Source organism: Vidua macroura, chromosome 3, assembly GCF_024509145.1.
Source record: "Vidua macroura isolate BioBank_ID:100142 chromosome 3, ASM2450914v1, whole genome shotgun sequence".
In the NCBI taxonomy this organism is placed as follows: Eukaryota; Metazoa; Chordata; class Aves; order Passeriformes; family Viduidae; genus Vidua; species Vidua macroura.
In genome coordinates, this window is record NC_071573.1 from 77,808,122 (window position 1) to 77,880,210 (window position 72,089).

A 72,089-nucleotide genomic window follows, 5' to 3' on the forward strand; every position below is an offset into this window, starting at 1 on the left:
CAAGTCTATGGATGATGAGTAAAAATTAGCTTCTCCAACAAATGCCAGAGCAAGAAATATGCACAAGTGGCTTTCCCAGTTCAAACTCAACATTGGAAAGAGAGCTTAGAAAAATATGAGCTCTTTTCTGATGAGTATTCCTCACACTTCCATCAAATATTCTGGGCTGAATTATTTTGTGAGTGGAGCAATGAGTCTGCATTTCCAGATAGAGGCTTATGTAATTAGTTGATAATGTTCTTCTTGCACACTTGGGAATATATTTTCTTCCTTTGGACTTTAAACCAGAAATGTGCATTTCCACTTATCCTTATGGTCCCTGGGCTTTTGACAATGTTTAAAGAAATTAATAAAATACCATCACAGCATCATGATTTTCATATTCTAAAAGCTTAAATTTGATTAAGCTATTGTTAGGAAAAGCAGTCCTCCTGGTGCATTTTGTTCACCTATTGCTTCAGAATAAAGGCCATGTGGTTTCTGTGGAAAAAAAAATGCTTTGAACCCACTTACACTACTTATTTTCAGAAAACAAACACCAAGAAAACCTGCAGTTGTAGTAAGTTACAGGTCTTTGAGATATGAGAAACCTTGCATTACTCATCACCTCTGCAAGCAACACCACCAGCAATTTCTAACCATGGTGATCAGTGCTAGTGATTCTGCATTACATATGGTTGTCATTTCACTGAGTCATTTTCTGAAGCAAGTTGTCTGTGATCCCTTTTCCCTGCTGTGATGAAATTTCTAGATAGATTCTCACAGTTTTTCACCATTCAGACAACCTCTTTTTCTTGAAGAAATCACTTCTGTTTCAGCTGTGCTGGCCCACCTCTTTTGCTGTGATAGTGGCTGTTATATGACCTTGAAAATGAACAAAAAACTTTTCTCAAAAATATTCTAATATTATCCTTAATGTCTTCTATATCTATTTTGTTTTGATCAGCTTTTGAATTCTCTATTTCAACATTTTGTTCTCAAGACAGCTGTAGTTCTGACCTAACCATGTAACAGCCTGGCACTCAAAATTGCAGAATTAAACAGAAAGACATTCTGACCTCATAATAAGTTTGAATCACAGAAGAGAACACATAGATTTTGGTGTGTACATGCTGATATTGGTACCACATATGTCTATTCTTATAAACAGCAATGGGACTACATTTTCACTACTGAAATAACATTCTAATACACCTGAAAACTTTTCCTTCCTAAAGACAATCAGAAAACCATTGGTGAGTTAGAAGTCCTCTCTTCTTTCAAATTTTGAGTGAAAACTTTACAAATCAGACACAATTCAATAAATGGTCTAGACTCTAGTTGCAGTCAAACTAATTATAAGGTCAGAATGTCTTGCTGTTTACTTCTGCCATAATTTGGTTACTAATGTACCTGATAAAATGACAGTTTGGGGTGAGTCTCATGGGATAACAGCTTCAGTTTAGAAAAAAAATCCCAAATATATATGTAATGGTAATTATTTTGGGCAATTTTTATATCTGTCCTACTATGGAGGTACAGCCAAAGTGAAACTAAATCTAATGACCACATATTTGCTCTGGGATCTGAGACTACTGCAAACCTATGAAATGTCAAACTTTACAGACTTTTTTTTTCCTCCTCATTACTTGGTCCAAATATTTAACTAAATGCAAATTTTCTGTCTCGTTTTTTTTTCTTTCCAAACTGTGAGTACAGCTATAGATTGGTAGACTGGTGTTCAGGCTTGATTCCTGATCCAAAGGCATTAACTTCAATGGTCTTTGGATCAGATCCTTAGAGAGCTTGTTTTCAGTATCCTCATTCCAGTAATCTGTAATGCATAATTAAGTCAAAACTGAGCCCTGAGTCCTCTGTTCATTATTCCTTTCAAAGTTACTGTGTTGCCATGCATGGCTAAATTGTGTCTCTTTTTGTTTATCCCGATTTATATCTAGCACTTTATCTTATCTGTGGCTCTCTACGTAGTCAGTAATCTCTGATGTGGTACTTTTCAAATACTTCTTGAAAATCCAAGTGTAATGTATCTGAAAAGTTTTATTATCTGTCACGTCAGAGTTATTTTCAAAGAGTTCTAACAGGTATATTTAAGCAAGATCTTCCTTGACTGAAGCAATTTTGGACACCTTTAATGAACTATAAAGCTGGTATTCTCCTACTAACCTCTATCAAGACCTTTTCCACAAAGTTCATGTTAAACTACGTGTCCTACACTTTCTCTTAAGCCTCTGTTTTCTAATAATGTACTTATATTTGTCACTTCTCAGTTCTCAGAAATGTCTTTCATATCTAGTGAACTTCTAATACAGAGCATTTAAAGGGCAACCAACATCTTACATTGTTCTTTCACAAAATACATTTCTATGTGAAAGGCATCCAAAAGTGTGGATAGCTTTGGTTCCTGTACTGTTAGTAAGTACACAAACAGAAGTATGGAATAAGCATTTACAAGTTATCTAAATGAGCAAAGACAGTTTGGGAGGAGTGGGAAAGGAAATCCAAATCACAAGATATGTCTATCACATATCTAGCAACAGATTGAAGGATTTTCCACAGCATGTCAATTATTTTTAGCCAGGTATAACCCTCCTGTATACGTATTTTTTTAAAAATCATTGTCTCTATCTGCTTTACCTGCCCTCCTGAATAAATAAACTTTGCTTAAATAACTCTTTGCACTTTTTCGTGCATAAACCCCCAAATCTATAACTGTGTAAATATTTTGACACTCCTTTCTCCTCATCATCTCCACTGGGAACATTTTAAATGTTTGGGGTCTTTTATATTCTAATTAGCTTGATTAGAGTGGACAGCTAGAAATTCCACTGTTGCTTAATGGTTTTTTTTTTTTTCCTTTAAATTGAAATGTGAACTGGAAAAAAAATGATATTTTCACCTCTCCCACTGAATATCCCAATATTTCATTTTTCTAATATATTGGAAGTTATTCTCAAGCCTTGTTTTAGTGAATGTTTGAGCATAGCCCCAGCAGGAGAAAGTTAAATCATAGGAAAAGAAACATTTTCCTAGGCCAGTATATGTTTCACATTCAGTATGTTCCAGCAGCAAGTTTTCTTCTTGCCTTTTTTTTTTTAAGACAAATTTCATTCTGGAGCTTACAAACTCTAACTTCCTAAAATAGTATAAATTGCAAAAAGTAGTACAAACTTTTTTCCTATGTTTTCTCCAAATTATTTAGAAATTGTCTGAGAAAATAAAAAGATGGTTGAAGAATGCAAGAAAAATCAGAAAATAATAAATTTTTTTATAGCAATCATAATGGCAAAAAACAGCAGTTTATAGATGTTTCCACTTTTAAATAATTTGGGAAAAATGTGACATCATTAAAAAATGATAAAATTCTATAATGCTTATGAGGAAATTGAATGGGGCATATCCAAGTCTGTGTAGTGAAATCTGTGACCAAGCAGTGCCTGAGCAGATTTCAAGATTCCACCATCTCCAAACACAAAACTGCTGCAGTAAGGTATTACTTGCAGTAAGCCACAAATGTATCAGATCTGATGGCTTCTTTCACTCAGTGCATTTCAAATAAGAGAGGCATTGGTAAAACCAACCTGGCAGCTATTAAGGCCAAAGACCCTAGCTAAGAAAGGTTTGGGAAAGCCATGGATACATGCAATATGAAACTAGGAAGTGGAGTTGTGAAGTGGAGCAAGACTCAAACAAAAATTATAACAACCATAAAATAGTAGTACAGAGTTTCCAGCAGAGAGAACTGTTTGTATAACAGGATTCTCCAAAACTGGACTCAAAAAGGCAAGAGAATCCCTATGACTCAACTGTGAGGAAATGTATATGACAAAACAGTGACAGTGCTGTTAAAAAGACAAATTCTAAACATATTATACATTAAAAGAAGAGTAGGCCTTGTTAAGAAAGACAGAGAAATCATTTTCGCTGTGAAACAAGAAAAAAAATGTCAAGAGACGGAAAAGTCTACTTGAACATACCCTAGGCATGCATTTGTGCTGTGCCCAGCTCAAAATGAGGCATTTCACATTCTTGACCATTATAATTTTGTTCATACTCTCTTCATGAACATTGCAGGATTACTGAAACATACACATAGGAAGGAAAATGCAGTAGAACTGCCTTATTATGGTCATGAGAAAGAGTTAGAACATAATGCAATTGCAGTGCAACGAATATTTGATTTGTCATTTTTAAAATAAACAGCAAAGTATCCAAAACAGGCAAAGCCATTCAAACTTCTGTGGTTATCTCCTCAGATCAATATTTTTCATGCAGTGGAAGCAAGGTCCCTTAGGGAATCACAATGGAGTAACTGTTAGCAACTGTTGACTATTTAACAGAAACAGTCATCTGGAAATAATCAGCTGTAGAAGAGAGAACAGAGGACTCCAGCTGGTGACAAGTAGTCTTAAAAGTGGTTGCCTGGTAGTATCAGAGAGGGAAGAAAATTTTACTACCTGTCCCCTTAGCAAGATTTCTTGCAGAGACAACATGAAATAGATACTTCATTGTTTCAGTGAGCAATTTATGACAGCCAGGATATCTCAGTTCAGCACCTTGTTTTTTTTTTGCATTAGCTTAAAGGTATAGTAGTCATTTGATTAATTACAGACATCTGTCCCTGCTGCTGTTGGCTGTATTTTGTATGCTCTGGCATCAAGCTTTAATGCATAAATAAGTAAACTTTGAACATCTTTGCACCATCTCTAATGTCACTGTGTATCTCTTCTCCCTTTCCTTAGAGTGCAATAATTCAGTGTTTGACATTACAGAGATTTGGGTAAAAATTACAGATAGTGCAAGGGTTTAGATATGTTTTATTGCTGTTCTTTTCTCTGCTCTGTACGTCTTTCAGCCTCCACTAGTTAAACAGAGAGCTGCTCCCACACAGGCAATTGGAAAGTTGTTACAATGATGATGTTGTTTTAACATTTATGGAAATCTCCAATAATATTCTATGGAGAAAAAGGGAAAAAAAATCATTTCCTCAATCTTTCTATTTCAAGGTTACTATGGTTTGTTTGATTGCCAACTGAGTTCTTGAACTTCTCTATGTCTTTAATTCTCAACTCTTCAATTTTTGAGTGTGTCCAGTCTTTATTTTCCATTAGATAAGTAGTATGAATAATATAGCATATTAAATAGAAACCCACAAAATAAAAAAAAATACTTTATAATCTATCCTGCAAAAAAAAAAAAACCTTCAAAATTATCTGTGCAAAGGTAATGCCACCATCATCATCATCACTTAGGTATTTAACTCAGCCTAACATGATGTCTTTAAGTCCTTCTAAATCTTTCCGTTCAAGTCAATTTTCATGGTAATAAATGGGGTTTTTTTTGAATGCCAGTACTTTAAACATTTACACCATTTATTCCATAATAAATTGTTTCTTGGAAAATGCTGTTTACAAGCTGAGTTTCTATGCTCTGGGCTGACTGCCACCTCATTTTGGCTTGCTTAATAGAACTCTGCATGTAAGTATGGCTATAAATTGGTATAAATCTCCTGTAAGAGTCTCCTACAGCTCTCCACCCAGAAATACAATCTATTTGCCCTCTCCAGCTTCTGAGAAACAGCACACTACTCAAACACTCATAGAATGTGTCCTTCATTCAACAGAGATAATTAGTTTCAGTTACTTAAACTGGGCAACTATTTCCCTTCAAAAAGGATATTGTATTTGCCTAATTGCATTTAAGTGCTAAACACTGTACAGGATAAGGTTTCCTGAGTATGGCATTTTTTTGGGAGTTGATGGTAGAAGGCTAGCTGCCTGTTACAAGGGTCAATAGAAAGCTGCAGACAGTTTGAGTAACGGATGAAAATTCACAGATCACTGAGCACAAGCATATTTTTTTCCCCAGTGACTGTCAGTAAATCTTTCCCACACAATTCATATCCTTATCACATGCACTAAATAAGCATGAAAGGTAAATTGTTGACTTTCTGTTATGCTATGAAACAATCAAGACTGAGCTGAGCTAAATGAGTAAGATGTTAGTCTGCAGATTTCTGCAAAAAACCTACTGAAATGTCAGCCCCACCAGTCTTTTTTTTTTCCTTTGCATTTTCCTGTCTTAATTAAAGAGCCCTTTCCACTAGCTTGATCCAGTAAGACATCCACAGTGCAGATGCTGTAGCTTCATTCCAGTTGGAATACAGACATGCTTCACAACTTTGCCTTTAATTTTTGGCTAAACAAACAGGCAAACAAACAGTAGATGAAATTAATGGAGAGCTTAATTATATCTATCCATCAAGCCCTAAATTTGCTTCCTTTCCAAATAGCAGGCACTGTCTTTAAATCCAAAAGGACTGATGGCAAGATACCCAGCTTAAAATTCTCCCACTGTCATAGACTGTTTTACTAATTATCCAGATTCCAAGGCAATCATGCAACCGTAATCATTCACCTCACGCCTGGAAACATAAGTCTTGTTCTTTTGATGAATATTTATAAGACAGTGTAAAGCAGTCTACTTTCTTTTCCCTTCAGGCAAGACAATTTGGAGTTCATCAATATGTATTACCAAGGACTTTTATAAAAGGCACTTCAAAGGAAATTCATCAGGCATTCCTTTTGTCTTGATTTCTGTTAGACTGATACTTCCTTTTGACAAGTATCAATAAATTATCCTCTGATGGCTAGAAACTTGATGTCTTATTCAGAAACTTCCTCACACAGCAAAGTCTAGTCCTTAAGTTTCCAATGAAATTTTTAGCATCTAGCTTCTAATTTAAGGATAAAGGAGGACAGAAGAAGTAAATGAAGCACAAAATAATCAATGTATTTATGCAGTGTTTCTATGATATATTTTGCTTTCAGAGATGGCAGAAATTTATCAGTTCAGATTTTCCTACATTTTCTTACATTAGTATTTCCATCCTAAATGACTTACATTCTTCGTTACTTTTTCCATTTGACTTTTGACCATATTTGGAATTCCTTAAGAGAAAAATTGAGGCTCTCTGTCCCCAGTGCTCAAACTGAACAATAAGCAAATTAAAACCAGATTAATGCAGATATGTAGTGTTGAATGACAGAATGTCTCTGTCCCAGTTGGTTATTACTTTTCCTCCCTTGGATGCTGCCACAAGAGCTCATATTTCTGGGAAAGGAGAGTGGGATCTTAAAGGGTAATAGAAAGAAAAGAAAACTTTTCTGCTTATTATGCAATAAAAAATACTGTAAATTTGCACATGTTTCTTTTCCCCAATTTAGTTACTTTTCTAAATATGTGTGCATGAGAAAAGCTATCATGGAACATAAAGAAGATGCACAAAATAAATATGTAATGATAAGGTCTGCGAGAAAATGGAGACAATAATGGGGGAAAAGAATCTCGATTTAATATTTTCTGCTTTTATTTTTTAAATATGAAATGGAATTATTGTAAGAATATTGTATGAATTATTGTAAGAATATTGTATGAAATTATTGCAAGAATATTTTGTGGATGTGTGGGTGTGAATTGCAGTTTTAACTTTAAAAGGAAGTCAGGCCTTTCCACAAGTAAAAGTGAACTCTCTAGTCATGTTGAGCCATAATAAGCTCACATACCATGGTCAGGCTAAGCTCAGTTCCTTGGCAGTAGAAACATCCTGTTTGGACATTTGGGGCTTCAGTAAAGTGCATGTAGAAAGTGTCCACTTTTTCTGTCATGCATTTTGCCATACTTGTATCATTATAAAAACCTATAATTTCTCATGAGAACACAATCTATAATTTAGGGTCTAGTTTGTGTGTGCCCTGGGGAAAGTGAGGAATGATGATATTTTTTCTTGTAAAATACATATTTTCTGATGAGTGCCTCAAAAATGTTCTGTCTTTTTTTGAAAAATTCTGAAGGAACATATTGAAAATTAACTTAACTCCTCTATGTCTTATAACTAGAAAAGTAAAGAAAAAATAATTAGAAATTATTTTATCATTTATGTTGAACTTTATCAGATAAACATGCAAACTGCACAAGGGACTTTTAAAATCTTTCCCAAAACCATACTGAAAACCTAGCCAATTTTCCCATGACAATAAAGAGGTACACACAGTAAAACGAACTGCACATAGTAGTTTATATGGAGATGCCCTGAAAATAAACTGTCAGACTTTTCATTACTGGATTTGAGTTCTCTTAAAAACTTTCTTTTTATCTTCTCTGGGTACAGAGAAACCTTGTAGATCTACAGAAGGTAATAAGACCCATAAGTACCTGAATATGAAAAGAAAAAAAAAAAATCAGAATGTATTTGTTGTCATGAATAGCATTATAGGAGGTAGAACTAGTGTGTATCTAGAATTTATAGTAACTTGATAGAAGAAGGTGAACTCTAATGGCTGATACTGATCAACTGCTCAGCACTTACCAAAATAAAAAAGTAACATGTAATGGTATCTGAACATGGTTTGCTATCCCAAATTGGCAAGCTGCTGTTCCTTGATCTCAGCTAAATTGGATTGTTTACCAAGGGAAATAGGGGAAAATTAATTTTCTCAATCTTTCTCTGAAAGAAAAGTCCCCTTATTTTCCTCATAAATGTATTCTTTGTGCCACATGAAGTGCTTAATGTTCAGATTTGAAAAGCTGGTTATTGTAGACATCTAATTAGAATAACTCACTGTCTACATTATTGTGCTTAATGTGTTGCTCTGAATAAATATTTAATATGCTACCTCAGGTGTTCCTGTATTAGAATTTTGATATCTCTTTCCTAATTTGGCAGACCAGTTGTAACACTGAAGCTTATGTCATGGCCAGTAAATTTTCTAAGAGAAGTTGAACATGCAGCTTAAAATATTCATTCAAGGTTAAACTGTTAAGACTTGAGAAAGTTCAGGATGAAAATAGGTAACTATTACCTCATGCTACTTTTGTTCAATAAGTGCCTATTAATAGATGGATGAAAATTCCCTAAGGTTCAGTTTATGACAAGCAACATTTCTTTCAAGGCTTGATTCAGGAAAAAACCCAAAACCAAACAATGCAGGTCAGGGGAAAAACATATGCCTGTCAGCCTCCTGAGATAATATCTCCCCAAATTTTTGATGCTCCTGGCATCATGTTTTCAATTCCATGCAAAGTTTTAAGGTCAGCAACAAGAAACAGCATCCTTGAGTGACCCTTGAACAAAAACATATCTGAAGTCCTGGAGCTCTCTTTCTTGTGTAGCTCTCTGTCTTGCCTACTCTTTCTTTGGCATCGTGATTTTTGCAATCAATTCAGCATATCCATCTTCAGACGTCAATGCGGAAGATTTCTGTTTCCTCCTGGTTCTTTGTCTACCACCCAGGACATGCCTCAGTGCCTGACTTTAGGATCTGTACTGCTCCAGCCTGAGTAAAATTTTAAACCTTGTAACAGAAAGAAAAAAGAGGAGGAGGTAGTATCTATAATAGAGCCCAAATCAATCTCAATTTAAAGATGAAAACTTGTCTTATTTATTAAGTGTATAGAAGTCTTGTCCTGTTATTTAGGACTTTCAGCAGACTTCACTCCAGCTGAATAACTTTTACTTATGGGTTTTACATGTAAATGAAGTATCCATGTGGAAAAGCAATTGGACTGCTCAACAGAAATAAGGTATGTTAGACTTATTCTCAAAAAGAGAAGAATAGAATGCAGTTCTATGGAGTAGTAGATGCTTTTATTTCTCTAGGATCTACATATTTCACAGAATGATCACCAAAACTATATTCTACTGTGCACTTACATTTATTTTTTTACATTACAAGTATAGGTCCTGTTAGAAATCCCCAATAGTTCATTAAGCAATGAGCATCATGTGCTTGTTTGTTCCTTGGCAGTAGTTTTCTCTTGCAGTTGAGTTTTAGGTGCTTGGATTGCTTTTCACTTTTTTAACTCCTCCCTCCCTCCCATTTCACATAGACATATGTCTAGGACATAATATCAAAAAATAGGAGCCAAAGAAACATGCCTTGCATGTGCTACAAATAATGAGATCTGTGATGACCCCATGGTTATTTGGGAACCTTATTCTGCTATATAAAGCCAGGAAAGTTTTTCTTGCCAAAGAGCTACCCTCTTTGCCCTAGCTGCTGCATCAATAAAGCAGATTTGTACATCATCACCTTTGCTTTTTTGTTCCAGTTGAAGCTGAAGGTATTTTAAATCCTGAACTGCAGTGTTGGTTAGGGAGCTGAAGAGAGAAAAGATATATCTGTCATTTGTCACACTGCTGAAAAAAAAAGCTGTAGTATTCTTTACTGGTGGCTTCTGAGCTCAGAGCTAACCAAGGCAAGAAGAAATAACCAGCCCATCTTTAGAGTCTGTTAGGATGAGACAGAATTTCACAAGGAAACAGAGATACGAGGCATTACCAGCAGCTACTGCTGCAGATCTGGTGTTTGAAATTAGCTATTTTAAGGACACATAAACTTACAGTCTGATATAGGATAATATAGAAAAATAGCATATTAATAAATATTAGAAATAGGTTATACATAATTTAGCATATATGAGTCACCAAAACAATATGCTATTGTAATTGCAGAAAGTTAAAAAGGGAAATCAAAGATAAGATTCAGAAAACAGTAATATGCCATGATTGTTCCAAATGAGATGTTAGAAATCCAGATTAATTGCAAGCAAGCCTTTCAAATTCTAATGACACTCTACAGTGTCCTGCATGGTGATGTGATCTTCCCATGTTTGGCACTTTCACGCTGGTACATCTATAGTTGTATAAATGGCAAATGTGTTATGTGCCATCCACAAAAAACACAGATGCAATCCACAGCAAATATTTAACTCTTCAGCAGTATATATTAAGCATAATGGTCACCTGACTACCTCCAACAAGGCAAATATATCAAGAATCTGACTTGATATTGCATTTGACTTTAGCAGTAGGCTTGCTGACACTGAGAATGAGAACCTCAGCTCAAAAAATGAGTCAACACAAAATATCCACATCATGGATAATATAAATGAGGAATATCATTACTGGCAACACAAGACAAACTGTATAATACTGCTATACAAGCAGTGTACCAGTTCTGAAAACTGCAGAAAAGCAAAAGAAATCCTTACTTCCTTCATGTCAATTATCTGGCAACAATTTGTATTTAAACAATAAAAGGGGTTACTTTATATTTCTTTATGTATCTGAGCACAAAATACCTTCCACTTTTTTTTAAAGTAGCTGGGGAAAAAATGGTATACAGAAAGCATTCTATCTCTATATATATAGATTGGTGATCAGTGTAGACTTAGCAAATGTAAAGCAATAGCACTACTGACCTACTGAATTTTGGGTTTTGGCTCTGACATCTTACGTCGGTGAAGAACAGAGACAGATGGGAGAGAGTAAGCTCCCCACCCTCCAAAAAAAAAAAGAAAAGGTTTTTTTAAGAGCTTTTTCCTGAAATCATATAGGTATGAGCTATTTTAGAATTTCATTCATTGAGGATTTTTGTTCTCTTCATCAAGTGGTCGTGGCTTGTACTACATCACCTGTCTCTGGCCTGCAGATCACAGATATCATGAAACATGTTCTATTTTTGCATTTAGACCTCTGGCTTTTTTTTTTTTTCATATTCTAAGTTTACTGTTTAAAATACTATATTACATGTGTTTCCAAGCAGACTAGCTATAATGCATATTTCTTAGGGAACTTCAGAAGGTACTTAGATTGTGCAGATTCTCTTCTTTAGCTGTCTTTTATCTTGCCTTCTACATATACATAACTTTTTGTGCTCATCTTGGATACTTTGAGGTTGTCAGGTGTTCCTCCACATAGCTGGAACAGAATAAAATTTATCTTGTCATAGAGTAAAATTTTTCTGTTTCTCAAAGTGTTTATCCTTTCACTCTACAATAATTAATATCACAATATAAAACAAATAGATCCATTTGCATGCTTGAAATTAAGAGGAAACCAAAGTTTCTGTTACCCTAAATTGTATGTTCTTCTGTTCTTGGGGGGGTGGTAGTAATTATTTATTTTATATATTTTTTAACTTTTCTTCATCATAGATATATCAGGTAGACACAAAGATTGCTGACCTACCTTGAATATACAGTTAAGTTTTCTGAAAAGGAAAATTGCTATGTGATATAGCTGGCATATTAATTATACACTAGTCCAATGATTGATTACACTGTGGAGTGGGAATTGCTCTCAACACTCTCCTCTTTCAGAATAAACCACAAACTTATCATTAGAGCACCTGCATCCTCACACAGGCATTCAATGATACCATCACTGTTTTTAATCTTCCTGTAATTTTGGGAACGTGCTGTACACTCTCCAAGGTGCAAGAAGGACATGTTGTACCCATTAACCTTTCCACACAGAGAGTGTTCATTGCATCCAGCAGTCTGACAGGGGCCCAGTCAGCTCCTGGATAGGACTAAGCAACAAAATGTGTGTGTTTTGTACAGCATATGCTATCAGCTAACAACTTGAAAGTCATCTTCCACATGGAGTGAACTTAAAGTGAACAAATTAAAGCTCATGTAAGAAAATAAATCATCACGATAATGTCTAGTTGTGTTTGCTAAAGAAACATGGGAAGCTGGGAGAATAAAACACAGGGATTTTAAGGGCTGTCTCAGTGACAAACTGTATGAACTAGACAGATATAAGAAAATATCTTGATGTGGTGAATTTTTCATTAGAAGTCAATAGACTTGGTAAAGCTGTAATGCTAACTAGCTTACCTTCTGCTCTTTTCAAAAAGGTTAATGGATACAGCACATTTGCTGGTGTGACACTGAAAACAAAGCATGACAAATGGCATGCTCTTGTATTTGTTTTGTACCCTTTTTAACATTTTTAATTATTAGTTTGTGTTAGTCCTTCTACATGTAAAAGTGGCTAAGTGTGAATAGATATTAGAGCTGCTTGAAAAGCCTTGTCATGAAGCCATCATGTAGACCACAGAGACAGATCTTCCCAAGACTAGCTGTTTTGCTGAAGGCTCTTGTCCACTCTGCATTCAGTCCCTCTGAATTTGTGCAGGTCCTATTGTTTCTCTTCTGCCTTGTCTGTTTACACTGAGGTCTTGCTGGTCAGATAGTCACCCCAGCAATTTCATGCAGCAGGTAGCACAATGAAACTTTGATTTCCGTTGAGGCTTCTAGGCACAACTGCAGCATAGTAATCTTGTGAGTATTGTGAGAAAAGCATGTGTGCCTATTTAGCATATATGGTATTGATGTTGGTGGGAAGGATAAAATTGAAAACTTCAGCAGCTGTTCTTTTTCTTAATTACATCCATTTCATGTCATGTGTTCATCCTTTGCCTGAATTCTTAGGCTCAGATACTACTACCACAAAACATAAAACCTCTTTCTGAACTCCAAAATACTATTAAGTACAAGCTTAGTCAGAAATGAGTAGGACTAAGCTTTGAACTTGTGGCTTCCAGATGTTTTTTTTTCTTCACTCTTTATCACTAGTATATATGCTGTTCCATGAATGTCACTGGATCTAGGATTCTAAGTGAATAATTTTAAGGACTGGCTATTATCTGACATCTTTTACCAGCTGCACAATTCAAGAATAGGATGAGTTGTTCCTACAACACGTATTTCATATGAAAGCAGTGAGATCACAATCAGTCAAAGAAAAAACCCAAACTACCCAAGGAAACTAGGCCATTAAATGAGACTACTAGAAAGCTGAATCAAATTTTGTGAAAAACCACTGCTGATTGGTGGATGGGGTCACTTGGGCATTTCCCTCTTGCCCAAATACATGCAGAAGCACTATTTAATTACAGAACTTCTCCTTCATCTGTTGTCTGTGAGGTGATGCACTCCAGTTAGGTTAAAATATTTGGGGGATTTCAGGAATATTTTGAGAAAAAAATAATGATCTGTGACCTTCAGGAGATCAGATTAGATGACTTTTTGTGTCCTGAAACTATTGAATCAGTAGTCAGGTCACTCATCTTTTGCATCTTTTAATCTTACAATTTAGGATGTATATAATCAATACTTCCAAGCAGAAAAATCTCAGGTCAGATTCTTAAATCATAAACAGAGGATTTCACACAAAAAATGAGATTCAGCCATGTAAATCTATTGTGAGTTGTGTTTTTTCCCTCTTTTCAAAGTACAAGAACCTTCATCAGGCACTAGGTAGCTGTTTACACGAACCTTAGAAATCTTTACAGTCAGACTTGATTTTAAAAAATAAATCCCTGAGGCTATACAAACTTCCAAAATGCCTTAGAATATCAATCAATACCATGATCCATTAATTTGGTTGCAAGTTTTCACAACAGTTTTTAATAAAAACCACAAACTACACTAGAAAGATTTAGAAATTGTGGAAAATAGAAATAGGAACCTGCATTTCATTAAATACTTGTAAGTTCTGTAAGAACTCTAAGTTTACTAAGCTATCAACAATTTCAGTCTTGATTTCTGTGGGGAACAAAAGGTTGTGCATTCAGCTACTGAAAAATGTAGGATTTAAAGAAAAACAATACCAAAAGAAACTCAATGTTTTCAAAAGTTAAAACACAGCTATGAACCCACTTATATGTGGAGAGGATTTAAATAAGTGTTGGCAATGCAATTGTATGCCGGAATTTCTTATTTTATTAATCAAGAAATAGGAATTTCTGAGAGTCTGCTCTTATGCTAAGTCCATTCTCCTAAGCATCCACTGATTCTAGGTGAAAATAATCCAACAAATCAATCTGAGAATATTGAAGGAAATAAATAGGACCATATAATTTAATGGAATTTTCTGGTAGTCTTCCCCTTGGATGATAATAGGGAGGATATTCCAACGCTGGGAAGAAGTAAAGTTGAAAGTGGGAATCCAAGAACTACAAAGTCAGAAAAATTGTGATGGAAAGCCCAAAAGTGTTACACTGTCAGACCACTCCTTACAAAAAATGTTATTGAATTACTACTACAGGAATGACCATTTTAATAGGCTTATGTAACTCTAGAATCAGAATTAATTCCAGAGAATCTCTAAAATCTAACAATTCTAGACTGTTATTTCACACTGAGGAAACAAATTGCAATAAGCAACTTTCAACAAGCCTACATGTGATGACAATCTAAACTTCAGGGTCAGCTTCATGGATGAGCATGGAGCCCAGGCTACCATGGGACAACTGTGATAGCAATTTTTTTTTTTTTTTTCACTGAGACGAGAGATGGAGAGATAGATGGAGAGCCCAAGCAGTGTCAAAAAAAGCACATGCAAAATAGATGTCATAAGTACTTATTTGTTTGTTCATCTTTCCCTAGCAACTTCAGACAGACTAAGCAGTGTTTTTCACTTGCTAAATGCAGCCAGTAAAGGCATTTCAGATCCCTTCGTATCTGTTTTAAACAATAATTCTTGCTTATAACATGAAAGTCAGAAATTCCTCTGCAGTGTACTTATGCCTCCCAGGATAAGAAATTAAGGGCATGGCAACTTTTATAGCAAAGATATCAGCCATCTTCTCCTATTGTCCAAATTAAAGAGGTTCCTACAGACATCTATTGTTTAAACACTGTAAGATTCACCCATACTGGAATGTCTTTGGCACTTCTGGGACTCTTCTTCCTTCTTGGTTCAGTCTTCTTCCTTTTGAGTGTTTTTTTCATGTCTCACCACTTCAGCCCTGCTTTCTGAAAAATGTCATTATATTTGCCTCTCTTTGCAACCCACATCCTTTCCTACCTTAACCTTGCCGCTTTGATAATTACCCTATCTATAAGGTAGACATCTAATAATCTCTTAGGACTTCAATACAAAATGTAGCAAAAGATTTGTTTGAGTATCTCTACTCCAGAACTTCTTGTGTCTGCAGTAAGACTGAAGAAAACTGTTTTATTCTCACACGGTATAGTTTCTGTTCATTAGGCGCTTGCAAAGTCTTGAAAATTCTCATTATAAGGGCAGTAGATAAAAGATCAGTGGAGAGACATTTTGCAGAAACAGGCATTATCCCAGAAGCCAGTTTGAGGCTTAGAGTAATACAGAGATAACATAAGAAAGCTGTAACCTTCATTCCTCATCTCTTTACAACTTGATTTAATTCCTTCAATTAAATTCTTCTGGCTAAAAAGGTAACAATATCAACAACAGAAAGAAATACTGAAAGAGATTATGTTTTTAAGACAACCCATAGAATAGGTCTCAGAGTTAAATTTAGGATAACAGAGGTTTTTATTCAAAAGTAAAATTTGTTTTTTTGATTTACTTTCAAAAACTTTCAGCATGTACCAGCTCATGAAACCAATTCATTAAGCAACTAAAATGATATTAGAAACAGTGTAACCTAAAGAATAGGAACACATAGACATATAATTATTGCCTGTAGCTTGCTCCTGTCCTGTGCTTTCCAACAGTCATCAAATACAATTTCAGAAATGAACAGTAAAGTGCTTCAAATGAAGTAAATGTTGCAGTAGGAGAAAAAGAAGAACAAAGAGGGAACAAAAAAGAAAATAAGATGGGAATGGGTGTCCATTTCAATTAGTAAAGATTTCCTGTGTTTAATTTCCCCCCAGTAACATTCTGCAGTTGGGATATTTTATTATCATCATTGTAATAATAATAATTATTATTCCTTCTAAGGTGAGACTCACTCTGAAAATTGCTCAGGTCAGACCTCATGTGAATACTCCTCTGCTGAGACATGCACACAGCCAAGACAAACTGCCAGCCTGCCTTACACCAGAAAATAATTAGGCAGACAAGGAATCAGCATGATCAAAACCTTAATTTTTACTATTTTACCTTAAGACCTTAAAACTATCCGTCATTTGAAAAAATCAGGTAAGGCTATGAGAATATTTTGGAATCATTCAAATGTATATAATTTTTCTACTTCTTTATCCACTGAGTTTTTCACTTGTGCATGTTTGGTCTTATTTATAAAAGCAATATTGACTTCAAATTGGATAACAGCTTTTTATTGTTTTTATTGGGCTTTTTTGTTTGTTTGGCTGGGTTTTTGTTGTTGTTATTGTTCTGTTTTTCGGTTTTGTTTGTTTGTTTGTTTCTAATTTAAGTCAGGAAGAAAAGCTTTTCTATCTCTATATAATTGGTGAATATAATCATCGCATGACACTAATTCCCTTTGATGAACTCTGTCCTTGCTGTTATGGTAGCAAGTTCTTTCTTATCTGAAGAAGTAGATGAGGAAGAGACATTTAATTATGAATGAATGCTCTACAGATTATTTCACATAAACCTTTCCTTTATTTTTTTACATCTCTGTCTCTGTTTTTAGTTTTATATCTGTATAATTATTATATTCTGTATAATAATAATTATCTGTATTATTATTATATTCTTACTACACCCTGTAAACTTTGCTATCGATATGAGCAATTTCAGATAAGCCCTGTCTGTTGACTGATAGTAGTGTCTAGCACGATTGTAGGTCTACCAACAGCAGTTGTTCCTTTCCAATAATACAAAACAAAAAAAAAAGAAGATGGAAAAAAAAATCAGAAGTTTTTTTGCCTAATCCAACATACTGACTAGAAAATAATTGATGCAGTTACTATAATTGATCTACTAAAAACCAAACCTACTCATAAAACATATCCTCTTTCCTGCTTGTAGATATTGATCTTTCATTGGCATGGAAACTGTTGTTTACAACAGTCTGAAGACATTGTTTACAGGTGTTGCATAATGTTATTGACATGAGCATCATTGTTTATATAAGCAGAATCACTGTGTGTAGAAAAGTCTCACATCTACATGTGCTTGCTCATGCAGTATGACCCTACTTACTGCATCTGATCCATAACTATTAGCATTCAGCAGGCAATTTGATTTAGAAAATAAAGCTTGAAAATAGCTTCATTTCACATATATTACTTTCTGACTGCTGCTGTGATTGCTCAGCCAGAGTCCAGCTGTGGAAATGTTAAAACTATTCATCAGGCATGAATATTCATCGGAGTGGTATTCTTATTTTCCCACACATCACTGGGATGGCAGACACAACTGCTGTGTGAGAGGTGTGAATTAACCCTCCAACTCTCTTTAAAAGTAAAAAGCTCAGGCACATCAGGAAGCCCAGTGATGTCTGTGCAGTTGAAAGGCAATACTCTCTGCATCCTCCTAACGCAGATGTATTCAATGTGCTATTTGTCATATCAGCGGATCAGTCTGAGAGAACATGGCAATTAAAAATAATGACAAAATCACGATTTAAGCTTCCCAGCTGCTGAGCTCAGTTTAAAATCATAAAGGTCTTTTAAAGGCATTATTTGTGCTTGCTTTTATAGATTCAAGTTTTTAGGGACAAAATGACAAATTAAAAAATTCTGGTTTTAAGTAGATTTTGAGGCTGAAGAGTAACCACAGGATCTGGATGTTCAAGAAAAGCCCATAAAATACAAAGGCTTGTAAAACTGAAGATAAAATGGTGAAAATGTTTTGCTAGAAACATTCACTGGCTTCAACAGAAATAGGATTTGGTCCGACCACAAAGAAAGGCATATCTTAAAGGCTAATTCTGTAACCCTTTCCACATATCCTGTTGAATCCAAAAGTTTACATAGACCGATAACTGTATATCTTGCATAGTGAATGCAAAAATTCAAGGTGAAGCTTTCTGCTTCCAGCAGTGCAGTTCCTAACACTGAATCATGCACCACATTCTCATGGCCGAGTCCTGGCACCAGACCCACAGCTGGCATAAGCCAGTGCAACTGTATTGATTTTGGTGGCGTTACAGTATTTGACATCAATTAAAGACAAGGTCTATTAACTTTCTGTTGTCTCTAGAGCATCTGCCCATGGCTTTGTGCTGATACATATTCATATGGTAGTGGTGTTAATAAAAAATCATTAGATTACAAGAAAAATATTTCAAAGCTTGTCTGGCGATATACAACAATAAAGCCCACTCTGTGGCTGAAGTGCTGTGCACAGCCTATATGCCATTCTTGTCTTAGGTTTTTCTTTGTATGCATGCTTTGTACCAGACTTTTCTTTAGGATAGAATTCGACATCTATTAAACATCTGTCTGAGGAGAAAAGAAAAACAAATAAGCAAGCAGACAAAGAAATGATGCCTAAGGCATTTTCCTAATGTCACCTGGAACTGATGCAAAAAAAAAAAAAAAATACTGCTTTAACAACAATGTGCTTAAAGTGGTTCTTTATCCCTTATAGTTTGTGATTCATATACATGAATCTAATATTGAAGGAAAAAAATATGCACCTAGTTCTACTAGCATGAATATTCAGATGTCACCAAGTTGTGCAGGATTGTTGATCTGCTGGAGAGTAGAAGATCTCTATAGAGGGCTCTGGACAACCAGCAGTATGAGGTTCCATAAAGTGAAGTGTTGGGCGCTGCTCTTGAGTCACAACAGCCCCATGCAGTGCTACAGACCGGGGAAGACTGGCTGGAAAGCTGCCTGGCAGGAAAGGACCTTGAGGCTTTTGGTCAACAATCACACGAAAATGAGCCAACAGTGTGTCCAGGTGGCCAAGAGGTCCAATGGCATCCAGGCCTGTATCAGCAATAGTGTGGCCAGCAGGACCAGGGCAGTGATTGTCCCCCTGTACTTGGCACTGGTGAGGCAACACCTCGAATCCTGTGTTCAAGTTTGTTCCCCTCACTGAAAGAAGGACATTGAGATACTGAAGCATGTCCAGAAAAGGGCAATGAAGCTGGTGAAGTGTCTGGAGCACAAGTCTGCCAAGGAGTGACTGAGGAAGTTGGGGGTGTTTAGTCTGGAGGAAAGGAGACTCAGGGAGGACCTTATCACTCTCTACAATTGCCTGAAAGGAGGTTTTAGCGAGATGGAGGTCCACCTCTTCTTCCAGAAAACAAATAATAGGACAAGAAGAAACAGCCTCAAATTTCACCAGGGAATGTTTAGACTGGATATAAGGAAAAATTTCCCCACTAAAAGTGTTTTCAAGCATTGGAATAGGCTATCCAGGTAAGTGGTGGAGTCATCATTTCTGGGGCTACTTAAAGTACATGTAGCTTTAGCACTTAGGGATACGGTTTACTAGTGGACTTGGCAGTGCTGGGTTAACAGTTGATTTAAAGGTCTCTTCTAACCTAAATAAATCTATGACTGTATGATTCTATAAATTTACTCTGTTGTGGGTTCCAGGAGGTTACAAGGTGAAGAGAAACAGGCTAATGCTACCTTTAACTTGAACTTCCATCACCTACCTAATGCAGTTTGAAGTAATTAAACCATTATTTGCCTCAACTGTTTTGGATGTGTATGTATGTGCATATATCTATGTACATATACATATAAAAATAAATATAAACAGGCATGATCAAGTCAAGTGTGATGAATTTCAGGCCATGTAAAATGAATCCCACCCACATGCCTTCAAGGTAACTGTAAGTAAAGCTTGGAAAATGCAAGATGAACGTGCCATTCAAGAAAATTGAGATGATAGTCTTCAGTACACATAAAAGATGCCATTTAGACACCTCCATTTTATATTTCTCCTGGTAAATCTACTCCAGTCTGGAGGAAAGAAAAAATGTTTGGGTGTCAACTTGAAAACTGTCATAACATAACACATAATTTTAATTGCCAAAGTACAGTGATTCCTAAACTACTGTCAGTTTCTGTTATTCTACCATGTACCAAGTAACGCTCATAAAACATTATGTTAGTGATCCTCTAGTTTGCTAGGACACATTACTAAATTAAGACTCAGGTACTCAGATGCTCTCAGTGGAAGAAGGATGTGAACATCACTGATCATTTTCCGAACCTGTGAGCTCAGCAGGTACTACCTGCAGTACTATTGGTTTCTTGAGAACCCAGCCCTGATGTCATTTGGTTCAAAGAGATGTATAACTTCATGATAACTAAAACTGTATCTGGCTCATGTGGGTAAAAAATATCCAATAACAATATATTTCAAATATATATCAAAGCTGAACACCCTTCACTAAAATAATAGCACTACAGTTTAGGAAGCACCGGTAAGATTTTTGAAAATATAGAAGCCTCATTTCCAAAAGAATTTTACTAACCAAGGATCATTAATCCTACTGAAAGCCAAAGGGACTTAGGCTAGATTGATTTCAGTGGGGGTTAGTCATTCTGAAAATCTCATTAGGTTACCTGTCCACATCTTTACACTCCCTACTTAAATGTTTTTAATATTTGGCTGTTAAGTCTCTTTTTAAAATGAAGGCTTAGGCTCTAAACTTAGATTGTTAAAGATATTTATTTATTATTTATTCCTGTGATTTCAGAGGAAATGAGGTACCTAGGCATCTTTCAAAATTCTAACCACTGTTAAAAAATTTGAAAAGTGTGGTTAGGTAACAAAAAGGATTTGTAACCACTGTTATTATATAGCACTGTTATTATATAGTTTCCCTGACCTTTATCTTTTCCATTTTGCAATGAATGCTGCATTATCTTCAAAATTAAGACATTATTTTATGAACCAAACAGTCATACTGCATTATGTGGGAAGAAGAGAAAGCAATGTTCAGATGTGCATGGAACCTCAGAGCAGTGGGCTCTGCCATCTGCTCTGACATGTAAAATGGCTCAGAAGTTCATTGCAAATCCAACATGCAGTGACTGTAAGAGCTCAGAATCAGCATGCAGTGCCACTGCATGACACGCTGAGCAGCTCAGAGCAATAGGCTGTGCAATAGCATTCATGGGGTTCACGCATACATAGATGTTTCTCTCAAATTTAGTTAGGGTAGAAGAAAAAAACAAAAAGAGAAGGATGAAGGTTCAGTACGCAAAAAAAAATTCTAGGACGGGGTGCACATTTTGCATGTGAGCTGATCAATCAAGAGCTACATTAATTTATGAAGAGCTTGGGATTGATTGCTTATGCTGCTTCTAGGAGGATTTTCTTTTAATATAGGATTTCGGCAAAATGTTTTATGTTTTCCTCAGTTTCTTTTGGAAAATAATAACTAGATTGAATGGAACACTTCAGAAGATATTTCATTTCTTGGATTTTAAAATCAATATTTTTCACACTGTCATGAATATTTTTTTGCAGAAGCCTTGGCAGCTATTTTTGTTCATTGTAATTGTGGCTATAAGTGAAGATGGAGTACCTTTCTCTCATTATTAAGAGCTTAGTAGCCCTGAGCTAAAGGCTGCAATTCTTCATGTCACCACTGTGGTGGCAAATAAGATTTTCTATTTAGTTTCTAGTAACCTCATTTGTCAAGGAGACTGCATTTCAAGTTTATATAGATTTAAGACAAACAACACTGGATAGTTAAATACTTTTTTTGTCATAAATTTAATTAATCCATTAGCAAAGATTTAAACTTTTAAATGGAACACTAACATTGCTGATATGCTGGCCTATTTCTTTGTGTGAAGAAGGTATGTGAAGTTAATGTAAAAGTTAAATAAATAATTTTTCATTAATGACAGTTTCAGCATGCTGCTGGCACAATGTCATGCACTGAACATGAGCGTCATCCAAAATTATGGCTATGGTTTTCTCCACAGAACTTTTCCCTTTACTCTGTATGTTTTTAATGTGTGTGTGTGTGTGTGTGTGTGTGTGTGTGTGCACATGGGCACGTATGTGACGATCAGTAGTGTGGATCATATGAAATCTGGCACAGATGTTTACAAGACTTGAACAGAAGAATTCTGTCAAAAAGAGACATCTCTTCTTATAGATTTCTTCTGTGTTTCTTTCCTTCTTCTTTCTTTTTCTCCCTTCATTTTTCCTACATTTTCGTAGTGATTGTTGAGATAAAAACGGTTATCCTAGCAGGGAGGAGATGCTAAGTCCCTCTCAATCTTCATATGACATGCCTTGTGTGCTCAGTGACTAACCCCTGCTTCAATTGATAGTGCACACTAAGGGGCTCTAGATGAAGGTTTTAATCAGTGCAAGAGTAGTAATCACTTTTCTACACACTATCTTAGCCAATACAATTTTTTATCTATTTTAGATGGTCCTGACTGAAACACATAAATGCTAGTCTTAACTGCAGGTTTTTGATTTGACAAAATTTAAAATTCAGTGAAAGAGTGAAATTGTAAATGACTCACAAAATGAAATTAGCATAGCCTACATATCATACTGTTCTTTCTTTCCTCTTCTCTCATATCCACTTCTGTTCCTTTAGGGTTCCTGGGAAGTGTTTGAAAATTTCAAGTAGGACAGCACTTTTCACATCACAATGCAAACACTTGGGACTCCCGCAGGCTTGTGAAGATTAGGATTTTTTGAACACCCAAAATCTTATTAGGCATTCTGGAAAGGGATGTGACATTCTACAAGTATCTTAATTCTACAACACTTCTGTTGAGTGCAAGCAGTGAAAAAAGCTTCACATTCTTTATAGTGGAGTTTAGGGTTCTGAATAAGACCAAGTCATGTCCCACCATGGAAGAGGTTACAGTAGGCATTATTTATCATGTCATAGCAGAGTGAGGAAGTCCATAACTTCTGATGGCCTGTTGAAAACTTTCCTGCAATTCTTTGGAGACAAATATTCACCATTTTCAAATTTATTCTTCTTATTATTTTCCTGATCAAAGTGCTTTTATACTTTTAATATAAACAATAATTGAAATTAAGGGGGAAAAAATCAAACTTGTTGAAACTTTTCAGATTTTGTATATCTTGTTAATTTCTCATTATCTTGATGATAGAAACAATAAGAGAAGTCTAAGACTTGTATTTTCATTTTATGTTTTATTTTAATTCTGATAGATTAAATATACTAAGATTTTTGTTTCTGCTCAGGAACTGAAACATTAATGACTAAACTTTTGAAAACCCACATCGTCACTCTCCAAGCACTTACAAAACTATTAGATTTCTATAATAAAAAGGCTTCTCATTTGTTCATTATTATTAAAGGCAGTATTTTATTGCAAACACTAATCTGAAAAACAAATCTTAGATGAAGAAAGTATTTTACTTCTAGGATTTAATTGATTTCAATTCAAAAATTATATCTATCCCTATGTTGTTTTTATAAGGCTGTTTGATCTAACAGAGTTAACATTTCTTTTTCCCACTGCATAAAAAATAAAACAATGAGAGTAACCCTAAATTTTCACATTCTTTTAGCAATCCATTCCTGAAATATTTTTAAAACCAGGAAAAATTCCCTAGATATTTTCTTGTAGCAAAAATTGCTGCTATTTTACAGTAGCAGTAAAATATCTCCTTTCCAAACTCTTCCATTTATAACTTTCTATTCAATTATTTACAACCTCAAATACTTTAAAACAAAAATAATCTCTGAAGGGCATCAAAAATCTTACCTAAACTAATTTTACTATTATATAATTGTACAGAAAAATGTGTTCCAATCACAATAAAATAATATGAACATTGATTTATCAGTAGATGTTTCTTATTTATAAGCATTGTAGTTATTATTTTGATTTGGTTACTCAGGTTACATTCCTGCAAAGATATTCACAGTGGCCACCTGTACTTGCACAGGTGAAATTCCACAGATTTAGCTGGGTTTTGTGTGTTGAAGAGGCATTATTACTATTTTTATCAATAGTAGAAATAGACTGATGGTTATTTAGAAAGCACCTTTTTATAGACAGAAAGAATATGTGCTCCACTTCCATAACTTTTAACCAAAGGAGGAATTAATCTGGTCATATTCATAATCATCACTTAAAAAGGACTTTCCATGACTTAGAAATCTCCCTGAGAATCAAAGGCTTGTTTGTGGCTACTTAACTGAACACTAGATTTTTCCCAGGGCTCACTGTGCACATCCTCCTTTCCTGAGGCTGGTGATGCCCTGGCACAGAGGATTCATGCGGCTGACAGGGAGTCAGACCTTGCCACCCTTAGGGCTTTGTTTGGCAGGGTGCTGAGACACAGCAAATGCTTCATTCATTGCAGATAAGGAACCATAGTTTGCACTACTGGATGTGGATAAAGGAGAGTACACCTGAAAGGACAAATTTCAAAGAGGAAGCAAATTTAGAGTAGACAAGGCAGATAAATAGATTTCTAAGATTGTATTTAGGAATAAGAACACTGTGCACCAGCTTCAGTATTTTCCTTAGTTTCTATGTCTCTTTTCTTCTCCTCTTGACTGACTCCTTTTCAAGAGGCAGTTTCATCACCAGAGAGGCTGCCTTCACATGACAGTGCTACCAACTCTTTCTTGTGTCCAGGCATCACACTGCTGCTCCATCAGTTTTTACTGGTAAAAATATTTGTACAGCCATAGTGTAAACAAGATCACAAGTGTTACCTAGCAGTCCTCAATGGCAGTCAAATAAGATTTTTGGAGAGAAGTTAAGATCTTGCCTGCTGACAGCTAAGCAGAAAGATCCTTGTATGATATATGATTTTTGAAGCGCACTCTTTGATTCAAAAAAATCCTTCTGCACAGTTATATGCTTATAAATATATGCATTCTTAGTAAAAAAATGCAAGTATTGGCTAAGTATTGTCTCATTTATTTCAACTGACATGACAAGTACATCTGAAATTAGATGAGTGTTGAAGTTCACTTAAATTATGTCTCATTTTCTGAAGTTTCCTCATGATCCAGCATCAACACAAAATATATGTTTTGATTAGAAAATTCAACCGTGACTCTGAGTATTCCACTTTGAATCTGATCCAGAATACTAAATCACCATTAGCTACAAATCTTTTGAACATTTAACTGTTCACAAAAGAGTGAAGAAAATTATATTAATATAGCCATTTTTAAAATCATTTTGTCACCACAGTGTTCTGCATATTCTAATAGTCTAGTTTTTGTAAGCTATATTAAATTTAAAAAAGCTCTGGTAGCTTTCTTGATAAATTTTAAATGGTTGGTTCCATTAAGAAAAGATTGGTTTGCTTGTCTGGAAATGAACTAACAATGGGTTCAAAGTATTTTATACAAAGTCTTGGTTGGAAATACATTATTATTATAATGTATTTTGCCATTTGTATTTTCCCTATTTTGAAAGGGTAGATCAGTTATCTAGACTCCATACTGAATAATTCAAATAAGTGTTCTCTATTAAATATTTAATCTATTCAAAATTATACATTCTCAATATATATCACTTAAATGCATACATTTATGGAAGCCCAGTTTTATTAAACCAAATTAAATATTGAATCAAATTTAATAATTAAACTAAAGTACTTAATGGATCAATTTAACATATAACTTCAATGTATGCCATCATACTCAAATAACAAAGGAATAAATATTGAATGGGTTAAAAGTAACCCTGCTTACCTGCTGCTAGAAATATTTCTTCTAAAGTCAAGAACTAAGAGGTAGATGTATGTGAATATGAACAGAGATACATATATTTCTCTGCCATTGAGAAAAAAACTTCTTAAACTAGAAAACAGAAAATGTCTGCTACTAGAGTGGCCAATACAGGCAAAAAAAAATAGAAAGAAAATGTAGTTTATATACACTTGGGTTTTAGAAACCTATTCATAAATTATCTAAACTTAATTTAATAACAAAGAACTTGTTAGGGATATTGTTTACCAAGCACCTCTTTCCTTTCTTATTTCCAGCCTGCGCTATGCACTCTTTGAAAATGGACTCAAAAACTGTGATATATTGTAAGCTATTTCAGCCAGACCCAGAAAAAAAAATTTCACTTGAATTGAGTGCCTAAAAGCCTAGTAAGTCTGGTGTATGGCACTAGTTTCAAACTAACTCTTCATCTTCTTTATGAAATACTTTTTTTTAGTCCATTTCAAATCATCATTCAGCAAGGAATTGACTTTTTATTATTTACCTGCATTGACAACTCCATGGGTATGACAAGTACAGAAATCTAAGAGTTCACTCACTTCACAGATACACAGAATTGAGCTGAAAAATTACACAGGATTGACTCAGATTTCCAGGACTTTCAGATTTCTTGGACTTTGTAGTTAAAGACAAACTAGCTTGTTACAACTGATCATTTAGCCAATCTTGTAAAATAACTTATTCAAACTAAATCTATCCTACCCTTAAAAATGAAAAGGAATAAACAACATCGGTGGCAAGGACAACGGATAACTTTAGCTAAAAGTGAATTTACTGAGCAGTGGGAGCATAAAAAAATTAACACCAGTATCATGCCTCTGGAACAAATAGGTAGAAAAGAACAAAGTGAAGAGAATAGAACTTCTTTGCTTTAATCAGCAAGTGCTAAAACAAAATAATATATGGAAATCAATGCAGAAAGAAAAGATTGGGTTTGGCAATACTTTGTTAATGACCAAACAGACTAAAATTCTCTAAAGGCAGGAAGTTCTTAAAAGTATTTTCATTATACAGATTCCTGATCTATGCACAGGGAAAGCCTCTGTGTACCATATTTTCTGAATCTGACATTTTGCAGCTTTTCTGCAGCAAGAAAATCAAAGAAGAAAGTGCTGGAAAGAAGACCTGTAGCCTAACAATTGACAATATTTCTTTGAAATATATGGTATTGCCACCTAAAGCTATGTGTTCAATCTTCGTAGTAAGAAAGAAAATGATCAGCAATTTGGCAACAGTTGCATTCTGGGATGTCTAAAGTCTGGCCGCATTTTTGGAATGCCAAAAGACAATTTTATTCAATGGGAATGAGTATTCTTTTGAAAAAAATAATCCAGAACACAATTATTTTTTCTATTATTGTTATTATAATTTAAAATATTTGTACACTCTGATCACTTTTTGTTTCATTAGAAAGATTATAAGTTTCTTAAATAAATTTAAGAAATATAACTTAAATAAAAAAATGAAGAAGTGCTTCCTTAGTCTTGGTGCATGCCCTAGGTGCATCTCAGCTGCACACTGAGGAAATGTGGGACCCTTCAACTCAGAGTTTGCCAAAAAGAAAACAAAGTGAGCAGCTCATTAGTCAGCCACTCTCTAAAGGATGTTTAGTTGGTGGAAGAGGGGACAGGGGATAACATAACATACTCTTGTAAGTTAAAAAGCAACAGTACACACCAACTTTTGAAAAGAATGTAATACAACGTCTTTCAACTTTCTTATTTTCTGAAAGTAATGTATCTGAAACACACATCTGCAGGCTTCAGCAAATATTTGCATTTAATATCTGAAATCCATAAGTGAAACCAAATCAGCAGAATTCAGTGGTGTTTTACACTCAGTGCATCTTCATTTCTCTCTCCTCCTAAGCTGTACAAACCAGTAGGAAGAGAAAACTCTCATCATTATTCTTTTGTTAAAAGAGTTCTATTAGAGTAATGCCTGTACTTATATTTCTGACTTTGGATTTTGAAAAGAAATCAACAAACATATTTTATTAATGATAGAACAGGACAAGAAACCACCTTTTTTTGACATTTTTGGGGGGTTTTCATACTTTTGCACACTGACACTACAAATATGTGAGTTTTTCATCTAAGTCATAGTCTCATGCTATTTTGAACAGGGTTTTATTAGTAGTATGAGTGCCTCCACCTCACAGAACTTTGAGCTTTTGAAGAGTACAAGCTGAAAAGAGACAGGATTCTTTTTTATGCATGTAACTTAAGGTATTCAAAGAGCTTCACGTTTGCCTTTTTAATAAGTCTTTCAATACTGTGTAGAAACAGCATCATCATGACAGATTGTCTGGATATGAAAATTAGAATAAGTCCAAATTATAGGAAGATACATTTTTAAAAATTGCCCTTAAAATGCCAGTTACTTTCTCTTTGCATTCTACCACAGCAGCACTTTGCTTTTAAACAGTACAAAATTTGAAGGCTGTTACATTACAGAATTGTTGTTCATTGCTGTTACATCTCCATTAGTGGCTTGGACACGGGACTTAAAGAAACACTAAGTTTACAAATTACACTAAATTGGAAGAAGCTACTGACCCCCTCAAGGACAGAGAGGCCCTACAGAGAGACCTCAACAAATCAGAGACATGGACAATCACCAAGTGCATGAAGTTTAACAAGGGCAAGTTCCAGATTCTGCACCTGGGATGGGGCAACCCTGGCTGTGTGTACAGACCAGGGGATGAGCAACTGGAGAGCAGTGCTGTGGAAAGGGACGTGGGGCTCCTGATCAATGGCCCTCGTCATTGAACATGAGCCAGCAGTGCCCTGGCAGCCAGGAGGGCCAACCCTGTCCTGGGGGGCATCAGGAACAGCATCATAAGCCAGGCAAGGGAGGGGATTTTCTGCTCTGCTCTGCTCTGCTCTGCTCTGCTCTGCTCTGCTCTGGGGAGGCCTCACCTCGAGTGCTGGGGCAGTTTTGAGTGCCACAATATAAAAACGACATAAAGTTATTGGAGAGGGTCCAAAGTAGGGCAGCAAAGATGGTGAAGGGTCTGGAGGTGAAGCTGTATGAGGAGAAGCTGAGGTCACTTGGTCTGTTCAGTGTGGACAAGACAAGACTGAGGGGAGACCTCATGGTGGTCTTCAACATCCTCACAAGGGGAAGTAGAGGGGTAAGCACTAATCTCTTCACTCTTGTGACCAGTGGCAGTACTCAAGAAAATGGCATGAATCTGAAATGGGGGAACTTAGGATGGATATCAGGGATGATATTTAGGATTTAGAGATTTAGGATTCAGAGATTTAGGATGGATATCAGTTTTTCACCCAGAGAGTAGTTGAGCCCTGGAACAGGCTTCCCAGGGAAGTGGTCAGAGCACTAAGACTGTTTGAGTTCAAGGAGCATTTGGAAAATGCTCTCATACACATGGTGTGACTCATGGGGTGTCCTGAATATGGCCAGGAGGTGGACTTGATGGTCCTGATTGGTCCCATCCAACTCAGCTCATGATTCTATAATACATCATGTCAATTTTGCTCAGAGATAAGATGATGCTAGGACTGTGATTTCCCTGCCTTGGGAAGCTCTCCTGCTCAGAAGTCTAGTCTGGAAGGCATAGAAAGAATGTTATGGAAGGATCCAGGCCTCTCATCTTGTAAGCTTGATCTCAGTAATTCACTCAGGAATGTAAGTAAATTGACGCTCCTTTTTCTTCCTCCATGTGGGGTCATCTAGTGTGTTACAGTCTAGTTCTTGTAGAATGGAGAAAAAAGAATGTATAGGTCAAATCAGAGGAATTGAAATAAGTAAGATACTAGAATTAGATCATTAAAAGGCATATCCATAATTTATGTATATTTTTTAATTGACTAAATGTCTATAAATATGTGTATAGTCTCTCATTGGAATGGATGAGAACAGGAAACAAAAATATCTTAATAATAATTGTATTTCAACACAATTGTATTGTATTTCGAAATTGTATTTCAATGTTTTCATAGTACTAAGAGCATAAAAATGTGGAAATAATAAAACAAATAAAAGACATCTCTTCCTAACCCCTGAATTTACCAGTATCACCAGACTTTATGAGAATTCAGCCAAGTCAACCAAGAAGCTAGAGTGTCAAAATGTGTTACTGGGATCCTGCAGAGCTGTGCTAGCTGCTGAACTCACAGTATTACATCATTGTCAGTGCAGGTGCTAAGCTTCATTACAACAGCTCTTTTTGATTTCCTCTGTGATATTCACTCCTCTTTCCACTGAAGCCAGCACTTTCTCAGTTCTCTTGTCTAGATGGCTGTACAAGCTTGGGTGCTCAAGCCAAGTAGGGAATTACAGCATTTAATTTTGCAAAAACAATTGGGATACTGATTAGCAAAGCTTATCTGGGAAAGGAAACATCATGAAACAGATTTCCACCAACTCCTTGTTGCACAGGGATGTAATAGTTCCCTATTGCAGGGCACGGTGCTGCTCTGAGCTGTTGCCAGTGTCTTCTATCTCTGAGACTTCTTGAGTGTGTGAGATGCCTGAGAAGAGGCTGACTGGAAGGAAGGTAACAAAAATGGCTTCATATTTTATCTTTGCATCTGTCACATTGCTGAAGAGAGAAGTACACTCAGTTGAAGAGAGATGATCTAATCTCCCAATATATTCATGACTCACATTTGACTATTTTAGTCCAGACAGCAATCAGACATTGGAAAACTCTATTCAGGCTGCTATTCATTTCTTAACTTCTCCAGGTTTAAGCCAAGTTGAGAAGTCAGATTTAGAGCCTGATTAAGGCATATACCTACAGATTCATACAACTGCTAAATATAATGCAAAATACCTTATCTCAAAATATAATTTGTGGAGATAAAGTCAGTGAAGAAAACTGAGATGAGAAAGCAATTCAGCTCACTCTAAAGTGAAATTAAATACCTCCTTTATGATGGAATTTAGCCGCCTAAAAATAAGATTCTGGAGTCTCTTTGGATGTTTTGAGTTCCCCCAGCCTACAAAGATTCCAACTTCCAACTGAAGTTTTTTGAGTGTGAGCCCTTGTGCTACAATAGACATTCACTGGTCCTTGGGTGATATCCACCAGTCTGTGCAGACATACTGAGTAAAACCTGGCATCTGAAAAGCTACTCAACATTTGTGTTTGGACAGTTCCTGTCTGGTTAGCTGAATCACTCCCTAAGTTTAGTAGGTGCTAAACCTCCCTAGGTTATAATGGGAATTGTAAAAGCATGAACTTATTTTAGATGAATACAGCAATGGCATTCAGTATCATTTGAGAAGCCCTAGAACACCTTAAGCACAAGATTTCAAGATGTGACAAAGATATGACTCATGGAAGATGTGTTCTTTTCAATCCAGGTAGAAAGTCTCACATGTCTAAATGCACAGTAACTGCCTATATGCAGACAACCAAACCAAGCTGTGCCTCACACGTAGACATCTGCATACAGTCTCTTCTGTTCAGATGCCTTAGAGCCAGTCCTTTGGCTGGCTCCACTGAAGAGAAACTACTTCAGATTGAAGGTCACATTATCTAACCTTCAAACTTTAGACCATTTCCTGAGTCATAGACTATGTCCTAAAATCTGTAGGAACTTAAGTAGGATTTTATAATTTATAACATCCAAATGTCTGTCCATTACAAAGAAACTCTGTCAATCCAACCTGTTACCATTCTCTCTTAATAGACAGAGTCAGCTCCTTTGGAGAGGTCCCAGAAAGGAGATGGTTCTGGCTGTGTGTCTCCTGCCTCAACTAAAGACGAGGGCTTTGTTGCTTTCCCTTGCTGTCCTACTGTGAGATCATGATTTTTTCTTCAATCAAGTGAAGAAAGAAGTTGTGAAAAATCAGTGTCTTCATAAACAGCTACTGATTGTTCATCTTCTGGAAAAGGTTAGCTCTTTCACAATTTCACTGAGTTCCCCCTCACCGTAAGTTGACCAATTTAGTTAAGAAAGTGAAACCTATTAAATAATAATTTCCCTCTAACTATCTTCCTTTTTGTTTTGAGCTTGTGATGAGAATGGGAGAAAGATACCTTTCAAGGCTCAAATTTCAAGTTATATTTTTGCTACTATATACATAGAGAGGATGCTCATTGTACTCATAGTTTCAAAAGTTTAAAACCTACAATATTTGAGTTGTTAATTTAAATTTGATGTTCCAGCCTACTGAGAGGAATTTCTGCAGTACCAAGAAGACACAAATTAGGGAAATGTGCCTGTGGCCCACAGAGGCACAGTAATCAGTTTTGGCTTCATTAAACCTTTTTGAAATACGGGGAAAAATAAATTAAATTATGACATATAATGAATATATTTGCAACTGCATGAGGTTTATTATTTCATTAGCAGGAGATTTGAAGGGTTATTTTGCAGAACTAGTCAAATTACAGAGGAGAAAATAATTGAAGAATGCCTCAAAAAGGCTGCTTCTCAGACAAGAAGGAAAGAAAGATTTTGAAATACATGTACGGGACAGATATCCCAGCTTGGGGAAATACTTCCAAAGGCAATCTATTTGCATGTTAATTTTTATCTTTTTTAAAAAATACAGCTGTTGGTGAGGGGAATCTGTGAAGAGGGGAACTGATAGGACTGATGTTTTGAGACGTCTGTCTGCAACTAACGCAGAATAAGTGCAAATGCACGTGGACAGTCCTCTCTCTCTGGGGATGTGCTTCTATGGCTGAGTGACAGACAGGACATGCTGTCACCGTGTCCTTGCTGACAGCCAGACCAGAGTCTGGGTCCTCAGGAGATGTTCTGCAGCAATGCCACTCACAATATCTCCATGTTTATGCTTTCTTCAGAATTAAAGTAGAGAGAAAAAACTTTACTCAGTCTGGTCAAACTTAAAGGTCCTTCCAAGGATCAGGCAGGCTTACAGGTTCTCCTCATCCTCTCCTGATAATTTTTTTTTCTGTTGCTCTCATTTTCATTTTCCTGCACTTTCAGAGAACTAATCATTGGAGACAGGTGTTAGCTAAATACTGATTTAATTTTCACAAGATTGGCTACTGTTCTTCCTTCCTCTGCTTCTCTGTTCTACACTGGGGGAATGAGGAAAAGGGGAATTAAATCTATAGTTCTCAGTCTGAAGGAGGGGGCTGTACCCTGATCCCTGTCAAGAAAATAGTCTGTGAACAAGTAACCCTAGAAAATAAAGTCACTGCCATGCAACCTCCACGCCATTCACAGAGAGGTCCTCAGGCTTCTGCTGGAGTGATAAGGCCAGGTATAAGGGTCAAGGTTAGTCCCACCTTTAAACTGATATACTAATATGACACATTGTCAGATTAGGCCTGTGACAAATGATGAGTAGGTTTTTTTAACTAAAAAAAAAAAAAAATCAGACAAACTGACCAGTGAGTAACTGCATTTAAAATGTTATTGAATACCATTTAATATTTAATATTTAATAATTAAAACACACTACATTACATTACATTCCCTCCCCAGGTTTAGAAGTTCAGATGCACAACTCTTCAGCATGAAAAACTGAAATGCTCTTCTCAGAGAATAACCTGGAAATTTCTATTTTAGTTTAGTGTGAAATACTAAAGTTTTGTCACACAGAACCTTAAATTACAACAACTAATGTAATTGCTCTTCATGTAGAGGATAATGCAGAGACCTGTATGTTCTGTGGGCAACAAGCACCTTATCATGCATCTCCATTTGTAAATGCTACTTCATTAATGCCTTTGTCTCCAAGACAGACATTCATCTTGTTTTACTTTAGCCTTCTAAAAATTGTCTATTCTGTGTAGTCAATCAGAGGCAATGGCATTTCCAAAGAATGATTAATTTACTTACTGATTCTCCAGGTATCTATTCTTCCTTTCAATGACAGAGTTCAACACCTCATTTAGGCTGGCCATGAAGGGATGGAATTAAGTGGCTTAAACAAAAACTGTGAGATGCCACTGTGACTCTTAAAGCATTGCAGAAATTTGCACACTGCTTAAAGATACTACACAGGATGTAAGAGAGATTGCAGACTGGGGGCATTCAGGTGGGATACTCCACCTTTCACTATATACCCAGCTGTATGACCCCTCCCTAATTTCTAGATAGCGAAGGACAGTTGCATCAAACCCCACTCTAAAGATGTAAATCTGTTTCCCAACACTGTACCAACAGGAAGTAAACTTTACATGACTAGAGTAGTAGCAGAAAGGCAAGAGGCCTAAATGAAATCTGTAATCTCTTCCAAGAAGAGAGTTTAATGGAAATTTACTTTAAAGATGTACCATTCCAGCTACCCACATTATTTTTGTAACCTGACTTGCCCTTCAAAACCTCCAATTCATGGAGCAAGTAAGCAGGTCTGTACTCTTCAGTTTCCATGTGGTATGTTCTGTCCAAATCTGATACCACAAGCACTTCAAACAGCTGTACAGAATTTCAGATTAGTTAGGCCCATTGACTTTCTTGCTTTGGCTTACCTAATAGTGCTTCTAACATTTCCAGATGTATGTTTTATATGAGAAGTATTGTTTAATCTGTGGTGACATTGTTTATTTATTCAAAGTAAAAAGAAATCAATTTTATTTTCTAGGAATGATTATTGCACTAGAAGAACTTCTGCTACATAAGACCTGCTTCTGAACCCCAACAAGAAATTAAGAGATAACTAAAACCAGCCAGAAATAATTCTACAAGTCTTAAATATGATTCTGAATATGGAACTTTTTTCCTTCAATGTGATCACTACAGCCTCTTATCCATGTTGTTATTCATACTTTGACCTTTAGCCATGTGCTTTGCTTTTCCATTTAATAGGAAATTGATGAATCCATCTACCTGTTGTTGGATTTGTTGCCATCAATTCTGAGCAGTAAATTTCATTGGCTACTCACTAAAAATTTAACTAATAAGAAGTTTTTTTAAAACTAAGGCATATTTATTGCAGGTATTTTTCAAAAGCCAGATCAATAAAGTTGCAGCACATAGCATATCTATAGTTTGCAATGTAGAAGGAAAACAGCCTCCCAAAGATATGTAGAACAATAAAAGTACAAAGCAATAAATATATAAAAACTATAAAATAGTAGTGAAATGCCAGTGTGATGCTATGTAACAGATAATAGTAAGTAAAATCAAAAATGACCACCAGAATAGAAATCACATTTTTAAAGGTCAAAGTTTTTTATGAGATTAATGCATAGCCATATCCTGCAGTCTTTCCTCATCTTGGGACTCATGTATTCCAGTTGGGAGTACACCTTAATCAAGACCAAACAATACTGCCCTAATATTTGAGAATTATCACAGACAAATCCAATAGACATAATTGGTCTTTGTAAGGCAAGAGGATAGGCATTCAAAGTCCTTATCAGAACTGCTTTTCCACAATTCTCTGAATTCAGATATTAAAAAGACTAGGTTTTTGCCAATTAACTGGAAATACAGTGATTTCCAATATTCTGATATGAATCTACTGTTAGGCAGGACTTTTACTAAGAGAGAGTCAAGAGTCTGCACACATACATTTCCCAATAGATAGTAGGTTTGCACAAGAGATATGATGCGCTATGGCAGCATAAAGATATAGAAAAGTAGAAACTGGGAATGTGTAACAATCTTTTGTAATGTATGCATTTCAGACCACCTTATCACATTTGTATGAGCTAGAAATGAGACACTGAAGACAAACTTTTCTTTTTTTTGTTCTAAGCTTCTCCAGTTAAGTCGCCTGTTACAGATTATGAGTTTTGAATATATCTTTACGAAGAAAGCTAAAAGAATGTGTAATTATATACTGCAAATTGATTTGTCTGAATCAACACACACAAGTAACTAAGGGCAACCATCAAACCACAGCTGAAATGCAAAGAGTAGATTAATTTCATTACCTCCCTAACAACGCTGGGCATAACAGACATGCGGGAACACAGGCTCCGTGCAGCTCAGTTCATCCTAGTGCACAGTAGAAGGAGGGTTGGGTGTGGCTTGCCTCACTATGCAAAAAGCTTTGGCCAGGTCTGTGAAAGTACTCTACCTCACCACAGGAATTCTACTTCTCAAAACAAGCTCTCTTAGCAATGCAAGATGCAACCAAAGGTATGCATTCCATCACCATCTTCATATGGTGTTAAAAACAGGTGGGGCAGTGTTCCTTATCTCCTTCATGACTCATCCCTGATAACTCCAGGGGATATCTTCTGCTAATGGGCCATGGAGTCTCACTGCATGACTCACAAAATTACATCATCTCCTTGTGAGATGTTCTGCCCAGGGGGAGGAACCAAGCATTCGTACCTGCATATAATCTGAGGTGTGGAACACCACAAGGCAGCCTTATCCTCTGGATTCCCAGAGGACAAGAACTGTATAACCAGCACTGGACCTTCAGAGGAAGACCAGACCCTTCTACAGGATCACCACTTCAACAGAACCACATCTACCACTTCAAGAGGTCTGCAGTCATCATTTAATCAGACCGCTACTATCCCCTGACAAACAGAATGTCCGGTTGTATCCTGACTGTGTCAGTTTAAGCCAATGTTTTCTGCCTTTATCTTAATTTTCCTGTTAAATTGTAATTCTGACTTGGAATCTCCCACTAGTTTGTTTTCAAACTAGTACACAGGCAGAGGATGAACAACAGTAGGCATAAGAGTTTTCCCACACCAACATTTTTAGAATTCCCAGCTACAAGTTCACTTTGAGCAAAACTGTTCCCTCCTCCTCCTCAAATCTTCCAGTTTTAACCCTTTCCTACCAACACTTGTGAAGGCAGATTTAAAGGATATGAATCTTGTGGTAATCATTTTTTCTAAATAATTTATCTGATAGTTCAGTCAGCATCCACTGTCAATGGTAAAGATCACCAGTGTGAGACATTAAAGATTACTATTTTTACTAATTTGCCTTGAGATTTCCCTGTAATAAGGCAAATTTAAGGGGAATAAGGCTAGTTTAGAATCCAATTGAGGCACTTTAGAAATATGCTCTCTGACAAGCATCATCAGGCTTCAGGTACAGCAGGCCCCAAAATGTATCAAGGTATCCTTTATAAATGCACTGTTAGCATGTTTAGCATACTTCTGGATTTACAACCAATGAAGTCAAGGTGTAGAGCCTGTGCCTGTTCTCAGCAGTAGGCTTAATAATGGATGCAACACATTGGAAAGGGAAAAGAATGAATTTCCTTTACCTCGGCTGTTGAAACTGCACTGGGCAGTTGCATGGGCATCTGGGCTGGAAGATCACAAAGAAGAACCTTGCAAAAAATGAATGTTTTGGTTTAGAGAAATATTCCCTTTGCCTTCAGTATAAAGTTCAATGTCTTACAGAATAAGGGGAGAGTGACATTTAACTGTCAAAACCTCACCTTTTAAGTTTCATACATCTATGTTAGGTGACTGAATTAGCTGACCTTCAAATCTTTTCCTATACAAAGATACTGAGTCACCTTGGATCCTGTAGATACCTATGATAACAACTGTAAAATTTCACAAAGAAAGAAACATCATCTTTAGATTTCCTTTCATTATTCTTCATTCCCATCTGTCATCCTCAGTCCCTTAGCCTTTAGGATATCAGTATCCATTTATGCACTTCTCAGGATACCTTTTTGGTGATGAATTAAGCTCCCTGACCAGAAGGGTACAGTGTCATGTTGCTGCTCAAAATAAAGATTGTTTTGATGAGGTGTAGTTTGTCTCAGAGACAGAAAGAAATCACTGTTCAATTTCATGGAAGGGGACCATGGCAATGAAGATACCTTTAGGGAAGGTGAAAGTGTGTGTCTTCCTGCTCTTTCAGTCCACAGTTATTACTTCTAAATGGCTAAACAGGTCATGAAACAGTGTCCTTGCCTGTGACAAGCATGCATGATAGATGTTTTACAGGTTCATGCACTTATATTTGTTATGAAGTTTTGTTTTGTGATCTTTGACAGCTGCAAAATGTTTAGTTTGCTAAATAAGAATAAAATTGCAGAAAATACCTTCCATTTCTTTTTTTCTCTAAATGCCTCAAAAATCCCAATAGTTTTCACATTTGAATCAAGTTTCTTGACAGACATATGGTCATAACAGAGAAATCATTCTAGTTGGTAAAGCCCTAAGCTAAGCCCAAAATAATTTCATCATTTGTAAATCATTGTCACTCGAATGTTTTCTCAATATGGCTTAATTATAATTCAATACAACGTAAAGCTTCTGGGAAAAGACCTCCATTAAAAGGTACTTCCTGGGAAAAGTGGGAAATCGAGAGCTCTCAGCTAGCATTCCACTTTATTATTCATGTATAATTCTTCTGCACCACTGAACATCTGCTAATAAATTCGATTCAAGTTTCCATTATAGCTTTTACCCTCATCATTCAATATCTGCATGAGTTTGTATCTGATGAGAATTGACATTATTTACTTATTGCTGAGAATTCTTATCCTATTAACAATTTAGCCCATAAAGTCATCAGGTAAATTAAAGTGCTTATAAAAGCTTCCTTCTCTGATTTTAAAAATGAAATAATAATCTTGATTTAGAAGAGAATTTCTGTAGATTCCTTGGAAGCTAACTGACAGATGGTCACCTTGACAGCATGCTGCAGTAGTGCAACCATACATTTATTGAGAGTTTCTGATGCAGAAGGTGATCAAGAGCATCAGAAGTTATTACTTTTAACTTCGAGGTTTGTCAATCTTCTTTTCCTTTGTGCCTCCACATATATAGATAAGCTAAACCCAGATAAAATATAAAAGTTCCTTTGAACAAGTACAGATCTGTCATATTGATTTGGTGTTTGACTTTGTTCCATGTGCTATAGTTCTTTTCCATGTGGTTAGACCATGAATTGAGGGTTCAGGTTTCCTAAGTCCATTCCAAGATCTTCCTCTGAATCACTGTGACTTAGTGACACCTTTTAAGGAGTCACTAAGATCAAGCTTATCAGAAATGTGTACCAATGTTTCTATTTCAGCCAAGTGTTTATTTGTGCCAAGCTTGAAACACCCACAATGGGTAAATCCTCTTAATACTCCTGGCCTTAATCTCTGCATGTGTCTCTTCTTCTTAAAAATGCAATAAAACTAGCTCATTTTGTATGTTTATGTGACATAAACATAAACTTTTGAATCTCTCAGAAAGGCTTAGTAGGAAGGTCATAATATAAAATCAGAATTCTGGGGTTGTACATGATAAAAGGGACTATTACTAAACCAGAAGTAGTCAACTAACAGCAAATACTGTATTTGTCTTCAGATACTTATGGTACGGAAGATCAGTATACATAGGAAAGGGCAAAGAGTGTCAACAACTGAGTTCTGCTTGTCCAAAAGTGCATCAGGAACAGTTAGGCAGGGGTGCTACAGAGCCAGGTGAAATGGACATACACTCACCAGTGACTCACCCAGAAGGAAAATTCCCATCCAAGAAGATAGGAGACATTTTCGTCCTTGCAGCTTGCCTTCCCTTTAAAAGGGAAAAAAACTTGTGCAAAGAGACCTTTTCTTTCATCCTGCAAATTTATTTCATGGATTATCTAGCTTATCTAGTATAAGACCATTCAAAAACCTTAAATATGTTACATAAAATAATCATGTAACACCACCGGAGCTACAGTACTTACTGTATCATGAAGCATGAAAAGTTAATTGGCCTTCACCATTGTCAAGAAATCTGTTATTTGAAGTACTGCTGGAAAGGTAATGCATGAATTGCAGCATGATACAGCACATTTCAGCTTTTATTATGTTTTCTTCTTCTATTTTGATTTTCAATTGCTCAGGCTTCCTTTTGAAAAGTTCTTTTATTCTCTTTTTCGATTATTTTGCAAAACTGATACTTTTGAAACGTGGAAGAAAAATGTCAGCTACACTGTTGGAGTGTGCATCCCCTACGGTCCCTGAGACAGGTCATTCAACCTTTCTGCTCAGCATACATATCTACACATGCAATTTTCTTTGTCTTAGTAACTTGTTGCAATCGTTACTATATTATAGTCCTACTTGGGATTACATTGCTATAGCAATATTATTAAATTTGTTTGATAAGATGACTTGACCCTAAAACTGTTTTACTCTTTAAAATTACTACTAGGAATAAAGATCAGCAATAATTTGAGATTTTATTCATTGCTGTTGCTTAATTCTATATTTGAGACCAAAGTACACTCTACTTGATAATAACTAGTCATATCAGAAATTAGGAATCTGTCTAATCTGAATCTATTTGTACTTCACATTGTCCACAGGGACCATACTGCTCCTAGAATCAGCTTTCATGTAGAGATTGTAGGTTTTGTATGACCTTTTGAATATGAATATCATTACAGATATGGCATAAGAGGTCTGGATATGGTAATTTTATGAAATTTCTCCATTTTTTGTTTAAACTATTTTACTTTTTTTTACTATACTGTGCCTTTCTGGTGCATAAATATTTTAGACTGCTTTGATAACCTGTAAATTAAGCATCAACATAATTAACCAGCCCACATTCAATGCTGGCTCCATTATGTTTTAGAATTAAAGGATGCCCACAGAGCTTATACTTGCAATTTTTTTCCAGATCTGGAGAAATTTGTAAGGCTTCATAGCTGGACTTCATCAAATGAAACAGCATCTAAGAGAGATCTCTAGTGGGTTTGATTTCTTACTACTTTACTCCTGTAGGTAATTACACTGATGCAAACCACAAATATTACTTAATGAGAATAATAGCATTCTATACCCAGTTTGGACTTGGGTATATTTTTATCCATGCAAAGTAATGAGTATTCCGATTCTGTTTTCCTTGATGAAATTCAAATACACTGAAAACACTGATTTTCTTAATAGTAGTTCTAAACTTGGTGATGCACTCTGTTTATTGGAAAATTAAATTCTGTTTTATCATGTCCAAATGAAGGAAAGGTTGATGGTCTGCAAATATTTTTACACCCTTATGAAAAGTTTTCATATATTTAGAATCAGAAGGTTTACCATAAAGATTTCTATGATGATTTTCACAGCCAATTTCTGGCTATTCTGCACTATTTTCATTTCATAGGGCATTGAATTGATGGAATATAATTGTTCTGGCTAGTGCAATGAGCTAGACATTATCTAGAATCAGCCTTTTCTCAAATACAGACTGTTTATTTAAATCTGTTGAAAAGTGAAAATGGAGGACTTATGAAGGAAAAGTCCCTTTTATTTACACATCTGGCGTGCCGGAAATCAGTTGCTAGTAACTACCAGCAATTATGATAAAAATACCATTTAGGAAGGTTTCTAGTAGTAATGATAATGAAGCAATGAGATAGATTGTCTGGGGATATTGTGGATTCTCCACTACTGGAGGTCTTTAAGAATGGGTTAGGCAAACATCTGTCTGGAATATCAGCACAGACAGTTTAGCAAGGAGGTAAAACCATAACAAAGTGCCTTTGCTTAAGGTCACAGACTGCCCAACACAAGCAAAAATAAAGGTTGCAGTTCCACAGTACAAAATGGGACCAGCTGCATGGGCTCTCTACAGGTCACTGACAATATCTCCACATGCAACAATTTTTCTTTGACATGTAGGATGATTAAGCAATGACAGTAGCTCCATGGGTATGCGCTTTATGTAGTGGGAAGTTTTTTTTTTTTTTGCTACATACTGAAGTCCTTGATCTGCACAGGGATCTGGGGAGGCACAGTACTGCCATGCTGAGGTAACAAAGGACAGTTCTGCTTTCACTTCTCTGTCCTCTCTTTTAAAAAGCAGCCCAGCTTGCTGCCCTGTCTGTCAGACTGAGTACTTCTTCCAGGTCATCACTTTTATAAAATATGCAAGCGCACATTAATAACAGCAGTAATCCAGCAAAGTAGTGAATAATTAAACTGAAACTGCAGTTGTCAGAAACACAAGCAAGGTACATGTTGTTCATTATTACCTGTGCATTTTCTGTTCACCCCTGGGGGACTTGCTAATTTGACATGCCACTGTGGGTTCACTACTCTCTCCATTTCCAGGCTCACCCCAAAAACCCAGCTGATGCACATTGTGGACAGACAGCATAGCACTGATGATGTTATTCAGTAGAAAAGTGAGGCTCGGAATGCTTTCTGAAAGCCTGAGTGTTGTGCTACTGTGTAGGAAGGGACATGCCCCTTTGCACTGTAGGCTACAGTCATAAATTTTCTTTTGGGTGCAAGCTAAATGTTTTGGGTTTTTCTCCTGCTCAATACAAACTTAGAAAAGGCAAATCAGGGTGGGTAAATCAGGCTCTGGTTTGGGGGAAGTCCCTGCCAACAGAAGATGCCTAAGCAAAGTTCAGTCTCATTAAGCCTGAAGGGCAGTGTAGTTTTACAAAGAGTTTAGATGGTATAGTTTAGATAGTATGAGTCACGGCCTCACATTCCTCTTCCTGCACCACCATTCCTTTCCTCAGCCATCTTGTATACACTTAGGCTCATGGGGCACCAGGTTAATAGGGTGATGCAAATTAAGCTTCTTCGTTTAAAGCTGGTCAGTTTCAACAGATCATTATCTGCCCACCAAAGATCATATCAAATATTTGCTCCATCACAAGTGGGAATGCAGGTAAATTCCCGCTGGCAGAAGGGTGGAGAAAGAACGAAAATACCTTTAAAATTTGTAAAGTTAGAGCATTTTCCTCCTTGGATTTATTCCAAAACTTCCCGTTATTATACCTCATGCCCCATTTATCTGCTTTCTGTATGCTTTTTAGTCACTAATGGAATTGCCTCGGTCAAATGGCTATAATTCAGACTCATTGCATCAGACCAAGAACCTTAATTCTCATCAGTGAATCTCAACTCCACAGAAATTTCACTGAAGTCATTGCAGCTGTAAAAATTATGTGAAAGAAGAATTGAACTCTGTCCTAAACTACTGATTTATTTACTGTGTACAAACTTTAAGGCATTTATTATTTATAGATACAGAGGTGGAAAATATCCACTTTCTGTTTATTTTGGGGGAAACTGAGATCATGTTATTATTTGCTTGGTCAAATATAATCTGTGATTGCACTCAACAAACAATGCAAGGGGGATAATTTAGAAGGTTTTTTTCAAACTTTATTTAACATGAAGAGGCTCATTCTCTTTGACCAGTGCCTTGCAAGCATTTTCCCTTATTTTATCTGATATCGTTGATTTAATTGAGAAAAGTCACTCTAAAGTAATGACATTTTTCTTGCATGCTTTTTCAAAAAGGCCAAATAATGTAATTAAGACTATGCAAAGCAAAGGAAAAACCACATAATCACCACAAAAGCAAAACCAGCAAAAAAATTCTGAATGTCGAGGCAGAACAAAGGCATGTGTATGTCTGAAAGAAAAAATAGACACAGTTAACATAAAGGTAGGTGACTTGAAGATGATCTAATTTAAAAAAAATACATTATGAGGGCCTGTGGTAGGAGGAAATAAAGGAAGGAGGGAAGGAAAAATGAAAGGGGTGTTCTTACTCCCAAAGGATTATTCATAAAACCACTTTTATCTCAGTCATTTTTTAAGATTTCTAGTTAAAAATGGGTCATTGGCTTAGTGGAACATGACTGAAGAGGAGGTAAAAAGGTATTGAAATCTATTTCTGTGTTATTAATGCTACAAATAAGAAAAAAATCACCTTCATTTAAAGTGTTTGCAGCAAACTACGATATAAACCAGGAAGAAACCCTGTGGACTCAGTGGGCAATGGATCAAGGCTCTAAACTTGAAGCCACTGGCAGCTCTATGCCAACAGTGGTTGCTGCTGTGCTGTCACCTGTACATGCCAGTAACTCTTCTTGGAGAGAGAACAAAGGACTCCTACTTAGATTAGATTAAAGATACCATGAAAAAAGAATTGGTGTGAACAGCTTCAAGATACACAAGCCTTTTTCTGCCTTTGTAAACTACAGGACTTTTGAATGGCATTAGACAGTTGAATAGTGAGCCAGAACACAGACATACTGGTTTCCTTTTTGTGCATAGGCCTAAGAAAAGGCTTTTCCCATCAAAACAGTACCACAAGAAAAGATGCAGAGTATTTTCTGTGTCGTCCATAAATACAAGATTTGTCTTCCAATCTTCAATGTGTAAGGAAAAAGGAAATGTGACCATTTTGTGAGTGCAGAGTAAAGATGCCAACATGATTTCTCTCAGTTAGAAAACATCTTTTTGTTATAATATGGGACTAAGGCCAACAGTCTAACCCACTGAAATCCAGGGTACAGATGTCATCAAGGAACTGCAGAAAAAGAGCAAGAAAATATTTTATGACCTAAAGCAGGTCTTCGATGACAGGAAACAATCATCATATTGTGTTTAGTCTTTGCAATTAATCTCCAAACTGCGGTGCTGTGTTCTTCTCCCCGGTCCCGCGCAGCTCTGGGGAGCCCGGCTAGGCTCTGCCTCTTGGCCAGACCAGGTTTGCCGCGTGTCCGGGCACTCTGGCGCTGAGCCGGGCGCATGGCCCACGCTGGCCGTGTTCTGTAACCGGCGCTGGGAAGAGGTAAAGGGGCGAAGGAATGGCACACCCTGCCTTGCGGTTGGCTGGAGAAGGTTTATTGCCGCGTGGTCGCCGTGGTGGAGAGTGGTGTCCGCTCCCAGCGCCCGCGTGGACAAGATGGCAATGAGACAAAGGAACCATGGGGTTTTATAGGGGGTGGGCAGACAGGAGCAGAAGTCCCCTCGCCCAATGGGGACAGGCAACAGGGGAGTGACGTGGACTGTGGTAACCAATGGGAACACAACGGGGGTGGATACAGGGTTCTGGGACGAATGGGAATGCAGGGATGGGGTGACTGGCACAGAAGTTTCAGGAATGAACAGGGGGTGGCTACAAGACCGACATGGGAATGCTCCAATGGTGAGTGACCCGGAGCGAACCGTCGTGGCGGGGGAAATGGGGGTACATAGAACCAGCTAACTAACAGTTATTAAACCTCTAATCTGAGCCCAACCCGGGATGCAACACCAAACCATGTCCGGTTATTGCTAAAAATAGTAATTATGCACAAGTGTAGCTGGAAGCAATAATTTAGTTATGTTTAAAAGAAAAATCAGTGAATTTTTAGCATTCAAAATTTCACTTTTATTTCAATTTCTCTTCCAAGAATATGAATAGTATAATATTCAAAAACTTATTTTTTATTAGTAAGACTCTAACAGCAGACTTTGTTGATCTGGGTAGGGGCAAGAGTTGAAATCACAGAATGTGAAAAGACCACTATTTTTATTTATTTTTTGTTATTATGGCATCTTTATCTCAATTAAGGTCAAGGTCTTGGTCCTTGTGTACTTGAACAGGCCATGGAAGGGTTAAGGAGATGTCAGTGTTTCTACAATGGGCACATATTGTAGTCCTTGGCAGTTTGACACCCTTTCATGACCTAACACATAGTGCACAAAAGGGCAGACATATAGACACAGAAAGCAATATACCCTTGGTCATTTTACTAAATTGGTTGTTAACAACAGCAACAGAGACTTGGAAGAAAAATGGTCACATCAAATGATCATTTTCAGAAACATTTCAGTGTGCATTGACTAGTTCTCTGCTTGGATTCTGCCTGACTGCATGTACAGGGTCAGATAGTCACCATATGTTCTGCTAACAAGGCAGATTACAGAAACAAAGAGAAACAGAAGATTTTATAAGGAGAGAAGAATTAAGAAATTCTCCTAAAAATAAAATGAAATAAAATATTTCTTCATTTTCTTCATTCATTTATTTCTTCAATCCTGTTTTTGCCGATGTTTCTTTCCTTTGAAAGAAATGCTTTCTTACATTACTTTTCTGAAACACCAGTAGAATTAGTGGATTTTTCAAGCATTGAAAGCTATTTCAATTAACACTCCTCTACTTTTAGCTATATTCTACTTAGAATGGCAGCTCTGAGAAGCCTTGACAAGCAGCACAGAGAAACAGCTTCTCCATCTACAAACTGCACTTAATCATTTGTCTGTGCAATATTGAAAGGTTCATTAAAGCACTAGATTTTGCTGTTGCCCAGATTGTGGAGGACCACAGTGATTCAATTGTTTTATCACATAGTCACAGAATGACAAAATGGATCAGGTTGGAAGGTATCACAGTGGATCATTTGGTCACACCTCCCTGCTCAAGCAGGGTCATCCTGGAGCACATGGCACAGCACTGCAGATGGTTCTTGAATACCTCCTGTAAGGGAGATTCCACAGCCTCTTGGAGCAATCTGTTCCAGTGCTCAGTCACCTGCACAGTAAATAAGTTCTTCCCTATGTTCAGGTGGAATTTCCTCATCCTCAGCTTCTGCCCATTGCCTCTTGCTTGGCACCACTGAGAAGAGCCTGGAAACATCCTCCTGGCACCTTCCTATCAGATACTCATAGATGTAGATGATCCATTGTGGTATTGAAGCAACACTATTAACATTCTTAGTATTTCTTCTCTCTCTGATCCCAGAAAGCTTGACCTCTTGCAATACAGTGTAAATTTGTCACTAGATGCTTCTAGTCATCTTGTTATTATTACTTCTTATTGTACAAGTGGGGGACTGCTTCTTATGGTACCAGTGACCCATTGAAGTCACTTGCCTATATATACGCCATTTGAACAAAGAGAGCACGAACAAATATTCATTAACCAAAAACACTAAGTTCTTTGTTTGTATTTAGGTTACAATAACTGAATTTTCAGGCATTTACCTATGTCACTTAACTTGAAACTTCCACAACACAGAGTCAAGCATGTGAAGTACTGTCCCTGGCCTCCTTACGTAAATGGAAATAGGTGGTTTAGGGCACAATATATCTGAAATATTTTAGACAACTTTAGGATGAAATGGACTGCACCTTGAAAGTACCTTTCCTGGTTGGAAGTGAAGTCTGAGGAGACTAACTAGGGTGCCAGTCTTTACTATCTAGAAGAAGTTGTGTAAATCCCACCACTGACATCTAAAAAAGGTAGGTGTGTAATCTAAAATAATGTATAAACCCAAAAGCCATCTGTTTTATATCAATCTGTGGATTAAGTGATGTGTTTTCTGGAGAGTCTATGTTCTTTTTATTGATTTTCAACTCAAATAACTTCATCCCTCTAAAAACAGGTACCCAGTATATAGAATTTTCTAAGCCACTCTATAGTCTCAAAATAGGGACTCCCAAATATCTCCGTAGTTCAGAGAGGTAGGATAAGTCAATTTCTATGTGACATTCTCTTCATGGCTTTAGATGAATTGCCAAAATTATGCTGAAGATAAATTGCAAATTTTAGATGACTGCAATTATATTTTTACATATATATAGTGACCTAAGTATACAGGTTCTACAAAAATAAAACTTTTCCTAATTGAGTTCAGTATTTTCATTAAGGCTTTGATGAGAAAGACAATTTTTAGACCACCCCTTCCATGAACTATTATTCAGGCTGATTACTAACCATTTCAGTGAATTGTGTTCCAACTTCACATTACTAACAGATTTGATCAAGACTCCTAATACTTCCTTGCTCTTATAGAACAGATCAAACAATCCTATCTTTTAGATTGTATGTACTATAGAATAGGAATGTGCTTGAATGTCCATATATGTATATGCAATTATGCCCTGCAAAAAATGTTCTTTTCTACCTGGACTCACAGTCATGCTATTATGCTGATCATCCTATTAATGGTTACAATGTCCAAACATTGCACACATTATATCCTTCTCATGAAAATGATTAAGCACATGCAATTTGGCATGTTCTCAGAGCAATGATTAGCCTGCTGAAGAGCATTATTAGAAACATGAAAAAAGTCATCCATCATCCCAAGTGTATCATGTTTACCACAGTCTCTAAACAGCTGGACCTGGGACAGGAGGTTGAACAGGTTTCGCTTTTGATTTCTGTTATCTTCCTGTCATGCTGCTCTGACTGATCAAACAGTGCATATCTTTTTAATTTCAAGCTTTAGTTTTGTAGTTCCCTCATATTTCTTCAGAAATCTCAGGTAGGTCGCTTCAAAAACTTGTTTTCCCAGAAAGATAGCTTTTTCCTCTTCTGTTCTTTCTTCATCTATTTTTAACAAATCTATGTTCTAAATATGTAGTCCATTATTGATGAACTCGCTTTCCTATGTTGCATTGTTTATGCAATATATTTATAGTGTGCATGTATCTCTAGAACCTTCTAACTTTGTTCAATTTACCTGATTTGGGGTTTACCTTTGTACTGAACCCTGCCTTGGAACCAGAACTGTAACTGGTATCATTACATTTCAGAAAACCTAGACCAAAAAATGCACGAGTGTAGGTGCATGTTAGGCAGCATCTGCATTGGCAAATGGCATGGGGCAGTAGTTGTTCACTGTCTGTGGAATGAGATAGCTGTTGACAAAGACTCAAGATCCTTCCCACATAAGTTCTATGGCAGAGGGATTACTTCAGAGTAACTCTCACATAGCTAGTATCAGGGAAATGTCCATTTGTGATGGGGGTGTATTAACTTGATCCATACCTCCATCACATTTTCCAGCTTAGCTTCAGATAAAAAAAAAAAAAAAACCCACACAAAAAAAAAAAAAAACCAAAACAACCTGTTCATATACTCTGAGATCACGCCACAATAAATGCATTTTATTGGAGAACATCCTAATCTCAAATACTGGTGAAGAACTACAGTGTTACAGAGTGTCATAAGTTACTATTTATTTTAGAATTTTTGTTAATTTTAACAGTGGAAGTGAAAGTTATTTTAAAATTACATCATGTACTAATTCAGAACGACCAGCTGCATGTTTGTTCTTCAAATGACTGCAAAGGCACTACCAATACATTTTGAAATAATTTGAATGTTGTTTGGTCAGTCAAGATGTTTCAAAACCCACATGGAGTTGGTTTCTTGCAAGAATCACTTAATGATTTTTTTTCTTTTTTTTTAATTTTGCATGCAACAAAGTCATCTTTTTGGCCATTTGAATCTTATTACAGCTCATGCATCTAAGTATTTCAAAGGAGAACACTAAAAATCAAGATGGCATCAGATTAGTATTAAGGATCAGCCATGGTCTTAGAGGTCAAGAAGAGTATCATCAGAGATATAAGCAATGGCTATTTTATTTTTGCAAGGTTTGTATCTACATGAATTAACCTATAGAGTTCTGAACATATTTTATATCATTACAGGCTCTCATTCAGCAAAAATTTACATATGTATTCCACTCTACATTTCTGAATATTTCCAAATGGCTGCTTTAGATAATTTACATCACTGCCATTTAATGTATCCTAAAATATATTTTCCCCTTTCATTTTCCAGTATGCTTTGTTCAAGATAGCTCAATAGATTATTTCTTGGAAAATATGCCATAATTAAAACAGAAAATAAAGTCTTTTAATTGTAGTTGTATAAAGGGTACCTAATACAGTTAGCATCCAGCATTCATCACAAAGCAAAAAATAACTGACTACACTGAAAAGCAGACTGCAGTTTTAGGCTGTATACAGAACATGCAGCCTAAAGGGAGTTCAGACAGTGTAAAGAAAGAGAATAGGATACAGCTACTGGTAACCTTCTTCACCACCTACAGAACCCTCACCACCAACAATATAGTGAGCTGGTAATGAAACATCGTAAGTCTGAGAGAAGTTGAAATAAGAACTACTGTAATATTTTGAGTTTTGTGATCAAAGCAGACTACATGTAAATAAAAAATTGGGCCAAATTTCCAGAAAGTTTTTCAGGGAGCTACTATTTTAATTTGGTATATGGCAACATATATTGAGAATCCTTTAAAGAATAAAAATGCCAAACTTAAACGTTGCACCATTTAATACTATTTGTCTTCCTTCTGCATGGGAGTTATAAACTGTGCTGCTGCAAAAGCAGATGAGTCACAATAATCCTGTGACAAGTTTCATCAGAACAATCATAAGGAATCATGTGTTGCAAATAAAGCAGCCTCTGATTGATTTGGTGCAAACCCACAAGTAGATTTTCACATGTTTGGAATGAAAGAGTCAATGCTTTGAGAATCTGTACTACAGTGTGTCTTGATTTTCTACAAATTAACCCCATTCAGACAATATTATTGTGCAAAATTATTATGCAAAAAATTGCACACACACCTCTATCAACAACATTAAAACATTTAACATCAGTTCAGGACTTAAAAGTTATTTTATGCCACAAAGCTATGCAATTTGCAATCTTAAAAGGAATATTCATTTATTACCACAGATGAGAGACAGCTTATACATACTGACTGTTTTAATCAGGTCAGAGCATGGTAGCTTGTGTTAAAAAGGATGTGTCTATGTGCATGCACACTTGTACACGTGCTCATTTATAGGTATACATACAATTACATTTCAATTTGAGTAAAATTAGTACTGTACACAGTCAGTGAGAACAGACCAAGGCAACATGCAAAAGTTAGGGCAAAAATTATTTAGAGATATTTTTTTTTTTAATACATGGAATTGCTGGGCTTTTACTGAGCCTTTTCTATGACAAATACTGACAGAAAAAAATCTTGAGATAAAAAATATACTGAGAAGGAAGGCAAACCATGAAGACTAGAGATGAATAACGAAGAAATTTTCTCCAGAGAATCATGCCCCTCAAATGTCTGAACAATTGGTTTAACCAGTCAGCTAAGGCCAAGTGTCTCCAATGCTTGAAAAGATAAGAAAACAGCTAAGCAGTCCTTCAATGTCACAAAACTGGGATTACAAGCTAAGTTTAAAACTTATTTTGTTGTATAATCATAGGATAATTTAGGTTAGGAAAGGTTTTTATAATCACAGAGTTCAACTGTTATCCCAGTGCTGCCAAGTCCAGAACTACACCATTTCCCTAAGCACCAAACCCAACCCCATAAAAGGCTTAGTATCTTTTGTATGTTTGCTTTCAATGCTCAGTCTAGAAGAGGACACTGGTTTATCATTAGTTTTGTCCCTGTCTGGTTTAGGAAAAAAAAAATGAAGTGGCAGAGATAGGTATGCTGGACAAGCTCAGTTAAATTCAAGTCTCAGCATGATGGTCGTCCAGGATTTGAGATCAGATTTTCAGAGGCTTTGGATGAGATTTAGCTCCTAAAGTGGGGTAGGCAGCAGAAGAGCTTATGAGCTGCCTGTAAACCTAGGCCAAATAGGACATGATGACATGGGGTTAGCATGATCAATGGCAACAACCTCTGCATTGAGGACCGAGGCTAACAGGGGTTTGTGTACTGTGTTTAAAGCCAGACAGGATGTGATTTGACAAAGACTGTAACACTTTAATACCGTGGGAAATTTATGCCGAAGTGTCTCCACCCGTTAAGAACAAAATTTAAGGATTGCAAAATCTATAGACAGGTTTCTGTCAGAATAAATCATAGTTTAAATAAGAGCTTGGACATTTCAGGAGTTAGAACGTGAATATTAAAAATGCTTCCTGTTCTTGTCACAGGGATTATTAGAAAGATAAGATTTAAATCTAACTTTTATTTTCTTTTTATTGCCCGTTTTTCTGTGGAGTTTTCCATTTTGGCCAGGCATGGACCAGAGATTTATCAAGGTATAAATTCTTCCCCTTTCCCACACCAAAGAGAGAGAGAGAGAGAAAGAAAGAAAGAAAGAGAAAGAGAGAAAGAAAGAGAGAGAGAGAAAGAGAGAAAGAGAGAAAGAGACACAGAGAGAAAGAGACACAGAGAGACAGAAAGACAGACAGAAAGAGAGAGAGAAAGAGAGAGAGACAGAAAGAGAGAAAGAGAGAGAGAGAGAAAGAGAGAAAGAGAGAAAGAGAGAAAGAGAGAAAGAAAGAAAGGGAGAAAGAAAGGGAGAAAGAAAGGGAGAAAGGGAGAAAAAGGGAGAAAGGGAGAAAGGGAGAAAGGGAGAAAGAAAGAAAGAAAGAAAGAAAGAAAGAAAGAAAGAAAGAAAGAAAGAAAGAAAGAAAGAAAGAAAGAAAGAAAGAAAGAAAGAAAGAAAGAAAGAGAAAGAAAGAACGAAAGAACAAAAAAGAAAGAACAAAAGAAAGAAAGAAAGAACGAAAGAACGAAAAATAAAGAACGAAAGAAAGAAGGAAGGAAAGAACAAAAAAGAAAGAATGAAAGAAAGAAAAAGAAAGAACGAAAGAACGAAAAAGAAAAAATTAAAGAAGTAAAGAACGAAAGAACTAAAGAAAAAAAGAAAGAACGAAAGAACGAAAAAGAAAGAAAAAGAAAGAGAAAAAAAGAACGAAAAAGAAAGAAAAAGAAAGAACGAAAGAACAAAAAAGAAAGAAAAAGAAAGAGAAAAAGAACAGAAGAACGAAAAAGAACGAAAAAGAAAGAAACAGAAAGAACGAAAGAACGAAAAAGAAAGAAAGAAAGAAAGAGTAAAAAGAACAAAAGAATGAAAAAGAAAGAAAGAATGAAAAAACAAAAAAGAAAGAAAGAAAAAGAAAGAACGAAAGAACGAAAAAGAAAGAAAGAACGAAAAAGAAAGAAAGAAAGAAAAAGAGAAAGAAAAAGAGAAAGAAAAAGAGAAAGAGAAAGAGAAAGAAAGAACGAAAGAACGAAAAAGAAAGAAAAAATAAAAAAAGAAAGAAAGAGAAAGAAAGAACGAAAGAACGAAAAGGAAGAAAAAGAAAGAGAAAGAAAGAAAGAACGAGAAAGAAAGAACGAGAAAGAAAAAGAAAGAACGAGAAAGAACGAAAAAGAAAGAGAAAGAAAGAGAAAAAAGAAAGAGGTAGAGAGAAAGAAAGAAAGAACGAGAAAGAAAGAACGAGAAAGAAAGATAGAACGAGAAAGAAAGAAAGAAAGAACGAGAAAAAACGAGAAAGAATGAGAAAGAAAGAACAAGAAAGAAAAAGAAAGAACGAGAAAGAAAGAACGAGAAAGAAAGAAAGAAAGATAGAACGAGAAAGAAAGATAGAACGAGAAAGAAAGAAAGAAAAAGAAAGAAAAAGAAAGAAAGAAAGAAAGAAAGAAAGAAAGAAAGAAAGCAAGAAAAAGAGAACGAAAAAGAAAGAAAAAAAAAGAAAAAGAACGAAAAAGAACGAGAAACAAAGAATGAGAAAGAAAGAGAAAGAAAGATAGAACGAGAAAGAAAGAAAAAGGAAGAAAGAAAGAAAGAATGAGAAAGAAAGAATGAAAAAGAAAGAAAAGGAAAGAAAGATAGAACAACAGAACAAAAAAGAAAGAACGAAAGAAAGAATGAAAGAACGAAAAAGAAAGAATGGAGGAAAGAAAAAATAACGAAAGAAAGAAAAAGAAAGAATGGAGGAAAGAAAGAAAGAACGAAAGAACGAAAAAGAAAGAATGGAGGAAAGAAAGAAGGAAAGAAAGAACGAAAGAACGAGAAAGAAAGAACGGAGGAAAGAAAGAAGGAAAGAAAGAACGAAAGAACGAGAAAGAAAGAACGGAGGAAAGAAAGGAGGAACGAAAGAACGAGACAGAAAGAACGGAGGAAAGAAAGAACGAAAGAATGAGAAAGAAAGAACGGAGGAAAGAAAGGAGGAAATAAAGGAGGAACGAAAGAACGAGAAAGAAAGAAAGGAGGAAAGAAAGAACGAAAGAACGAGAAAGAAAGAACGGAGGAAAGAAAGAAAGAACGAAAGAACGAGAAAGAAAGAATGGAGGAAAGAAAGGAGGAACGAAAGAACGAGAAAGAAAGAACGGAGGAAAGAAAGAACGAAAGAACGAGAAAGAAAGAACGGAGGAAAGAAAGGAGGAAAGAAAGAACGAAAGAACGAGAAAGAAAGAACGGAGGAAAGAAAGAAAGAACGAAAGAATGAGAAAGAAAGAACGGAGAAAAGAAAGGAGGAAAGAAAGAACGAAAGAACGAGAAAGAAAGAACGGAGGAAAGAAAGAAGGAAAGAAAGAATGAGAAAGAAAGAACGGAGGAAGGAAAGAAAGAACGAAAGAACGAAAAAGAAAGAACGGAGGAAAGAATGAAAGAACGAAAGAACGAGAAAGAAAGAACGGAGGAAAGAAAGGAGGAAAGAAAGAACGAAAGAACGAAAAAGAAAGAATGGAGGAAAGAAAGAAAGAACGAAAGAACGAGAAAGAAAGAACGGAGGAAAGAAAGAAGTAAAGAAAGAATGAAAGAACGAGAAAGAAAGAACGGAGGAAAGAAAGAAGTAAAGAAAGAACGAAAGAACGAGAAAGAAAGAACGGAGGAAAGAAAGGAGGAAAGAAAGAACGAAAGAACGAAAAAGAAAGAACGGAGGAAAGAAAGAAAGAACGAAAGAATGAGAAAGAAAGAACGGAGGAAAGAAAGGAGGAACGAAAGAACGAGAAAGAAAGAACGGAGGAAAGAAAGAAGGAAAGAAAGGAGGAACGAAAGAACGAGAAAGAAAGAACGGAGGAAAGAAAGAAGGAAAGAAAGAACAAAAGAATGAGAAAGAAAGAACGGAGGAAAGAAAGAAGGAAAGAAAGAACGAGAAAGAAAGAACAGTGGAGGGAAAGAAAGAACGAAAGAACGAAAAAGAAAGAACGGAGGAAAGAACGAAAGAACGAAAGAACGAGAAAGAAAGAACGGAGGAAAGAAAGAAAGAATGAAAGAATGAGAAAGAAATAACGGAGGAAAGAAAGAAAGAACGAAAGAACGAGAAAGAAAGAACGGAGGAAAGAAAGAAAGAATGAAAGAATGAAAGAAAGAACGAGAGGAGAAAGACGAGAAGAAAGAAAGAACGAGAAAGAAAGAACGAAAGAAAAGAAAGAACGAGAAGGAAGGAAAGAAAGAATGAAAGAACGAAAAGAAAGAACGGAGGAAGGAAAGAAGAATGAAAGAACGAAAGAACGGAGAAGAAAGAACGGAGGAAGGAAAGAAAGAACGAAAGAACGAGAAAGAAAGAACGGAGGAGGGAAAGAAGGAACGAAAGAACGAGAAAGAAAGAACGGAGGAAGGAAAGAAAGAACGAAAGAACGAAAGAACGAGAAAGAAAGAACGGAGGAAAGAAAGAAGGAAAGAAAGAACGAGAAAGAAAGAACGGAGGAAAGAAAGAAAGAACGTGTATTTGTCCTGGTTCAGGGCAAGTCTGGGGAAAGAATTCCCCTCCCCCCCACAAAAGGGTTCCTTTAGGAAAGCAGATTCAATTGGCCCCTCCCCCCAGCCAGTTCGGGAGAAAATACCTCTGGAGGAAAAAAGTGGAAAAAAACCTGTTTATTACACAAGAGAACTTAGACAATATTAAACAATAAGACTTCTTGCCACTCCAAGAGAGACAAATTCAGAGCAAATCCCACCCCCCCCGGGCTGCAGCTCAGCTCACTCAGTCTCTGACCAGTCCTTCCGGCGCTGGCAATGCCGCGGCCCAGGCCCGGCCCGCTGGGCCACAGGTGTGAGCTGCTGATGCTCTTCTGGTGTTCAGTCCAGAGCAGATCCAGAGAAAGGAAAAAAAAACCACAGTCCAGGGAACTTCTCTGCCTCAGCTAGCTAAAACTAACTAGAAAAAGCAAAGGAGAGCTCTGTCTCGCTGTCCGTCCGTCCGCAGACAACACCGTCCCGGAGCAGGAATGTGGAGGAGGGAGTGAGTTTTTTGAAAACAAACCCTGAGCTTCTTCCCTCCTCCTTTCACTCTTGGAACAAGACTTCAACATAAACAGGGCAGACGACTGGGGATAAACGCATCATACAGCCACCCTAGGACAGAACGAAAGAACGAAAAAGAAAGAACGGAGGAAAGAAGGAAAGAAAGAACGAAAGAACGAGAAAGAAAGAACGGAGGAAAGAAAGAAAGAACGAAAGAACGAGAAAGAAAGAACGGAGAAGGAAAGAAAGAACGAAAGAACGAGAAAGAAAGAACGGAGGAAGGAAAGAAAGAATGAAAGAACAAGAAAGAAAGAACGGAGGAAAGAAAGAAAGAATGAAAGAACGAAAGAACGAGAAAGAAAGAACGGAGGAAAGAAGGAAAAGAACGAAAGAACAAAAAAGAAAGAACGGAGGAAGGAAAGAAAGAACGAAAGAACGAAAAAGAAAGAACGGAGGAAAGAAAGAAAGAAAGAAAGAAAGAAAGAAAGAAAGAAAGAACGAAAAAGAAAGAGAAAGAAAGAAAGAACGAGAAAGAAAGAAAAAGGAAGAAAGAAAGAAAGAAAGAGAAAGAAAGAATGAGAAAGAGAAAGAAAGAATGAGAAAGAATCAGAAAGAACGAAAGAAAGAAAGATAGAACGAGAAAGAAATAAAAAGAAAGAAAGAAAGAAAGAATGAGAAAGAAAGAAAGAATAAAGAAAGAAAAATAGAACGAGAAAGAAAGAAAAAAGAAAGAAAGAAAGAACAAGAAAGAACGAGAAAGAAAGAACGAAAAAGAAAGCGAAAGAAAGAAAGATAGAACGAGAAAGAAAGAAAGAAAAAGGAAGAGATAGAGAAAGAAAGAATGGGAAGAAAGAACGAAAATAAAGAAGAAAGCTAGAACGAGAAAGATAGAAAAAGAAAGAAAAAGAAAGAAAGAACGAGAAAGAAAGAAATAAAGAGAAAGAAAGAAATAAAGAGAAAGAAAGAACAAGAAAGATAGAGAAAGAAAGAGAAAGAAAGAACGAAAGAGAAAGAAAGATAGAACGAGAAAGAAACAAAGAAAGATAAAGGAAGAGAGAAAGAAAGAAAGAACAAAAAAGAAAGAACAAAAAAGAAAGAAAGATAGAACGAGAAAGAAAGAAAAAGGAAGAAAGAAAGAAAGAAAGAAAGAAAGAAAGAAAGAACGAAAAAGTAAGAACCAGAACGAAAGAACAAGAAAGAAAGAAAGAAAGAGAAAGAAAGAAATACAGAAAGAAAAAGAGAAAGAAAGACAGAAAGAAAAAGGAAGAAAGAAAGAAAGAATGAGAAAGAAAGAGAAAGAAAGAACGAGAAAGAAAGAAAGTACAAGAAAGAAAGAATGAAAAAGAAAGAGAAAGAAAGATAGAATGAGAAAGAAAGAAAGAAAAAATGAAGAAAGAAAGAAAGAAAGAAGAAAGAAAGAAAGAAGAACAAAAAAGAAAGAATGAAAGAAAAAAAGAAAGAAAGAAGAAAGGAAGAAAGGAAGAAAGGAAGAAAGAAAGAAAGAAAGAAAGAAAGAAAGAAAGAGAGAGAAAGAATGAGAAAGAAAGAGAAAGAAAGAACGAGAAAGAAAGAAAGAAAGAAAGAAAGGAAGAAAGAAAGGAAGAAAGAAAGAAAAAGAGAAAGAAAGAAAGACAGAACGAGAACGAAAGAAAAGGAAGAAAATAATAAAGAGAAAGAGAGAAAAAGATACAAAGAAAGAGAAAGAAATAACGAGAAAGAAAGAAAGAAAGAAAAAGAAAGAGAAAGAAAGAACGAGAAAGAAAGAAAGAAAGAAAAAGAAAGAGAAAGAAAGAACGAGAAAGATAGAATGAGAAAGAAAGAAAGAACGAGAAAGAAAGAACAAAAATGAAAGAAAGAAAGAAAGAAGAAAGAAAGAAAGAAAGAAAGAAAGAAAGAAAGAAAGAACGAGAAAGAAAGAATGAAAGAAAGGAAGAGAAAGGAAGAGAAAGGAAGAGAAAGGAAGAGAGGAAGAGAGAGAGAAAGAGAGAAAGAGAGAGAGAAAGAGGGAAAGAGAGAAAGAGAGAAAGAGAGAAAGAGAGAAACAAAGAGAGAAAGAGAGAAAGAAAGAAAGAAAGAGAGAAGGAAAGAGAGAAGGAAAGAGAGAAGGAAAGAAAGAAAGAAAGAAAGAAAGAAAGAAAGAAAGAAAGAAAGAAAGAAAGAAAGAAAGAAAGAAAAGAAAGAAAGAAAGAAAAGAAAGAAAGAAAGAAAGAAAGAAAGAAAGAAAGAAAGAAAAGAAAGAAAGAAAGAGAGAAAGAAAGAGAGAAAGAAAGAAAGAAAGAAAGAAAGAAAGAAAGAAAGAAAGAAAGAAAGAAAGAAAGAAAGAAAGAAGAAAGAATGAAAGAAGAAAGAAGAAAGAAAGAAAGAAAGAAAGAAAGAAAGAAAGAAAGAAAGAAAGAAAGAAAGAAAGAAGAAAGAAAGAAAGAAAGAAAGAAAGAAAGAAAGAAAGAAAGAAAGCAGGAAGGGAAGGAAGTTCGGAAGGAAGGAAGTATGGAAGGAAGGGAGGAAGGGAGGGAGGAAGGGAGGGAGGAAATCATTTGCAGAGCTGAAAACAGAACTTGTTTTCATGACTCCCAATTCAGTGTCACAGCCTTCACTTTCTGCTGCTCCTTTATTAGTCCTAGAGGCAAAGGATGAAAAATGACATAAAGTACTATAGTTATATTTTAATTCCTTGGAAAGTAGAATAATTTAATTTATAAATTTTAATTATGTCCCATTTTCCACAGTTCCCTTCAGTACTCTCATCTAAAAAAAAGCTTGATTATTTTTAGTACAAACAAATTCCATAAGCTTTCTAAAACTTTTTTTCACTGCATATAACAGGTCCTTTAAATATTAGATGTATATTTCTTTAGGGAACTCTATTACCACATACAAGGTATTAGCATACTTTGCACAATTCATTCCTAAGGCCCAATTCAAAAAAGGCAGGAGAACTATTTGCAAGGTACAAAGTCTGACAAGATAACTATGACAATTATTTTTGGATATTCTTAGACATAGTAACAGTTATTGAAAGATAGCAGGGTAATATTTTTTTCAGTTTCTTATAACTTTGCCAGATTGAAAGCCATTTTGCTGAAATTTTCTGTGGCAGAGCTGTGCTTCATGACATACAACAAAATTAATCAAATGTGAACAACTAAAGAATGACAGCTTATCCCTCTACAATAACTATCCCTTACTCCATCATCTCAAATGTGATTATTGTATTTCTATTTTTTTAACTTTTTAGTTCATGCTTTTTTTTTTTTAATATAAACATAGATATTACAATTCCATACTACTGCAAGAACATGTGACCCTGCAGCTGTCTGGGAAGTCCTTAAATAGCATACTGATGGACATCTTAAGAAAAAGTCCATATGACTCCATGGATAAAATCTGAGCAAAGGCCACAGACTAATTCATCATACTCCGAGTATCAGATGAAGAAATAGAAAAAGTCGCATGTGATCACTTTAATTATAGTGATAGGCAATTAACAGACCTTAAATAAATTTGCAAAGGCAGACAGCTTTCCTTAATGTTGCCGGGTTTGTCTTTGGTAACTTTGATAACTTTGCAAACTTGGTAGTACTCTTTCACCATAAGATTTTCTCTATAAGAATTATTTGACAACATATTATCCCTCATACACTTTACATATAGAACTTGAAATTTTGGAAAAAGGTATCTCTCTGAGATATCAGTTCATAAATACTTTTTGTGCTTCCTCAGTTGAAGAGAGTTTCAATCCATTTCTTTGATTAGCATTCTACTCTAATGTTCTCATCAAGCTTCTGTAATAAAGCATAATCAAACTGGATGTTCCATGAATTTAAGATCTATTATCCATGTGCATGCTAGGTCGGTGCATCCCAACTGAGAAAGTCGAAGAAAAGAAAGAAGAATAAAACTGAGAAAGGTATTGACTTAATATCAGTCAAGTTATTTGATTTGACTTTCCTCCCCTCTTCAGTGTGCTCCAGGGATTCTGGGTGAAATAATATATGGCTGCCACATGCTTTTCATCTTCTCAGATCAGCTTCTAATGACAGTAACAAGAGGAATTAATCATAATCAGAAAGCTACAAGTTTAAGAAAAATCCCCCACATGAAATCTTTCCAGCTTCAGCAATATTCAAATAAACACTACTTATATTTGCATAAATAAGACATAAATCTTATAGACATAAAGCCATCTTTCTGTCTTCAAACTAAATCTTGAATCAAATTTTAACAGGGAACAGGGAAAGAGAGGAAATGAGTAGAATATATGTGAAGGCTCCTTTGCAAGGATCCAGGTATTCTTTCTGAACACCTTCTCAGAAGTGTATCTGAGGGAAGAATGAGGAACTATTACTTCAACAGAACAGTCTTTGGCAGGCTTTTACAACCAAAAGTTAGATTATTCTTCATTAGTGTTTGTTTATTTATTTAGTGTCAAAAGTTTATTCTCTAGATAATACCATGGTTAGTATGTATGTAAAACTAAGCTAACTTTTCTAAAACAACTTCTCTGCTGATCCACGTCAGGTGAATCACTCATAACTTATTTTTCCATTCATACACTATGGACTCACCTCATAAAAGCAGTCTTAATCTCTATTTTTATCTAAAAAGCCTAGTTAATTTGGATATGTCCCTTAAATACAATAGCTTATTAAACATGGAGGTTGTGGATATATTCAGTCATTGAATTAAACACTTTGGAGGATGCTTAAACACAGGTGTCAGGCGTCTTGTCCCATATATCCTACCATATATCCTACCTATCCTATCCTTGGGATATCCCACAATATTCAAAACACGTTCATGCACGTGGTGGATTTGCACAGGAATTAGGCACCTGGGCTCTTCAAAGGCAGCAGCCACAAAGCAGGTGACATAATATAGGTGGAGATGTGTAAGAAACTGAGTCATGATCAGGAGCTTGTATAGAAGTCATTATATTCATATGGAAAACAGAAAGATGCCTTTGAAATACACATGCAAAGAAATATAGCAAGCATCATGCATCAAAGTTATAAGTTCTTTCTTACAATTTTGTAAAAGAGAAGCCTTTCTGTATTTTATTAAAAAAATAAAAATCTGTCATTTAAAAATTCTTAGTCTACTTGTTAACATCCTCATATAAATAATGCTTTGACTCCTCCTCACTTCAGTCCTGCACAATGGGACTGTATCTCTATACTGTTCCCATGGTACCTGTGCCTGTTTCCCTTGCTGGTGCATTTCCTTATTGTGCTTTAGCTTGACCAGCAGGTCTTGCCTCAGACATGTCAGTCTCTTGCCTTCCTTGCCTTATTTCTTATGCCTGGGGCTCACTGGTTCTTGGACTCTACAGAAGATATCCTTAATAATCTGCCAATTCTGTTCTGCTCCTCACCCTCAAGAGCAGTTTCCCAAGGGGTCCTATTAAACTCCTTGAAAAGCTGGAAGTTTGCTGGGACCTAACTTTCCTCCCTACCTGCCCCGTGTTCCTCAAGGCTGTGAGCTGCACTTGCGCCTGATCACAGCAGCCCAGCCTGCCTCCAACCCTGACGTTCCCAAACAGCTCACACACGTCTATCAGCTCCATCACTGCTTTCCCTCTGGGAGGGCTGTCTATTGCCTGGCTTAGGGAGCTGTCTTGTTTTAAGACAGTTTAAGGGGAACTCCAGAATTTGTTTCCTGACCTTATTTTAAACAAATCCCTTTCCACCAATAAGAAGAAATGAATATGAGAGAAACAAAAAGAAGGGGAAAAAACCAAACACTAAGCAAAGCCTCTGCCTTAGGCAAAGACCACAAGGCAAGAAAGTCTGCTTGGGCAACTTCAACTTTGTAAAGAGAATCTCCCAGGCAGTTCTGTTTCTGGCCTCTGCACCTGGCTTTAAAGAGACAGTAACAATTTTGGGCATAGATATACGTGGAAAAAAACATTTTGGTTTACCCAGGACAGAAGTTATCCTCCATCATTGCAGGATTTTTTTGGGTTGCCCACAGATTTATATTTCTTAAGGCTTTTAGAGTTAAAGAAGCTGGGTTTTTCCAAATGTATTTAATTGTGACTATTTTTAATAATTAAAGTTAAACAAGAATTAAAATATAACAGTTGTAATGTACTCAGAAAATTTCTTTCATTACACCAGGACCTTTCATGACTCTTTCCAATTCTATCCTTGGGCTTTGGCTTGTGTTGTTTTAAATGGAATACAAAAAACAATATATTTTCCACTTGACTTTGGAGTTGCTTGGCTTGAGGCAATTTGCACCACAAATTTAGCATTATTTAAATGCAGGTTTGGATTTTATTTATTGTTAAAAAATTAAAATATTGAAATTATATTCAATAAACATTTTTACTGAAAGGTTAAATAATAAATATTTAAATCAAGTGTTATTTAAATGTAGGGTTGTTTTCTTAAGGTGCATGGAAGAAAACATTGATAATTTAAAAGGAGCTTTTGTGGAAAGACTTACAGATAACAGACCTTCACATTGTGACCAGCCAAAAAAGAATTTGAATCTTGCTATTGGTTTCCTTTATGCAAAAATTAGAAGACTTACTTCGTTCATATCTGTCATAATATAATTAAATTAAGCACATAGATGAACAAATGAGAATAATAATTTAATTTTGCAATTTAAACTCTGATTTGTCAGATTAGTTCGAATCTAAAGGAAATTTCTGAGGAAAACATGTTTCTGTTCATCATCTGATAGGAGAGGAATGGCTTAGAAAATGTGAAAGAAGAAAAAAAAATCTTCTTTCTTCATATATATATATTAAAAAAAAAAAAAAAGAAGAAAGTTGAGGGGTCCAAGGAGCAGCTAGAGCCTTTCTTTAACAGCACAGGTTTCCAGGTTGCCTCCAGGTGTGATGGTCCCTGCAAAAAGAAATTAATGCTGTATATGGATGAAGAACTCCAAGAGAGAGAGGAGAAAACAGTTGCTATAAATGTTATTATTGTGCTCTTTCCACTTGAACTACCCAAAATCAGTGAGTCATAATTACAAAGCAGCGTTTTCCTCTTGCGCTGTGATAAAAAAGTTGCAGAGTGGCCTCGACAGGGTGCTAAGATGTTACCTGCTGATTTTTTCTTCTGTCATGATTGACATTACTCTCTGTCATTCCACACAAGAAAGACTTAGACAAGGACAACACCTCGGTGAAATGGTGATAGGTCATAAGTGATTTCAGAAAATATCTACAAAACAGAATTTGAATAGACATACATAAGAAACAGTTAGGACTGAATTTCAATCCAAGGTCTCAGCATTTTCCTCAGTGTCAGTTTCAGCAGCAGAAAGATGAGATTATGCTGAATCATAATCACAGTGTAGCCATTCAGGATGTCCCAACCATCAGATCACTCGGGCAAAGCACAGAACCATGAGCCTTCATAACTAATCCAAACTCACTCCACCAACTGCCAACTACAAACTGATTCCATCTCTAAAAACTCAGTGTAACATACTACTGCTTGTAACAATCCCCTGGAGCCTGGCACCTTGGGATACAATCCCACTTCTACTGCCCACAGAAAAGTAAACTCCATCATATGCCTGTTTGTGTATGGGTGCTTTGATAAAACTGATAAATCCTGGGCAATTACCCTTGGTTCAGAGTATTTGAATATAGGACTGTGTACATGTGGCAATTGCTTTGAATAAAAGCAGAACAGAACAACACTGTTATAAATCAGTACTATTGTTCTCTGATATATAAATGTGCTTCTTTGAAAATATAAAAAATATGATAGAGTTTTAAGGAGCGTGACTTAGTAAAGCAATCAAAAGCAAAGAGACTGAAAAAAAAACCCCAAGAAGGTATGACAAATGACACTTTAGTATGAAAAAACCTAAAAATGGAGCAAAACATATGAAAGGAGTGTGATTATTAGAAGGTCACCAAAAGTCAAACTGAAAGCTAAATGTAGGGGTAGGGAGAAACTTCAGGAAGAGATATCTTATGGCATATGTAAAAACTATTCACAGATTTGGACAACTGACCAGCCAGGACAGCACTTTATCATTCTGATAGAAATACTGCCTCTGGCTAACACAGTATGATGATAAGCATTCTGAATTGTAAAGCAAGAAATGAATTAAAATTAGACCCAAATTTGAAGAAATTCTGAACAAGCTTCTAGTTAGATTCAAATGGGGAGTAGAGCTGTTCAGATTTAATCTTGCAGCAGTCTTGCATTTCTCCATGTTTTCCATATGGTCATCTGTCTTGTCGATATTGTTTCTTATTCCTGGTAGATCAGTTAAATATTTTAAGCATAAGAAATAAAATAAAATAAGGTAAAATAAATAGTAGTACATAAAATAATAGAAGCAGTAACATATAAAATATAAACACAGTTATTTCATAATTTCATGGGTAGAAGACACTACCCATGGTCACAACATGTGAAATAGGTCCTGTCAATGCACAAATGCACTTATGTCTGTTTTAGGGAAAGTACTTTATCAGAAAAACAGAACAGATGTAAAGAAAATAAGATGTCTGTGTAGAGGGATATCTCTGTACTGCTGTGTTTTTAACCAACAAGATATATGTAACAAAGGAGAGCATTTTGATCTGTTCAGATTATTGTTCCTCTTGCCAGAGATAGTTCCTATCATAAGCAACATCTTTAGAGTTGATGTGATTTTTACCTCCATATAGTGTTTTCTTTCTTTTTCCCATCTATAAAAAAACACATTAAAAATAAAATAAAACACATCAGTTCTGCAGCTGCACATTAAATAACAGGCTAAATGGCTTTAATTTAGGTGACAAATTGGTATAATAATGTAATGTCACCCTCTGAGACTGCCTTACTGAACAACTGACCCTTTGAAAAAGGAGAAGTTATAATCACTTTTTTTCTTTGGAAATCTCTCAAAACTTTTGTTGAACTTTATTCCTTTCACTTCTTTTCTGTTACCATCTCAGTAGAGTAACAATGAGCCAGTATCACATCTATCACTACTAAGAGAGCTTTAATATTGTTTACATCAGTGAAGAAAAAGGCTCAATGTGGAAACCTGCAGATGCTTCTAAATGTTAAGTGTTTTCTAACACAGTGACGGCAATCAGAAGCAAATGGACTCTGGTGCCCCTCATTCCAGCAAGCATTCCCTGAATTTTTACCTCTGATACTCTTTTTATTTATAATTCTTTTTTTTTTTAATCAGTAAATGAAATATATATTAATTAAAAACAGTGCAATGGCTGATCAAATTTGCCTGGTGTACATAGAATACTTTCCCAAGAAAACTGGGCAAACTACCTCTTTTGTGGCATCTTTAACAGGCTGGTTTTGCTCTTGGATGCAGTGGCCAAGGCATAATGGGGGTATAGAATATCCTATAAAAATGGAAGCAAAATCCCATCTGAATTACAAAATAGTATGTCAAATGCTGATATCAAGGAGCTACTTTGCTTTAAAGTTGTGAAATCAATGCATTATCTGTGAATAAAAGAATGCATATTACTTTAAAAATTGGATGTGATTTAATTACATTCTATCCCATTTTCAATTCTTTGCTGTTAGTTTTAGTTAAAGGCTTTGAATTTCTGTTCTTACACTGCTGCTCTCTACCACCTAAATGATTATGATTTTAAGTAAATATGGATGGAAAGAAAAAGGGGAAAAGCTAAAAATAATTTGCTCAGGACCTCACTACCCTTTGACATACTTATGAAGAAATCCTCTTTGGAAATGAACACTGATGATATGATTATTCATTTTGAAAGGAATTTGACATACCTATGATATATGTAAATGTTTTGTCATGTCTTTCCTTTCCAGACAGTGTTTTCATGACAAGCCCATGAGGGAGAAGTTTCGCCACCATAACTGACAGAGTGACCAGGAAATCCCATGTGAGTGCCTCTCAATCCCACTAATCCACAGAGGCTCTGAGATGCCTTATTCTCTCTGATTTGTTCAGAAATTGGTTTCAGGCAGAGAGTTTATTGAGATATGCCTCATTTAGCATCTACAAAGAACTAAGTATCTTGCAAAGGACTATGTGCAGTACTATTCTGATCAACTTTGTGTACTACACTGCACTTAAGAATGTGATCTAGTCCATGAAAATTAGCAGAGCTAGCAAGAATAAATCCCAGTATACCCTCTTCTGTTACCACATCTACTTACATAAACTAGTAGAAGCTGGTCCTCCACATTTTTCCCCCTACTAACTGTACCAATCAAGAGTTCATCCCTAGTGTGTAGAGGAGAACTGATGCTATGAATTTGCAAAAGGCAAATTCACAAAAGGTAAAGACATGTTATTTGCAGACTTTCAGAAGCCTTACTTGCGCACAGTGTGGTTTACAGGTTTTTGGGTTTGGGCTGGTTTGATTTTTCTAATTTCACTTACAGCTTTGAAATCAGAAAGAAAAATCTTCTAAGTAAACTGTAAGAAACAATTCTTAAGGCAATGGTTTTGTTGACAAAAATATTTTTTCTTAAAACTTTCCTAGGTGTCTTCCTTGTGAAAAGTGTATATATATCTGCTTTTATAATAAAATGTCTTAACTTTGGCAAAATCACTAGTTTTCAAGAAAAAAAATAAGGATTAGTTTACCTTTGAAATGTCGGCACTGGAAAAAAATTAAGTGGTGAATAGAGATTACCACTTTTAACGTGTTTTCCCTTTGGTGTCAATTATTTCAAATCCAGGTTTCAGTTATTTCTATAAAAGTGTGGTAGTCATTTAGACCATGAATACCCTTAAAGAGATCAAAGACTACCAGAAGATTGATACATGCTGCAAAAATATATTCTTTTGCTTTCACTTAGACTTCACAGACTCTTAAAGCAAAAAATCAGCAGAAGCCACTCCTGGTGGAAAAAGTGAACACTTTCGTGTCTTTAACTCTTTGGATTTTAAATTAGAGCAGAGATAGAATAAACCACCTACAGGTAAGAAGACTGAGAACATAGGTATCCATCCTATTTTTAGACAAGAAATGTAAACCTAATAATATACTGAAATGATATTTGGCTCACCAGTGGAGATAAAAGAGATTGTTTAAGCCCTGGCCTCTTATGATATCTGAGATTTGATTCAGAGCCTTCAGAAAACCCAAGTCCTTGAAGATTAGTCTTCTTATGACAAAAATCCCTCCTGTCTTAGTGCAAAATAAGCACAGCAATGGTCAAAACTCCAGCAACTACCATTGTCATCAACATTAGCACCAGTGGTTTTCAGGCTGTTACATTTTAATGGTGATACTCAGCATCCTCTGTTTCTGAAGTCTACTAATTGTCTGTTTGAATGCTTCAAAATTAAGAATCACTTTTAAAAACCTGGCTGCATTTTGTATACATCCAGCTGCATGCTGACTACCTGTTGTCTCTGTATCAAGGACTCTATAGCCCAGTGCATGGATAAAACAGTTTAGGTAGATAATATGTTAGATGATGATACATCTATAGGCTACATAACAGTTTCAGAGATAAGCAGAAAAGAAAGCCAGCATGGTTGAAATGTGCTCATACAAGATTAAATAGCTGAGAAGAGACTGCTTGACAGAGGAAAAAAAGAGAACAAATCAAGTACGCTTCAAGATGTGCTGCACAGAGAAAAGATGGTACTATGATCTGAAAAAATAAGAATGTGCAAATCTTAAGAGATATTTGAATCCTTGTAATCTAATTTTCTGAGGAAATTTTAAATATGAGTTGTAAACAACAGATATTACTGGAAAATATTTCATTTAATAACTTAAAATATATTTTATAGCTCAGTGGTAGGTATGGTAGCTAAGTTTAATATTTTAAAGGGAAGTTTAATATTTTCTTTTTGTTAAGGAAATTTAATATATTATTTTTGTTTGAATCTAACACTGCAGTTGTCGAACAGATGATACTTAATCATATCCTGTAACTGCTTATTACTTCCAAGGGGGATAGTGCACTACATTCTATTTCCTTCTTTCACAAATACCTTTGATACATATAATCTTTACTGCAAAATTCAAGAATCTGTGTATTGAGTTCTGATGTACTGGACCAGCTGCTGCATCTTGCCACACCCAGTCTTGCAAAATCATGTTAATCCAGGATTTCTAGAAACAACTTGATCATATACTGAATTGTTGTTCCACAAGAAATCCCAACATTTTAAAACATTATCTGATTTAGAAGAGGAAATCTGTAGAATCCCAGAAAATAAGGGTCTAATGTGTGTGTCTCAAACACTGATAGCCAGATGACAGTGAAGCCAGCCAAGGATCCTTAGCAATAACAGACACGGGTTATTGGTAATAACACATCACGTGGAAGAATAAGATGTGTCAGGAGAAGGGGTTTATAAGGAGGTAGGGCAACACTTTTCCAGGACAAATACCCTTGTTCTAGTCCCTGGAAATAAGCACAACACAGTACAGCACAGGAATGAAACCAAGAAGTGAGCATTGGACTGTAGGAGGGATGAAGACCACCAAAGACCCCTGAAGCCCTCTGACACATTTCCAGAAGGGTCTGAAAGAACAGACTGTGAATGATAACTAGTTTGTATAGGAAGTGAGAAACCTATATTCAGGATGGAGAAAACCTATTTATAAACGAGTACCCCCAGTTTGCCTGCATGTGCACCCCAAGACCCTGAACATCCTGTCCATGGATCAGTACTGGAACCAGAATTAGTGATCTCTTTTCCTCTCTCTGTTTCTCTCTTTCTCTCTCTCTTTCTCTCTCTCCCACTTTCTCTTTCTTTGTCTTTAATTAATCTTTCTTTCTCTCTTCTTTTTCATCTCACCCCTTTACCTAAAACCCACTGCTGTGTGCCTAAATAGTAGTACAACCATATTGATTTCTATGCCAAGTGTGCAATTTATTAATAAAACTTTGTGTGCTTTTGCAGACCTGCTGACTTTTTCCTTTCAACCACAAACATTTACAAATCTTGGGTGTCCCTTTCCCTTAAGAGTGGGATATCACAAAATTTAACTATGAAATTTCTCAGAATTTCCAGTTATGTAAGGAAAGAGGACTGATAGCCTTATCATGCTTTTTAGTTGCTAATATAAAAACACAGGCAGGCTCTGAGATGTCCTTTCTTAAAAACTGTCCTTAAAATGGTGGTTCTGCTGCAGGTTTTTTGTTTGTTTGTTTGTTTGTTTGTTTGTTGAAATGCATTAATTTAATTTTTTTTTTGGTGATAGATGATAAATGTGTCAGAAAATTTGTTCTCACACCAAGAACTGATTTTCTTCCTGGATGCGGAAAAACAAGTACATATCTGCATGCATTGTTTGTCTGGGAAACTTAGCTAAGCTAACAGAGGATCAGTTTCAAACTTTTATTTAATCATTCTATGCCAGCACAGCATCAAGCAGAACCTTAATCATCTACTTCACTAACCAGTGCTCAGCCCCCAGGGTGTCTCACTCTGCAAATGATGTTTTACTTTGGCTCTGATATAATCTGAAATGTCTTCTGACTAGCCTTGTCTAATCTTACTGGGATTTCTTTAAGGAACTCATCTAGAAAGTTTAGCTGTTTATTAAGAGAAATATAGGGGGAAGAAACCGGTCAGATTTTTCCCTTCATACAGCTTGCAAATTTTGAGTAAGGGATTTTATAAGAGTACATAAGAAACTCCTACCCTCTCAGCATGCCTCTATTCAAGAACATCTTTCTACAGGATCTGTCATCTGAGGAGCATAAATATGAAGACAGTGTAAGATCTCATTTAAACTACATTAGAAGATGCTAGAGATTGAATTATTTTTCCCAACTTCATTAATCTCAAAAAAAATATCTAAACAATAACACTCTCTGGGCTTTTTCTATAACAAAGGATCACAAATTCACAGAACCATCTAGGTTAGAGAGATCATCAAGTTCAACCTATGACCTAATACCATTTTGTCAAGTAGCCCATGGCATTAAGTATCACGTCCAGTCTTGTATTAAACACCTCCAGGGATGATGATTCCACTACATCCCTGGGCAGCCAATTCCAATGCCCAGTCATTCTTCTGTGAAGAACATCTTCCTAATTTCCAGGCTAAACCAGCCCTGGTGCAGCTTAAGACTGTGTCCTCTTGTCCTGTTGCTGGCTGCCTGAGAGAAAAGGCCAACCCCCACCCAGATACAGCCTCTTTTCAGGTAATTGTAGAGAATTATAAGGTCTCCCCTGAGCCTCCTTTTCACCAGGCTAAACAACCTCAGCTTCCTCAGCTGTTCTTCATAGGAGAGTGATTCACCTTGTGTTGGAAATGTTTGAGTTTTCTTGAGATGTGTGCTATCTTATATTAACAGTACATTTTCTGCATGCAACAAAAATCTTTAGGGAAGACTGTGACTGCTAAGGCATAATTGTCTAAGCACTTTTCTGAAAATAATGAAGCTCAGTAACATTCCTGAAAAGAACGACAGGTAACACACTCAGTTTATATACCTCCCAAACCCCAAGATGTTATTTCTCCAGTGAGAATCCAGTGGTTCTCACAAAGATCTTCTAAGGAGCATGCGTTTGTAAATGCATTTGACTTGTCCATTTAAATTGCTTCCTGAATTGTCCATGTATATAATTAATGATAAAAATATTTCCTGAAGAAAATAATTTAGTTATAAAGTGAGCAGAACATAAATATATCTACAAAATAGAAAGACACCTACTACTGAATCCAACAGACATCTAAGAAACTTATGAAAGCTAAGGAAATCCTTTAATATTTGTGTCCTGAGCCATAACGCATGATGCAGATAATTCCAAAAAGTGATTTTCTGAAGGATCATCATCACTGTAGTTTTTCCTACTCAATATGTCCAAAATTCATTTCATAACCATGCTGAACAAGCATCACAAGCATAAAGATCCTTCCCCTCCCACGAGGTAGCCAAGGCAAGTGCTTCTATATTGTTTTCACCATGCTTTTGAAAATATCATTAAATTACAGAAGAGGACATTCAATACCCTGGAGGAGATAGTGCACCTTGAAGTACTGACTCACTAAGGAATCTTTATGTATAAATGTCATTAGTTTCCATCTCCTCCAGATGTTTCCTTTAGCCAACAGAATAAGTACAGTTATCAGTTTCCTAACATCATTTAGAAATGTTAATTCACCCTCTTTTCCCACTATACACATATAATTATTATACACATATAGTTCTATGATAGTTGATTTCAAAGGCTTAGACTTGATGTAGGAATTCTAAATAAATGTTTTCAATAGTTGCACAGCTTATAGCAGTAGTGAAGGATATGTCACAGATTGGCCTACTGCTATCTCTGCCTTCAGCATTTCCTCTGTCTGGCTAAACTACCTTTGAATAGGCACTTTGGTGCCTAGTAAGCTCTAATTACACTTTAGAAGTAAAACCCAATTAAGTGTGGAAACTTTGAGGTATATTGGCCATTTGGTAACTTTACAGACATTAATAATACAAATAGGCTTTTTTTTTCATCATGGGCTTGTAGTCTCCAAATTAAATGGGTCTCAGACCAGGTTCTTCCATTGATGCATAATCCAGACAAAATGCTTCCTGTTGCCATGTTTTTAGCTCATGTGTCTATTTGTCAGTGTTAGCCCTAGAAATATGGTTAACTGAGATTTCCATGATCTAAAGCTTTTTGTTGTGTGAGGCTTGCTATATAACACCAAAGTGGCAAAGTTTGCAAGATACCCACTATTCAATCTGACCTAATTCTGGTGTTGTCCTGGCTGTGCAAAATTGTTCCAAGCTGAAAACTGATGCCCAAAAAGATGCCTGAAATAATCTTGTCTGAGACTTATCCATAGGTAATTCAAGCATGTATTTTCCCCAAAGTAAATTTTCTACAGACACTTGTTCTTTTAAGGACCTGCAAAGAAGGTATGAAGTGTTTTCCTCAACCAAATCAGTGGGAAATATCTATAGCTCTGCAGTTGTTCAGCTCTTGCTTCTGTTCTTATCTTGAAGCTTTTTACTGTCACCTTGTGAAAAGACTCTCACTAGAGAGTCAGAGTATGAGAGCTTTCCAGCGGCTGCAATAGACAGTGGATTAAGCCATGATTAACTTCTGTAGGATTTGGGTCAAACCTCGGATAAAGACTAAGAAATGGACCCGTGTTTGTTCTATAAAGCTAACATACTACAACTCAGACTGCTTATTGCCATGGACAGACTACTGGTTCATATGGCTTATTCTCACTGAGCTAAAGTATTTATGTTAGTGGGAACATTCAAACACATTAACACAGATAAGAAAACAACAGTTGCAAGCAGCTATACTATCATGTACCTGTCAACTTCTGAGCACTCTAAGATATTTCATTAGTTATATATTTTTCCATTTTTGTCCTTGCACTGAATGTTCCAAGATATTATCTCTATTTAAATCTGTGCTTGAAAAATGATAATGATTGTTTGAAAAGATTACCACCATAACCTGTTATTCCTTAGCCAAATGTAGAGATTCTGGTAAATTACTTGCCTCCTTGAATTTGTCACTGTGCCTGACAGCTCGCTCATACATCCAGTTATGATTATGCATTGATTTTAATGATGAATAAACTATATAAATGCTAAGATAAGCATG